Source organism: Homarus americanus, unplaced genomic scaffold (assembly GCF_018991925.1).
Source record: "Homarus americanus isolate GMGI-L3 unplaced genomic scaffold, GMGI_Hamer_2.0 scaffold32531, whole genome shotgun sequence".
NCBI lineage: Eukaryota > Metazoa > Arthropoda > Malacostraca > Decapoda > Nephropidae > Homarus > Homarus americanus.
Window position 1 is genome coordinate 39816 of NW_024755865.1, and position 72089 is coordinate 111904.

At 40.2% G+C, this 72089-nt stretch overlaps 2 protein-coding genes across 3 annotated transcripts in view; both read left to right on the forward strand.

The window, feature by feature from the left end:
* The window catches only part of LOC121856688, a 14139-nt gene extending 13538 nt beyond the window's left edge, over positions 1-601 (forward strand). The window contains exon 7 of one of the 2 annotated variants that reach the window (XM_042352379.1): positions 1-601. This exon is cut by the window's left edge and continues 257 nt beyond it. The gene's annotated coding sequence lies outside the window, so the exon portion shown is untranslated. The other variant, XM_042352378.1, reaches the window with a different exon arrangement.
* A 13921-nt stretch (positions 602-14522) lies between these two features.
* Positions 14523-55195, forward strand: LOC121856691 (dual oxidase-like). Its single transcript, XM_042352382.1, has 32 exons — positions 14523-14616; positions 16328-16507; positions 24626-24717; positions 24884-25042; positions 28298-28482; positions 30503-30631; positions 31015-31135; positions 32114-32230; positions 33618-33728; positions 33953-34146; positions 34607-34709; positions 36113-36294; positions 36653-36756; positions 36978-37046; positions 39065-39195; positions 39367-39581; positions 41396-41402; positions 41831-42021; positions 43482-43667; positions 45065-45214; positions 45540-45715; positions 46235-46669; positions 46880-47017; positions 47903-48082; positions 48339-48546; positions 48742-48862; positions 49016-49107; positions 49502-49636; positions 50157-50318; positions 50761-50916; positions 51912-52040; positions 53500-55195. The coding sequence occupies exons 1-32, from the start codon at positions 14612-14614 to the stop codon at positions 53620-53622; spliced, it is 4686 nt and encodes a 1561-aa protein (XP_042208316.1). The 5' UTR covers positions 14523-14611; the 3' UTR covers positions 53623-55195.
* Positions 55196-72089: the final 16894 nt, after the last annotated feature.

Sequence of the window (72089 nt, forward strand, 5' to 3'; positions counted from 1 at the left end):
CTATATGTTGGGAAGTTGTTTCATAACCACGATTGCATATTCATCAGCTTTGAACAAAACCACTATAGGCTTTTGTTGTTTGTCATGTATTTGGTAAAAATGTGGGATCATAGATTGTGAAATCAGTATTTTTTATTCAAAATAGTTAAGTTTATTTAAATAGTTTTAAGAAGTGGTAACCCTTTCAATACAATAATTAAGTGGTTCAATTATTATGTGGGAAACATTGCGACTCGTGTTTTTTCGTATCCATTCATGTCATTCTCTGCTTTTCATTTAATCATAAATCTTCCTTTTACAATTGCAATTATCACTTTACTCAGATTTACTAATTCTTTTTATTTGTTCTTTTATTATTATTATTTTACAATTTAATGGACTTTGAGAATTTCACACATCAATATGACGTTTATTCAAGTTCAGCCTTTATTGTACACCATGAAACATTAATGAGTTAATGCAGGTCAGTATTTCATTTCTGACATACAGTAATACCCCGATTTACGCGGTCAATTGAACCCGCGGAGTAGCACGTAAAACGAGAAACGCGTAAATGGAATAACAGAACATACGAGATTAATTGAAATAGAGACTGGGCCGACCCCCAAACTCCACTTTTTCAGACACAATACCTACGTTGTAGTAAAAATAGTATCTTAACTTTAAGATGGTATGCACACACACATAATATAGAAGAGAAATATTATTAGAGAATAATATACTGTACCAGGTAAAAGAAAAATCAAGGTTTAACACTTACGTAAGGTTAGGTTCGGATAGAAAAAATCAAGGTTTGAATCCAAAAATGGCGGCTCGGCAGGACCGCCTGCCGCTCTCCGCATATATGAGTAGATGCACCGCGTAAATTGGGCATTCTGGTTCTGGCAGGGTACCGCGTAAATGAAACCCGCGTAAACAAAGGTATTACTGTACTTTTGATTTTGATGAAATCTGTTTGACAGCTCATCTCTTATATTTTATTAATTATCTCAGTTTTGGGGTTTATTTACTTATTAAAATTATAACTCCCAAAATGCATGTGTTAAAGATTGTTTATAAAATTATTTAAATGTTTTCAGCTTATAGTAAATGTTTTTAATAAAAAAAAAAATAAACAAAACTTTTTTCTCTTGAGAACTTGGCCATCATTTGGGTCATGTTTTTCTGGTTGTACTGGAATGGAAGCTCCCATTCAAAATTTTTTTTGTGTTTACTGCCTATGTTTAAACTAAGTACCTCCCTTGAATTTACACTCCATAGCAAAGTTAATACAGTATATCATAAGATTTTTCTATCTCTGCAATTTCGGATTAATTGACAGAGGAAAATTAAATGTTAACCCTTTCGCCGGCTGTTGACACTATTTGAGTCACAACAAAGGGCCGTGTGGAGTGAGATGTTTGCCTTGACCCTGAATGCTTACACTGGCCAGATCACACTCACGCAGGGTTCCGGTGTACGAGATATTATCTTTACACTCATTTTCAGTCATCACACATCATTTATACAACTATTTTGTCATTTTATCAAGAAGGAAAATGCATAATTTACCCGTAAATGGAAAATTAAAAATAAATAATACAGGTACAGTATATGCATTATCAGCTGGTTTACGGGTAAGATTGGTGATGACACAGATTGCTGGCGAGACTTGGGCCACAAGTAACCAGCGAAAGGGTTAATGTTTAGTAATATAACAGCAAAGTCCTCCACCAGTGTAAATTTCAGTTTGCTAAAGAAGGCAGAAATGGGGAACCACACTTGAGTATAGTACTGCAATCATACTGTCACCTCAAGTGACATGATTTCCCAATTGTGATCATGAGGAGTTCATGGGTGTTAGTGGCGATTATTTGCATTTATTTTTTGTCAAGTTATTTCTGTGCAAATTTTATACTGTAATTATCTTATTTTTTATGAAAAATGGAAAGATTATTGTATTTACTTTTGTTAAAAGGATTTACTTAAATCATGTCTGATTATAGGTTGAATATTTAAAAAAAAACTATCATCAGGGGTATCTACTGTATTATACAGTACAGGTATATTGTAAATTTTTATTAACAAAAGCTATAGATGATATAATTAGGTATCACAGGATGTAATAATTTAGGATTTAATTACAACTGAAAGAACCATTTTTTCAGTAGAGAAATGCCCTTTCAGTTAATAACAGGGATGCCTATAGTGATAATGATCAAACAGTAATGTATATTGTATATATGATTGTAGTAGTTTTATTATTTGACATTTTATAACCGTGTGTCAGGATTGAGGAATTCTGAGGAGCCAGTAAGAAAAGGGGGTCAAATCTCAAGGCCTCAGACTTATGCAAATGGGATTTAAAAACCAAGTAAATTTATTGGAAGTTATGGAACCCAGCTCTAAGGACTCTGTTCTTTAGCAAGGATCTAAATATTGGCTACTTGAGTTGGCCGTTACTAAGTTGGCATTTCAGGAATGCATGGCCATGGGGAGCTTGGAGTTTGTTCCTTTGTCTTAATCATGAACCGACCTAAAATTTGTTTAGTAGGAGTGTTCCTATATGGATTGCAAATAAAACAGTACTGAAGGCCACTTGGTACCTTCTAGATTCCAACACAAGTTTATGAAAGGAGGATTGATCCTGAAATCCTGTTTTGTAACAAGAGTTTCACACACTTTGTAACGTCTCTACCTTTTCCTTTATGGTGGCGAGGTGAACTGGATCTGGAAGCTTGTTCCTGACATTCTGTCTTATTGCCAGTATCAGCAAATGAATAAATAGGAGCATCTTTGTTTATGCTCGGCATCAAAACTCTTATTCCATCTCCTTTTATTAGTTACTTTTATGACAAGGATTAACCTTTTGGAGTACTCTGTGAAGGTAAGGAAAAATCAAAATATTTAAGTTATACTGTATAATATTTTTATCTCAGTCAAAAATTTTGGGGCCCTGGAACCTGTGGTTTTAATTCTACACCTGTTGGCTATATAGTACTGAGTTTCTTGATCCAGGTTTAGTTACAAAATAGTGTTTCAGGATTAAATACCTAGATTTCCATTCATATAAATAAAACTAGTTGTGTGAACATTAATATTTGTGTGAGCTGTCTCTTACACTTTTGTGGGCTTATGTTGGTGACTGATAATATGAGGTAGGGGGCAATATATAAGCAAAAATGGTTATTAATTTTTCATGGATCCTATTTGCCATGCTGTTAAGACTAGTTTTAGAACCAGAGAAATTCACCAAATATGAGAAACTATTGTAGAATACTTTTTGAAACGATGTTATAATTAGATTTTTAATTGTGGTTTGTAAGCAACACAATTGGTATTCCATTTTAGAGTTTACCGAAGAAAATAATTTGTTTGGGGTGATGTATCTCGGGTCTATCCGACTTTGGAACACTCATCTTTACTCCATATTGTTGACCTCTGTGGGCCCAAGCTGAATGTAGTGTTGAGGCACTTTACTTCCATAGTTGGTGCAGAACATAGCCATCAAAACAATCACCAATAATGTCCTTAGCAGAATACATCCAGCATTGCACATTTGCAGGGATATCTCATCACTTTTAGTTCAAATCATCTTGGTTCAAATATCTTTCGTCTTTGGCAAGGGGACACCTCATTAAAACAGATATGACAGTGACACTTGTCTGATCTCCCCCTGCGCTTGGAAAAAAGTTAACGAGGACCAGGTATTTAATGCTTTGATAGGAGCTGATGAATTAATATATGCACAGAATGTGTTTAATAATATTAGTGAATGACCAAAACATACAAGTACATGAAATACACACCTCATCTTGAGAAAAACAACAACACATTATCAGTAATATTAAAGCAAAAGGGTGAATAATGAGGTTATTGGATGTTATGAGAATTTTCCCATGTAAAATGTAGGAAATGGCTAACAAGGTAGATTTTTTTTAGTATTCCTTTGTCATCATTCTATTAACTTTCTTAGCTGACTGAAGTTTCTGGTAATTTATCTTTTAAATTAAATGCATATTAGAATTTTTTTTATTGTAAATCATCCTCTCTCTACATCATCATATCTGAAGATTATCAGTGAGAGGTGCATTCATTATATGGTAGGATGGTTAGCCGATAGTTGGGATTCATTTTTATTTGGGGAACTTGTTGAGGAGGGATACTATATAGAGTATAGATATTCCCATCCCTCATTCTATGTTATTTTAACCCCTTCACCACGGGGACCCCGTTTTTAATATTTTATTTGGCCAGCGCCAAACAATTTTATTTAGCCCAGAGAGGGCTCCATACACAAAAAGTTAATATGTAGTAACTGGTGTGTAAATGGTTTTAAGGAATACCATTTGATTGAGATGTCAGGCAAGTCTAATAGTACAGGATATTGTATGAATAATTGGTGTGGGTACGGAGGATTTTACAGATATATGCAAATGATCAGGGTAATGTTGGTCTTGGTTGTCATGCAGACATTATATCATAAAGGATTACTCATTACTACTTTATCTTCACACATGACTGTACAGTACATGTTAGACACACTTCTCATTTTTTGTATCCATCTGTACAAGTATGTTTGATGTATATTACTCTTTCTTTTTCTCAACCACCCACCCACACATTTGTTTGAAAAACTACATCTTTTGCAATAATGTGAAAATTGATTCATCATTAATTATCTCATTGATATCTATTGCCCAAAATCACTGGTAAAGGCAATTTTATCTTCTGAACATCACCTTAACAGATGTTCTCCTTTTCCTTCTTTGGCCATGTAGGTGGGTCTGTCCCCATCAGCACCAATAGGACCCCCAGTAGAGGTAGAGGCCATTATCTTGACTCAACAGGTGGTAGCACCACCCAAAATAGCACACAGTAACAGCCCAGGCGGTCGCTAGGATGGAGCGGGCTACAACGCGATAGTTGCGTTCTTGTAAACATCTTTTACCTTCATCACCGGCAATTCGATCACCAGAACGCTTCTTGGAAATATTCTTCTTACCTTGTCTTTCCGTATTTATCGCTAACACTACAAAAGTGGAGAAAACAGCGAAAATCATGGAGTAATTGACAGAAACCGCGCGATTCAACTGATCAAGTGATGTAAACAGAGAGCGCTGGTGTAAACCGTTATTAGTCCTCACTGCGAAACATTCTTTTTACTTATTCTTTTCATACAGTATTTATGGCTAACAGCTAAATTTGCCCTCCAAAAAATGAAATTTACAGAGTACCTCTCAAAAAACACTTCACTAACAAAAGACAAGAATCAATTGAACATGTGATGTCGAACGTGAACTGTAAACATTCGTATGCAAAAGTTTGCGTTTTACAAACAGCGTTCTCCTATTAAATTGTGTTGCAACTAATTCGTGTTGACAAAACACGTGTAGTAGCAGGACTGACTGCAACTGGTATGAGGGCAGTGACGTCATTCAAGACGGTGGCCAGCATTCAGCTTGCTGGATCTCGCGAAATTCACGATATTTTACACCAAATATAAGACTTGGCTACATAAGGTAGTGCTTGCGAAATTCAAAAATGCGAAATGAAATAGCGCAAAATATGAGATCTTACTGTACTATAGTTGTGTATAGTACTATTTATTTTTATTTTTTTCATTCGGGAACGGATTTAATGTTTTGTGTCATTGGGGATCCGAACCCTATTTTTCCCATATGTTCTTTTATTTGCAAAACAAAAATTCAATTGATGAATTGTTTTCAGGAATCTAACCCATTCGTATAGCGAAGGATACTTGTACAGTAATGTACAGTGTATGTTTCACTAACACTTTAGAAGCTTTTTATTCCTTATATTTCTCTTAAAGCATAATTTGCTCTTTTTGTCTAGAATTAGGAAGAATCTAGTAATAATGTTCCTCATGCCCTATAGTTTTCCTCATTTACATTGATTAATTAAGGGTAATTTAAACTTTAAATAATTCATTAATTACTAATATATTTGTCACTATGAACCTATCTGCCATTTTATATTATCACAGTAGGATAACTCAAGTGTTCTCTTCTCCAGAAATCAAGTACTGTACAGTACAGTGAGTTCTGCTATAACGCGTGTTTTCATAACGCGAATTTGCTCTAACGCGATTTATGAATTAGGAACGATATTTGTATAACGCGAACGCTTGTTTGCTATAACTCGATTTTTGCTTACTATTTCTCCAATTTTGTGAAACTGTATTAACTGTGAATATAGTAAAGAAGAATATCAACAAGAAGCGTTCTGGTGATAGAATTCCCGGTGATGATCGTAAAAGAAAGGATATAACACTTGAAGAGAAGCTCGATTTAATCAACCTCAAAATCACCCTTCTCCCCCATCAAGTAAAGTGTTACATTTACTGTATGATTTCATTATTAGATATGAATGTAACATTTATTTAGACTGTGCTATCCTTTGTGTTAGGCTAACTACTAAATTTTTTCGATTTCGAGTAATCTGCACCTAACCCTATTTTCTCCATAAGCCCTGTTATTTCTATTACGCGATTTTCTATAACACGATATTTTACAAGAACACAATTATCGCGTTATAGCAGAACTACCTGTACTGTACTGAACATTTCTGCACTTAGTCATAAGTCTTACTCATTATCACATCCTATCTTGCTCCACCTCACTGTAGTCTCTTTCTTGTACCAACAGGCACTTGGCCTCATGAATTTTGTGTACTATATGTGCGAGGTAAGAGCAGAAACACAGTTACCACACTTTACATGGTATTGGTGTGTATTAGCGTGAATGAACCCGTTCCATGATGTTTGTGCTAGCCTGTGTTATTTTTCCACGTGATACAATATTTGACTTATATTTAAGCCTCATCTTCCATGACACAATGCCATACAGGGGAAAGTTAGAAAACCCAGCTAGGCTAAACAGTATTGTATAAATGACTTATTTTATAAAATGATCATTGTAATTGATAAAAATTTATTGGTGCACACTCAGAGTCACTGTCCAGACAATAATGACTTCCAGCATATTAAAGAGCAGATTATAACCTTGGCCGGAGGTCAGAAGGGAAGAGCCATTCACTACTTTAGTGTGGACACTGATTATGAATAAGCACTCATGAAATTGTCTTGGCAATTAACTCGTGTAAATTCATTCATAACTAGGATAAGAAATTTTATTTTATTTTACAGTACTATATATTTCAGGTTCTCAGACTTGTGAGAATAAGAAAATATATAAAACACCTTATAAAACTTTTACTTTCATTACCAATATTTATGAAAATGAGTTGAAAATAAAGTACTAGGTATTTGTAATTGAAGACAGTAAAGTAATCCCAATCACTAATATTCTAGTTTACAGTAATATATATATATATATATATATATATATATATATATATATATATATATATATATATATATATATATATATATATATATATATATATATATATATATATATATGAGTACTGTAATACTAAATTTTCACCAGTGAGGTTTGAACCTGGGTCTACAGCATTAAATAAACAAAAATGCTATCATTAAGTTACCCTGTGCCAGAGGAACTGGATTATCTGTTTTTGAATGGAACTATAACAGAACATACAGTAAATTAGTCAGGAGTATAAAGAGCAATGACAATAAGATCCTATTGGAGGCAGAAGATAGAAAAGAATGATGAGCAGAGTTTGCAGAAGACCTAACCTGACCTAGTCTACCCTGAAACCTAACCTATCGTAATGTAACCTGGCCTATCTTGACGTAAAATGACGTAATGCATCAAACTCTAATGTTTGAAACCCTAATAGCGTGTACTGTACCATAATATAATTTACCCAAACACTACTACTTTGCTGTCACTCGGAATCGAGTATGATGATGGCCGGTTCAAGGGCCACCTACAGTAGGTGTGAATTTGTTTAAGGTGTAGAAGTTGTCACCAACACAACCACACCCTAAGTTAACGAGATGCATGACACAGTGTCAAGGAATAGTCCGAGAAGACCGGACAACTCGCAAACTGCGCTGTTAAACCATTACCCCGGAATATGATCCGCAAATTGATTAACATTCAGGTCCCCAATTACTGCTGGGTAGATAGAGGCATATGGCATAAAAAAACTACCATAGTCCACCCTGTCCAGGGATCGAACCCGAGTCCGCTCGCTTGCGAGGCAAGCATGCTGACCATTATACCACATACCCTAACTTATTCTATCAATCTCAAGTAACCTATCATAGTGTAACCCAACGAACCCTAACCAGACATATCCTAGCTTAACCTAACACAGTGTTATTGCTGTTATTGCTGAGACAAAATTTTGTTTTCTGGCTACAATGGTATGTCCACAATGTATTGTAATTTTTTTGCTTGGTGGGCAAATTTGTTGTTTGAGCCTAACATGTAGGTACACATAATTGCTTCTCAATGTCCTATCCATAGGCATGAACACTTCCAAGTGTTACTAGATTTGGTTAAATTAGGCAAGTACATTCAGCAAAAAATATATCTCAACTGTTGTGAGCAACAATTCAAAACATCAGCGTAGGCTTAAACCGTATTTCTGTGGTTATTATTGGGTATTGGTAGGCCAACCATACTCCTCTCGTACAGTATTGTATTATGAATGTAATGTTATCTTGGTTGTGTATCCATAAGTTTACCATGGGTGTGCGGTCATAGTAAGACAAGAAAGGAAATTAACACTGCAGTTCAGTGTATTACTATTACAGTACAATATAACAAAATTCAAAGATTTGACATACCCCGCCCGTATTGACCATGACAAAGCCAGCCAGAACAAGTTAGTGTATTAAGGCATCAACATAGGTGGCAGACTTTTCAACCCACACCTTCCAACATACATCAGTATCAAAAGAGATAAGTAACTATTAACTCGACTCTTGTACAATAATTAGGTGAATTTTCAAGACAATTTTTTGGTCAAATGCAAGGAAAACACCTAATGTTGGCTGAAAATCCCAATTTCCTTTTCAAACTGGAGATGCATCCTTTACTTAAATTCTTCCCATGGTGACCCTCTGAGACCAGCCACTTATGTACTAGTCAATAAATAAATCACCCTCATATACAGTGTACTGTTGGAATGTTTGCTGACCCTAGTACAGGCTTTAAAATGTGCATATTTTAGGGATACCAAAAACATAGCAAACACAGCCAGAGGTCACTGGGTATTGTGTGTGAGATTTTACCTGAGAAGGGAAACCCTATTGTGTCGAGACCAGTACCTGCATTGTATATCCAAAAATGTGCTCTCGAAATTATAGCCTTGATATTAATTATTCATACCATCAGTCAATCTAAGGTATCTAAGGAACTGAATTATGATTTCAAACCCAATCAAAAAAATATTCATTCCTCCCACTCCGTGTGTCCAAGCAATAACTGACTAAATGATACGATCTGCATGAGACACTGAAATCTACTGGTGTCTGCCTAACACTCATCTGTTAAAACAACCATAGCACTCTGGTGTCCTTTGATCAACAGATTATTAAGTTCTATGGAATCAATAACACTTATAGACAAACAAAGAATATGAAAGTTGGTAAAGCCTGAAGGCCCAGGACTGATTCTGCACTGACCTCAGGATCCCCAGGTTTAGTCCCTTGAATTTCCTCTTGTTCTTATTATTCCTAGTGTCTTGCCACACCACCACAAAGTTCTATCCTGTCCAAACCTGGGGAAAAAAGAAGAGAAGGTTACAATTCTGATGCAAATTACCCATAGGTAGAAATTTACCCCAGACATGGAAATACAGTTACAAATCGGCGTAAAAAAAAAGTAACGAGTGGCCCCATGACTTTATGAACTTGTACCTCGTGGCCCTGGATTGTTGGGGGCCTGAATAGGGAATGAAAGGCTCTTTTCCGATTACGGTATACAGTATCATTAATTGCCGATACAGTGGGGTATGCTATAACGAATCTAATTGGTTCTAGAACCTTGTTCGTTATAGCATTCGTTTGTTATAGGATTAATCCGTTCCAGGCCCCCAAATACAACCACTTAACACTGAAAAATATAATATAAAATTGTAAAAATTGTAAAAAAGTGCATAAATATGCATCTAAACCCCTGAAATAAAGAATATCATTAATATTTGTAATAATAAAACAATAAATTAGAAAAAAAAAAAATTAAATTATGTTCGTTGTAGGAGTTTCGTTCGTTATAGCATTCTCAATTTTATAGGTAAAACCGTTCGTTATAGGAATATTCGTAGTAGGATCCGTTCGTTATAGCATACCCCACTGTATTTAGTCAGATGGACTCAAACTATTGAGCACGTGATTGGATCAGAGTCAACATGGTCTCTCATATATGATTGGGGGATTTTCACTATGGTTGATATTACATACAAAACTGATGTGAAAAGCTGTTATATAACAAGAGAAAGAAAGAAAAAAAAAAAGAGAAGAGAAAATGGACACTGAAAACATTGTGTCTATCATGTGTGTGTGGACACACCCTGAAACTTAACAACCACTGCCTCGCTAATTTATGGATTAAGCTTGGTAGGCTACGCAAGTAAACCCCAAATGAAGAATCTGCGGTGGAGCCCTGCATCGGGCAGACACGCTTAGGGAGCTCCAGTAAGACCCCAATGGCAGAAGAGGTGACCAATACAGCAACCCAACAACTACACCTGGCAAATGAAGGCAATGCGAGAAGGGCAGGCTACTAAGGTGAAAACCCATCAAACTGGGATATCGACAGTCCATTGCAACTCTCTCTCTCCCCAGTAGTTGCAGCTACTTGCACCACTAGATCAGGTAAAGGGAGAGCCAAGATGTGGTTGGAGCCTGCGCTCCTGCCTCACAACATAAATCAACTCACGCACAGCCAACATCCAGCTCATCATACTTTTCATCAACATCAAAACTCTTAAACTCCCAAAAGTCCTATGGCGACAGGTGAGTGGCAATGGGGTCTGGCAGAGAGGACGGCTGGGAGAGTCTAGTCACAACTCTGCACATGGGTGGCATAGTTATGATGGTCTTTATGCACTGGGATCTAGGAAGCAGTGCAACCCGATCCTGTCTAAGAGCCCACTCTGCTCACCCAACATGGGGGTGCTAGAAAAGGTGCCCTAAACATACTGTCTAAAAAAAAACAATCTGACAGAGCAACCATACCCAGCAAGGTCATCTAAATGTGGTCGAAAACAATCATAATCACAGATCAAAACAAAAATAAATTATGCAACTTTTTATGTTCGCTGCATGGAATGTCAGATACTGGCACAAATGAGCGTCCTAAAAGAAAAACCACCCTTGTGAAAAAAGAGCTGTCTAGGTATAACATCGACACAGCAGTCATTAGTGAATACCGGCTACCAGAAGAGGGTCAATTTACAGAACGGGGGTCAGAGTATACCTTCTGGAAGGGTAAGCCTGCTGCGGAGAGAAACCATACTTATGGAGTTGGCTTTGCCATTCGCCAATCCATCCTACATGGGCAAACTGAAATATCTGTTGGTATCAACAAATACCTTATGAAGCTCTTAGTCCCCTTGAATTATTCACATCATGCCTTCTTCATCAGTGTATACGCCCCCAACACTAGATGCCGAGACATCAAGAAGGCTTTTTAGCCGACCTTGACAGTGTTAACCTCTATCCCCAAAAGAAGATGAGGTTGTGCTCCTAGATGACGTCAATGCCAGAGAAGCTGATTTATGGCAGGGAACCAAAGGGAGGAATGGAGTGGGTAAGTGTAAACCCAACAGCCGACTCCTCTTCAGCAAGTGTGCTGAGCACAACCTCACTATCATCAATACCTTGTTTAGGCATGCCGACAAGTTCAAGGATTCTTGGCATCACCCACGATCCAAACATTGACATCTCATTGACTACATCATTGTCAGAGAAAGATATCATTGAGATGTCCTCATTACCCGAACCATGCATGGTTCAGACCACTGTGACACAGATCATCGGCTTGGCACGAGCCAAATTCTCCCTTTATGTCACCCCAAAACGATGAAGGCAACAAACTTCCAGAAGAGGTTTTAACACCTCGGCCTGATCGAAACAAAACACCAGGATTGGTTTGATAAAAATAACCAGGAAATCAACGTGCTGCTTTCACTGACTGGTAGAACAACCCTCAATTTCGGACCAAAGCTGATACCTTCCACGAGAAGAAAGTGCTGGTCCAGCGCGAACTTTACAATCTAATGAACGAATGGGGAAAAATAAAGCGTGTGAAATGCAAAAAAATGCAGATCAACACAAGATGTGTGAATTTTTCAATTCCACTAAAACCATGTATGGCTCAATTACTCATGGCGCAACCCCCCCCCCATTTGCTCATCCAATGGTAACCCCCTAATTTAAGACAAAGGCGGCATCCGTTAGAGCTGGAAAGAGCACTACCAATCTCTGCTCAACCGAAACACTGATGTTGAGGTCTTGACTATCCAACAGGTTCCTCAGCACCCAGAGCTGACCCGCCTCAGCTATCCTCCATCCCGGGATGAGGTAGTTACTGCCATCAAGCAGATGAAAAGTAACAAAACCACAAGGCCTGGTGGAATCCCAGCCGAGGTGTAAAAAGCAGGACCTCTACTTACCAGCCGTTTCCACTCTCTCCTAGAGAATATATGGGAGGAGGAGGAAATCCCCCATGTTCTTTAACGACGCCCCCATCGTCAGTATTTATAAGAACAAGAGAGGCCAGTTAGACTGTGGCAACTACCGAAGGGATCTCTCTGCTGTCCGTAACTGACAAGATTATCACCCGAGTTCTCCTAAACAGACTTTTTCCCGAGACGAAAAACTTCCTTCCAGAATCTCAATGTGGCTTAAGACCATCATGTGGCATCGCTCAGATGATCTTTGCTGCCCGCCAGATAAAAGAAAAGTGTAGAGACCCTCAGTCATTTTGGTTGCCAACCAAAATTCATCGCCTTTGTGAGGCAACTCACAAGATGGCATGAATGGCACCTAGTCTGAGTACTTCCCCATCCAAACTGGAGTAAAACAAGAATGTGCACTGGCACCAACTCTCTTTTCCATTTTCTTGGCTGCCTTCCTTACTCGTGCCAGTGCCACTTTAGCCGGGGGGGGGGGGGAGTGGGACACCCTGTACTGGATGAAGGGACTTTTCAACATAGACGACTCCAGGCAGTAATAAAGGTGTCGGCAGCTTCCATTACTGAACTTCAGTATGCAGATGAACTCACCCTCATCGATCACACTGAGCACAACTTACCGGAGATCTTGAACACCTACGCAGATTTGTATGCACACTTTGGCCTGGAGGTGCATGTATGTAAGACTCCGATTCTCTTTCAGCCCGCGCCTGGTTCAACCACAGTTCCACCATCCATCCAGGTTAACGGTACTACTAAAGACTATATACGAAAGATAGGAAAGCTCGAGCTTTTTGGGTGTACGTGTAGTAAGGGTCTCTGAGGCAGATGGCGTTGGTATCGGTGAGAACGTCGTTTGTTTGTTTGTTTCCCGAATACGTCAACTTCGGTTACGCCAAGTTTTTACACAACACTCATGCCTCACCCGTGTTTCCTGTGCGGGAACAGTCGAGTGTATATATAATGCATAATTAACACAATATATGAATGTTAGGGTGTGTGCCGGTTTGGCAACACTGTATCCGTCCAAACGTACGCGGAGGGACGGAGCTCAGTTCCGGCTCAGACGTCTCGATGTGAGGACATGTCTGTCCCCCCTCGTCATCTTTGCCAATAAATGGACGATGCCTTTACTTATCCCCCGAGTTGGCAGTGAGTAGGATATGAATAATAACACAAGAAGCAAAGGTGGAGTTTGAGAACTGACCACCCCCCCCCCTTTTTCGGAGCTAGATTTTATTTTGGGCCTTGCCTATAGACTGTACTCACCCCTAAAGATGTGAATTACACGAAAGCGCTTGGGAACTTCGTGTTTTCTTCTTTCCTTGTGGTTATCAGCATATACCTAGATCACGCGCACCTACAGTGATTTACTTGTATATATATATATATATATAACCTGTGGTGTAATGGTCAGCACCTCGGACCCGAGTTCGATCCTCGGGCAGGGTGAAACTATGGGCAAGTTTTTTACGCCCTTTGTCTGTCTATCCAGCAGTAATTGGGAACCTGGATGTTAATCGATTTGCGGTTCGTATACCTGGGTAATGGTTAGCCAGTGCAGCTGGAGAATTGTCTAGTCTTCTCGGACTATTCCTTGACACTGGTTCATGCAGCTCGTTAACTTAGGGTGTCGTTGTTGTGTTGGCGACAGCTTGTACTCCTTATCAAATTCACGCCTAGGAGGCCCTTGGGCCGGCCATCCTCAATTTCGAGGGGCTTCCATTATTATATTAAAAAACATACACTTTTTGTGTATGTCCGGGGGGGGGTGGGTGTCATGAATATAATAGGGCCTCTGATTAAAATATAAAACCCAGTCACTAAACCACAAGAACATCGCTACATCAAACACTGAGCAACATGGTGGAGTACTGTACAAGTACATGGATCACGCGTTGGGACAGTGTTTTATCATGTGGATAAAACGTCATATCCGACCCGTGGCTTCAGGGTGGGGTGAGCTGCCCTGGGCTAATGGACGAGTGGAGGACTCCCCAGTCAGTCTTACGCCGTCGCTCGCTCTATAGTGATGCGGTAAGTGGGAAAATGTTTTCTAAATAGCTGAAGGAAACGACCAATAATAACGTTAGGTTAGACTAGGTTATTTGTGCTCGGCTAGTTTATTAGATTAAATTATTTGTGTTTGGCTAGTTTGTTAGGTTAAATTAGTTGTGTTTTGTTTGGTTAGGATATACTGTATGGGTTTGGTTGGGGTATATGCGTTTGTTTAGGTTATATTAGAACCTCCTACAAATGAAATAATTTATTCTTCCCCGTCCTTACACCCAAGCACAGACGGGAAACCTCTAGTAGGGCATGAATCTTTAAGGAAGATACGGAATATAATTATGTCTACATATCCCTCGACAAACAGTTTGCCAGAAAAAAGTATGAAAACGGCTGCTGAAGATCAGAAGACATCAAGTAGTCAAAGTACAGGAAGATTAGCGTATAGCAGTCCTCCGTATTCCCATCAGAGGGGGCAGAAGGCAATATACTTGTAATAATATGCATGCTTTAGTTTTAAGTAATATTTTTAACCCACAGGAATCAAAACCCCACAGGATAAAGGAGAACGATTCTACTAACCCTCAAGGCTCACAGCCTTCATGGATGACAAATACATATCGTGGCATAAAAGTGTTAATACATAAATGCCAGGAAGTGTTGTGCGGGTATGTGAATATATAACAAGCCCGAGAAGGCTTAGAGTGAAGGACTGCGGTCGCCAATCCTTCAGATATGAGGACGGTACCTAGATTGAATGGATGGGCAATGGAATAGTCTTTTTCTACATGAATAGAAAAGCTTATTCATTGTTATTTTTCATATCCATCATTGTGTTTCCGAGATATTTTCTGCTGTATAGTACCTTCCGCTAAATGACACGACTCAACGTTTCGAACACCGATTCAGATGATTCATTCAACTGGTTGTATGAAAATACACACAACTGTTTTTTATGACGCAAATATGATGGCCCAAAAGGTGTTAAAACTGTACTGAGACGCGACTATAAGTGAAGAGATAAAATAAACGTGCAAGTCATTGAAAATCTTTACTGTTCCCCCAGTCATATTTTAAGCAACATTTGTTTTTGACCAGACTAAGCTTGCTGTAGGAGCTTCATAATATTTTGGTAATACTAAAATTATCTCCCTATTTCTTAGCCCTCTGTTCTCACTACTGTACCTCGGTAACGAAGGAAAACTTGCTTTAAACTGAAATTTAATTTTACGAGAAAAATACTCAAATAATACAGGTGTTTAATTGGAGTCATTATGAGTAGTAGCTTATCTTCTGAAATAATAGTCCAGTAATGTGGGGTTACGGCAAGAGATTATTGTGTTATAGGACAACGAAAATGCAGTACTGTATTTTTTGCGAGACAACTCGACTGCGAATATGGATCCGGGGGTGAAGCAGTTTTATTTATATATATATATATATATATATATATATATATATATATATATATATATATTACGGATTGTCAACTATACCAATCACCATTTTTAACCCACAGTTTAAATTAAGTTATCGCCGGTGTGAAATGTATGACTAAATATTAATAATTATTTATTATTTTTAATCGTACGAACCCTTTGAATTTATAACTATCTTTAAGCTTAAGTCAAGTTTATGTTTATATTTGATGGTAATTCTCGGGTATGATGGAGATTTTTTTATATCCTAGAAAAACATTAAATGTTGACACTGACTCGCTTATTCTGTATAAGTACAGGTTGACCGTGACTGTGGTGGTCGTGGCGGCTGTGGCGTGGAAGACGGTGGTGTCGATGTGTCCACCATTGAACAATGACAAGTCCACCCGCCCTGAGCCTTGCCACTGGGCTAAAAGTGAAGAGAACAGGGATGCTTTCCTAGATTGGCTAATAGGAGGCTGCGAAATCCAGAGTTCCAGGTAAGCACAATTTTTTCTGAATTTGCTAAGCTAGGAAGTAACACAAACACACAACTTCAGTGGTATCAGTGCCGGATTTAGACCTGTGGAGGCCCATGGGCAGCCTCTTTGTGGAGGCCCCCCCCTCATTATAACTACCCAAGAGGGTGGGGTGGCGAGTGAAGCGAGCCTAAACATCTGGGAGTTCCGGGGGGCGCTGTAAGCCCCCCGGGAAAATTTTGAAATTTGAACATTGAGAAATTTTTAATTAACTGTATATTTATTGATAATGTACAAATTCCCAACACACACACAAAAGTGAGACATGACTGGAGTCATTCATGTGGTTTCAAGTCGACCAGCCCTGATATAGCTACTACCGCACATGTGGAGGCCCCCAGATTGTGGAGGCCCCTGGGCAGCTGCCCACTTTGCCCACTCCTGAATCCGGCCCTGAGTGGTATCCGCTCATACATTGTGTTCCTTGTTCTCTAACTTATAGTATCTACAGTAAAGCTTGTGACAGATCTCATCTTAACTTGGGAGGCAATAAAGACCACCTACGTTGTCTATGTAGACTCACCACAGAGGCTTCCCTGTGGCAAACACCTAGGGATATTCTTGCCGCCCTCACAGGAGTGCCGGAAAAATCTACCAATAATTTGTCGGGTTCCCTGGTCGTCTTTGTAAGCGGCTGGTATTCCCTGATATGTGGCACTATCCGGCCATTTCTGCGTTCACCAATTAAAGGTTTTTATTTCCGCTAGGAAGTTAAAGATCCCATTTATGTATTCCTTTTAATTTGTATGCGAAAACAAAACTTCAGCTCAAGGATCAGGCTAACTTTACAGAGTAATGCCGCCAAGTAGCGTGGTCCCCTGGTTTAATAAGTGCAACAGGCAGTTAAGTAACTTTTAGATGTTTACGCTTTCTCACTCTAAGTATGCTTGTTTTTCCATCGATTCTTTACAAACTTTCAAATATCTGTATTTAAGTCATGATGTAAACAACTATACATCCATTTGCAGTCGTTTATATGAACTTTCTTATTAATAAATATATTAATATACTGAACTAATGATTAATTTTAATTAATCGTATATATGTTACGTTTTTTTTTTGCGAAATCGGTTATTTTGCAAAATGACCGGCATGCATATTGGTAATTTTGCAAAATAACTTACAAACAGACAACCTTAACTAACCTAACCTTATGGTTAGGACAGCACATAGTCCAAAGTAAAAAAAGAAAAGAAAAAATGAGACCACTTAACTGTGTATCAAGCTACACGAGCCATCCTAACCTAACCTTATTCAGCCATAAGGTTAGGTTAGTATAGGTTGTCTAGGTTATTTTGCAAAATTACCAATATGCATTTCTGTGATTTTGCAAAAAAAAAAAAAAAAAAAAAAGATTCCACATACATACATACATACATACATACATACTGTTACGCCGTCTCTTAATTTACTTAAATATCCAGGTTCTAGGCGTAACCAAACAAAAATATGAAGTAAATTAAAAGGGAAAAAAATAAATAAATTAAACCTTTAAGAATTTATAATTAATTAAATATTAACACAATAAAGAGCCTCGTAGGCCGTCACAACAAATTGATTCACCATCGAAACTTTTAAGACACAAATGATACTAAACATCGAAACATCAAAAGAATAAAAATAAAGCATTGGATTACGTTAACACTGCATAAACATATAAAAACTATCACTGAAATTAACTAACGTGAAACAACACTGAATTACTTAAATGTATCTAAGCAAATACTGATGGACATAAATAGACATAAATAGGTACTCACATAGATATACCACATTGGTGGCGACAGGAACAACACAAATAAATTAGGTATAAGTAACAGGTAACGAGTGTCACTCAAAGGATGTGGACTGTATGATAAGAGGACTGAACTGACTCAAGTCAGTTGGTGGGTCCTATATATAAGGTCGGCTCCCGCCACGCGACCCGCCGGTGGGTCGTTTAACGATGCAGATGGTCGTTAGAGAACAAAGAATGCTTGTTACAATACAAAATAAAGAAATAAGATGTGCTTGAACAAATAATGACAGTTAAAACCTTAACAGCACAGGGTAAGGTGACTAGAATATATAATAGTAAATTTAACACATCATTACAGGAATAATATGGAACATGGGAGCATGTTATATATAAAAAAAAATAGAAAAAATACGACACGGTCGTAACAATATATATATATATATATATATATATACATAAACAGGTTATTTACCTTCAAACTATATCCCCATAATAGCATTCATTCATTCATCAATGTACTAATTTAGACGTACAAGAGACAGTAACCGTCAATATGCGAGCGGCAGAGGTCTGGGTGTGAGGACGTTCTAGAACAGGAGGTTACCGATAGTCAAAGTTACACAACGAACCAAGAGGATGTCGGTGATTACTTAGACGTGGGGGTGTGTGGTTAGGGGGATGTGGTAGGGGTGTGTGGTTAGGGGGATGTGGTAGGGGTGCGTGGTAAGGGGGTGTCTTCCAATTACCCCCAAGAATTTTCCCCGAGCTAAAAATTAATCTTATATCTTTACCATAAAGTTTACGTACATCTAAGTATGACAAAATTTTCACCAAAAATTACAATAGAAACAAACACGGGACCCTTACCACTTGGTCTTCCATTCACTGCTGTGTTTTCTTATTGTTACTGCGATGGCTGACATTTAGGCAACACACTCCCTGATATTACGCGTCTGTCACGAGGAATGTACGGTATCCATATGCTTGATCACGAAATTCGGAAATCCCTTTTCGTGGTTTGGCCGGCAGTGGCTCGTCCTTTCGTTCGCACTAAGTTCAGGAGACTGACTAGTACCTCCTCACTCACCTCACACTGCTCACAGGCAGGTCTTCAAGAAACCCCCCCCTCCCCCCCCCCAAAAAAAGCCCACTGCTGAGCAGCGTAATGACCAGTTTGCAGTTGCACACAGTAGTGCTGTACTATATTTTTCATATTCCAGAATAATTTTTTTTATTCATATTGTCTAGAACAGTGTCGCACTAGCTTATTCTCTGCTACTTTGATGGTTTCTTTTGGTCAAATTTATACCTCTCTGAAGATATTAGGTTCGGTTCATCGAGGTCTGCCTGACGAGTCCCACCGAATTGTGAGAGTGAACTTTCCGTTTTCATTGTATCAGCTTCATAAATATTAAATAGATGATAGTATTTATTTTTGCTAGATTTTTTACATCTTTTTATCTTGAAAAATAGTACTGGAAAGAAACAAGCTTGATGATTGTGTGAAAGACGGGAATTATGAAATGCAGTCAGTGTGACCTTGGCGACCCTGTACATTGTTACACTGTAGAAGCATATACATTTCGTTATCGCCTCCGGGACAGCACTGATGCAATGGTTGAATATCAGTCATCTCCAAGAACTAGAAAAAATATTTTTTCTGTTTTATTCGTCAATCGAAATCAGAAAAAAAGTCGTCTTACTGTTCTAGACAATAAAGTTTTGAAAATCGTGAGTTTGTAGCAGTTTTACCATGGAATTGAGCGAGTTGTAAACATTTGTACCATTTTATGTTGAACAAAAATAACAACAGCAGATTCATGGGGGAAATGGGCGCAATTCTCTCCTAGATTATCTCTTGTTTCATTATTTAACATCGAAATTATCACAATTCTCCCATTTGATAATTAATATATATTTTTTCCCATCTTGAGAAATACAAACATTTGATTTTTTTTTCTTGATTAATAATTCTAAGCGTTACGGCGTGCATTGCAGTTCTAGGGAGTGTGGGGATTTTCTCGGCACCTTCGATGAAAGTCTTACGAATTTTAGAGACATTTCTAATATCTAACTATTTTAATTTGTCTCTTATTGTGTTTCATGACTGTTTTAGTATTATGTATGATAATAACATGATAGGTGTAGGAACTAAGAGTTGAGTGGGTTTGTTTTATTTTTTTTAGAAGACGCTGTGAGGCAAGAGTGTCTATCATGGTGTGAGGCAAGAGTGTCTATCATGGTGTGAGGCAAGAGTGTCTATCATGGTGTACAAATCGTCATCTGTACCTGTAACAAGTGGGGTACCGCAGGGTAGTGTATTGGGCCCGCTGTTGTTTGTTTGTTTCATAAATGATATGCCTGACGTTGTACACTCCTCCATACAAATGTTTGCCGATGACGCCAAGTTATTTCGGGAAATTAAGAACCAAGCGGACTGTGAAGAGCTGCAGAAGGACCTCTGTGGGCTCCAGGAATGGTCGAAGGAATGGCTGCTGAGATTCAATGTCACGAAGTGTAAGAGGATGCACCTGGGGCGTACCAACGGTAAGGAGGCGTACCATATGTCCCAACGGGATGAAGAAAATGTACTAGTTGAGACTGTGTGTGAGAAGGACCTAGGTGTGTATGTTGACAATGAGCTGAAGTTCTCGGGCCATTGTGAGAAGAAGGTAAATCAGGCAAATAAATTATTGGGTCTTATAAGAAGGTCGTTCAGATATCTAGACGGTCCGTCCCTCGTGACGATCTTCAGGAGTGAAGTGCTTCCCCATCTGGAGTACTGTCACCCCATCTGGTCCCCGAGATATGCTAGGGACTGTCAGTTGGTTGAAAATGTTCAAAGGAGGGCCACCAAACTGGTGCCTGCACTTCGGCATCTCAGCTACCCTGAGAGATTGGAGCGCCTGAACTTGCCTAGCTTATACTACAGACGGGCAAGGGGGGACCTAGTTGAGGTTTATAAGCATCTCAGGGGGCACTACTCAGTTGAGTGTCCTTACTTGGAGCTGGCGGACGCTCGCCCCACAAGGGGTCACAGCTCAAGATTGAAGAAGCCGCAAGTCCAGAAAACCGTGAGAGCAAACTTTTTCGGAGTGAGGGTTGTAAACTCTTGGAACAATCTACCAGAGAGTGTTGTGACGGCACCGAGTGTGAGCTCTTTCAAGAGAAGACTTGACCAACACTGGAGCGGGTTCAGGTACATTCAGGAGCCGGTGCATGCCCAGTATTTGCCAACAGTGCGTGACAGAGACGTGACCGATCGCCCGGGCGGCTAGCGAGGCGACCTTTTGGTGAAGAATATAAAGGAAAAGAGACGTGACCGATCGCCCAAGCGGCTAACAAGCCGATCAGTGGCGAAGAGGATAAAAGTATGGTGTGAGGCAAGAGTGTCTATCATGGTGTAAGGCAAGAGTGTCTATCATGTTTTTTGTTTTGTTTTCTTTTTTGCAGGGATTAGCCCACCCGGCCACATCGGGGACTGGGAGGCGAAAATGTAATAATAATAATAATAATAATAATAATAATAATAATAATAATAATAATAATAATAATGATTCATAATAAATAAAATATTTAATAATAATATTAATAATAATGATTCACAATAAATACAAAATTAATACTAACAATAATACTACTACTAATAATAATAAAGAAAATGAAAAGATCAAAAGTGAAAAACAATAAAATTATGTAAGTTGTGTTGTCAATAGTAAGAGAAACGATTGAGACCCTGCAATTGTGTGTGAATGAGGCAGAAAGGCAGATCAGCAACCTGGGACTTGGTCACAATTTTTCGTGATGCCATATGGCAGCAGGGTCTACCATTAGACAATACACTATGCTTCCAATATCTTCCCAGGCGATAGTGGCCCCCTGTTTGGCAGCTGCCTACTTGTGGTTCATTATGTCCATTACCGATAAATATACGTAATTAATATTTTTTTTTACATCCGGTCGAAATGCCTCTGTTTGAGTATAACTGCTCGAGTCTTGCAGTTGTTGCTAGGCGAAGAGGAAAATTCTTATGGAAGAATATTTCACAGGTAAATTCTTAATAAAACTAGACCCTAGCGGAGGTGGCCGAGGCGTTGGGTTTGACTAATTCTTGCTTTTGAGAAAAAACAGACATTACAACGGATTTATTCATAAGAACACACACACACACTTTATATATATATATATATATATATATATATATATATATATATATATATATATATATATATATATATATATATATATATATATATATATATATGTGTGTGTGTGTGTGTGTGTGTGTGTGTGTGTGTGTTTTAAGAATACGAACGTTATCTATTGCGTATTTTTCTTTCAAAATATCAATTTTGTTTGTAGTATTAGGAAACTGGCGGATGTGAGTGAATCCCGTATGACAATCACAATACTTAATGCTAGTCATCATGGTGGATTACACTGTAAGGACGATTCACACACACACACACACACACACTTACACACACACACACACACACACACACACACACACACACACACACACACACACACACACACACACTTACACACACACACACTTACACACACACACTTACACACACACACACACACACACACACACACACACACACACACACACACACACACACGCAGAGTTTACATAATATTTAGGCCATAAATAACAAGACAACAGCTAAAAGTACATTAGTGGTATAAATATTAATATAGACACAAGATTGTAACTCAGCGAAAGGTCAACCACACACCGGACGTTATGGAGTAATTTCATTTCCTGTGACAATAACATCCTACGACGCCAGACGAGAGCCACAGCACGTGCAGCACTGAACACAATAATTATCGACACACTAATTATAATTAGTGTGTCGATAATTATCGACCTTTTATTTTTTAAACGTAGGGATACTTATTAGTATCCTGAATGTATTTGGCTGCTATTCGAGTTTGACGAATCCATTTGTCGAGTTACCCGATGTTTGGGGTTCATCTTCGGACTTACTGCCCCAAATGTTAAAAAAAGCCTAATATGTACAGTATACATATTCCCACCTCGGTATTTTTAGGGGGTCAGCAAAAATGACTACTGACCACCAGAGTAAATAATTATAATTCCAACATCATTCAAGTTACAACCCTTTAAGCCCTTACAGACTGACAACAACAACTTCTCAGATAATATACAAGTTGAAGTACCGATTTAGGCACAAAACACAGGCACAGTGCCATACATTATTTACCATATATGTGGACAAACTGTCCTGGTGGTGTCTGACAGTACAGTCGCAGTCAAAAGTAATCATACACTCCACCACTTGCGCCTGGCAGGGTCCTTTCTGCACGGCAAGTTACCTGGGGTAGAGAGGGGAATGGTTTACTTTGGACGGGGGCGTTTGTCGGGGTGTGGGAGGGTGATATGCGATGCAAATTGCTCATCGAAGAGGGAGGGGATTGAAGTAAGGAAAATTCATGAATGAAGGTAGGGAAGGATGGATATTATTTTTTTCTTCTCACTATTTCAGGTTTACATGCTTGAAAGAGTAATTCTAATAGATGGAGGACCCTTATCTTATGATCATTATAATGTGAGATCCATTTCCTTATTTATAATTTCTTTTTTCAGGTTGTGGTTCAGGGTTTAAACAATTAGATATTTACAATAACGTTGACAGGAGGAAAAATTATGAGGTTTTAAATCATATTTATCTTTAATATTTACAAACACAGGTCAAACAGAATTTCAATACTCATTGCAGTTTCTAACAATGATTACTAAGATTATTACTATTACTCAAACTACGACTACTACTATTACTACTAACAATGAGCAGAATATTTAATATTATCATCATACAAAAGTTGATAATGAACATCAAACATCAAGACGCGCTGTCATTACTGCCTACGAGAAGACAACTCATCCATTTATAGTTTCAGCGACACTGTAACTACACCATGTAAGAGATGACCAGAGAAAGTTATTAGTCAGTATTTTATGTCGTGTCTTTATCGCGTGTTTAACTTATTACCATATCTCAGTATTGTCTGTTTTATTCGGGTAGAGGCAACTCACCATCTCAACCACAACCTCACTATAACTCTCTGACTGTGGTTGTATTTATAGTAGTTGTCAACTACCATTACCATTATATAACTTCTACTGACCAAACTGTACTTCTCTCTCTCATGGTTACTTGTATTGATGGTAGTGGTGGCGATGTTGGTAGCTAATCATTATTATTATTATTATTATTTCCACTACCTTACTACCACCATCTGCTCCTAGGTGGTGGTAGTTAAGCATCATTACCACTACCATACTGAGCCTGGTTTCTTCTTAGATGTAGTGCTGGTGAGGATATTCATGCAGTAGAATACGAGGGTTATGATGGCTGGTACAACAACCTCGCCCGACCTAACCAGGGAGCTGTGGGTGAGTAACATTATCTGCCTACCTTATTGAGAGAGAGAGAGAGAGAGAGAGAGATTTCTTTATATGTAAGTCACCATAAGCCCACATAATACTTCCTCTCGTGCAGAACTACTTTCCCTCACACAAGCACTCTCTTATAAAGGCTGTTACTGTTCTTCCCCAACAGACACTCCCCTGCTGCGCCTGCTGCCCCCAGCGTACAGCGATGGCGTATACCAGCCAGTCAAGAGATCCACCAACCCACTCACCCTCAGTCAAATGTTCATGGCTGGCAAGAGCGGCAGTATTTCCAAGGGTGGCAGGACGGCCTTCCTCGTCTTCTTTGGTGAGATGATGCTCATCTGAGGCATTTTTGTGCTTACATTCACATCCATGTTTAGTCCAATCTCGTATACAAATAAGTGTCCATGTCCTTGTTCTCTCACAGCAAGCAACTCATCACAATATTCATATCCACATCAATCCATGTACAGTTCTATTCGTGTTTCTATTTTCATGTTTGTTTACATATCTATAACCATGTTCATTTTCATATTGGTACTGTATTCATAAAATGGATTCAGTGTAATGCACTGAGGTACATACTTCACCATGTCTGGACACGATGAAAACCCCAGGAGTATTTTGTTCACCAAGTGCAGGGACTTATGTTCTGAGTACGATAACTTTCTCCAAGTAAGTTATCGTTCATTACTGGCGAGGAGAGGGTTGTTCTTTTGACATTTTCTTTAAGGAAAAGCAAGAATTCCCATTGCAGGGTAAAGGTAAAAGAGCACTTATCAATTGAAGATGAAACAGGTTTCCCTAACCCAGCATGTTATGTACTGGGCGTGAGTGCGGGGGGTAACCGTTCCCAAGGCAGAGAAGTAGACTTGGGGAAGGAAAGGAATCGGGTGAGGTTGACATTTACCCGGGAGCCCCGTACACCATTTATCCTTACAACAGACACAAACACAGCTCCTCCTACCCATCAATACGCTGACCGTGTGGCTCAAGAAAGTTTTGGTTCACCGGTCACGAGCGAGTGAGGCAGTCAGCGGTGCTTGGCTTGTTTAATGCGGCGAGTTCTGTCTCTTATATTTTAATTGTTGATGTACAGTCAAAGACAAAAGTCGTGTCGTGAAATTTGGTGAAAGCATATGCCGAAGGGCTAAAACCTTTGGTGCGCTCTGTCTTGTGGTAGGGCTCTCATAATGTTTCACGAGATATATTTAATCTTCGGTCAAAACCGCGACACGACTTTTGTCTTTGACTGTACAAGCGTAATTAATAACTTTGTCGCGAGCTAAAAGACCTTAGTTGTTAAAGAGTAGTGATAACATTATAACGTCAACGAGTCCCTTAAGATTACTTTGTCCATAAAGATATGAGTGCCCGGGCTATAGGGGCATATGTAGCCGAATGTAGGGAAAATGGCACAGGAGAAAATAGCACAGGAAAATGGCACAGAAAAAAATGGCAATAGGAAAATATGACACCGAAAAAATTGACATAATCATCAGACTTGGAAAAATTGGCACATTAATTTTTATTGATATGTTTTCGCTAAAATTTTATAACCCAACCTAACCTAACCTAAACTAATTTAGCCTATGCACGCCGTAGCTCATTAGCTGGTTTGTGGTTCGTGAGCTCGAAGTGAAATTTGTTGAGCCGTTTTTGCCTAGTGTGAAAATTGTGCCATTTTTTCTGGTGTCATTTTCCCGAGTACCAATGTATGTAGCGAGCTCCGGAGGTGGTTAGTCAGAGGAAACGTTGAAAGATTCACTTATCTACTGTAGATGTTGGCACCGCACTTTACACAGGTGGTCACTAAACCATTCCACTCCAAACGTCTTAACTGCAGCATCACAAGAACCACATAAACACCAAAATAATTCACACAAACTGAGTACATTGTTGTAGCCTGGGGTGCAGGTAAGGGGGTGGCCCGGTCCCCACCCATTTTGCCAAAGGAAGCTTTCATAATAAATCAAAATCACGTGGGGGACAGTTACTGTGCTGTTACAATGCACATTACTCACATATTGCCTTTTATTGTGGGAAGGCAGGGTGGTAACTCAGCAGGGTGTATCTGCACTTACTCTACCAGCTGTGAGACCTGCTCTAACTCTGTCACAGAATTTTAGCAGTGAAATAATCGAGAATAGAAGCTCATTGTATTTGAACAAGACGTAAGCAAATAACATTGTTTTGTTTATTGACAATCCTCCAACAGACTCGGGTAACATTTTGCACATACTGTATCGCAAAATAATGGATTCCAGATAGCAGTTTTGTCTTTCCTGTAGTTGATAAGGGCAAAAAACGTAGTTTCCAGCATTCTTATCTCCAACCTTACTCGTAGTGAGTAAAGAGAAAGGATTTTGCCGTCATTGTGTCATATTTGCTCGGCGTTTTGGGGGCCGTGGAAATCAATAGCTTGGGACCCTTGTGCTGAGGCCTTTAGTCAACCTGAAGAAGACTGCAGAACGATCATGGGACTCGATAGCTCCACTTGTTCTCTATGGTGCAGTCAGAAGCAGTTTTATTGTAAGTAGCCAAGGACCATGCTCCTCTCTATCATTTGATGAATATCCGAGCCAAGACTGAAGCCGAACGTCATGAACAGGGAAATAAGGCATATTCTGCTGCAGTACTCCCCACAGTAAAAACTGTAATATTTTGTGGTCAAAATATACCAGTGAGAGGAGTAGCAGGGTGATGCAGTGTGGTGGACGGGTTGACACAGTGTGGTGGACAGGGTGGTAGGGTAACAAAATGTGGTGGACAGGGTAGCAGGGTGACACAGTGTGGTGGACGGGTTGACACAGTGTGGTGGACAGGGTGACACAGTGTGGTGGACAGGTTGACACAGTGTGGTGGACAGAGTGGTAGGGTGACACAGTGTGGTGGACAGGGTAGCAGGGTGACAGTGTGGTGGACAGGTTGACACAGTGTGGTGGACAGGGTGACACAGTGTGGTCGACAGGGTAGTAGGGTAGCAAGGTGACACAGTGTGGTGGACAGGGTAGCAGGGGTGACACAGTGTGGTGGACAGAGTAGTAGGGTGACACAATGTGATGGACAGGGTAGCAGGGGTGACACAGTGTGGTGGACAGGGTGATGCAGTGTGGTGGACAGGGTGACACAGTGTGGTGGACAGAGTAGCAGGGTGACATAGTGTGGTGGGAGAGTAGTAGGGTGACACAATGTGGTGGACAGGGTAGCAGGGGTGACATAGTGTGGTGGACAGGGTGACACAGTGTGGTGGACAGGGTGATACAGTGTGGTGGACAGGGTGACACAGTGTGGTCGACAGAGTAGTAGGGTGATACAATGTGGTGGACAGGGTAGCAGGGTGACATAGTGTGGTGGACAGGGTGACACAGTGTGGTGGACAGGGTGACACAGTGTGGTGGAGAGTGTGACACAGTGTGGTGGAGAGTGTGACACTGTGTGGTGGAGAGTGACACAGTTTGGTGGAGAGTATGGCACTGTGGTAGACAGGGTGACACAGTGTGGTGGAGAGTGTGACACAGTGTAGAAGACAGGGTAGTTGGGTGACGCACTGTGGTTGATGGGATTATGTGGTTGACAGGGCAACAGGTGGTGGAGGAGATACTGGACGCCCAAGGTGCAGGCTGTCCTCCTGAGTACTTCAACATCAAGGTCGAAGAGAACCACAGATACCACACAGATCACCCACACCTGAAGGAACTCCCGGTGCTGAGGACGCGTTACGACCAGACCACGGGCTTCTCTCCTAATAACCCCCGCCAACAGGTGAGGATTGGTGACCACTAGTACGTCAACACTGAGGTAGTGAACCATCTGTAGTGGTGACAACACTGAGGTATACGTCACTTAACTTATCTAGTTATGTTTAGTAGTATTCATTCGGACATAAGGTTGTATGACAGTATTCTTGTTTTCGGACTTATTTTTAATTTGGAAACAACTATTAATCCCAATTTTAAAGAAATATTTCTTAACCCATTCAGGGGGGGATCCAGGAATATCAAAAGGGGGGTATCCAGGTAGTTGTGGGTGGGGGAACAACATAGCGAGCATAGCGAGTCCACTCAGCTTGGGCGGGGGGATGCAAGTCCCCCCAGAAAATTTTGGCCAATATCATGGGCATTTTGAGGTCATGTACACTTGATATTAGGAGATATTCTGAGGTTAATAGCAATTACTTTTTAGCCTACAAAAAGGCCTGAGTACAATACTGCATTACAAAAAATCTTGTAATTTTATGATGAAAAGGGAGGGTCCGGTCCCCCTGGATCCACCCCTGCCATTTCCTTCACATTTTTGTCACTTTTCCAGTTTCTGTAGTGCCTCTTCACTGCCTACAATAACAACTATCGCTGGTAGCTACTGAAAAAAGTCTTGACATTCTGGGAAGGCAAAAGATGAGGCATCTTTTGCCTTCCCAGCACGTCACAGATTTAATATTCTCTCGATTTTTTTTTTGGGGGGGGGGGGCATTACAATACATTCATGCTATTCAAAATTTACTATAATACATGAAGGGGAGGGCGGCCGAGTGGACACAGCGCTCACCTTTTATCCGAAGGGTTTCTGGTCTGATACTGAGATAAGCCTAGTCCATCCACTTCTAAATGGGAAGCTAATTTTACTATACAGTACCGACCACACAGACTCATTGTGTTGTTTAAAGTGTGCTGTATATCCACACTGTCTCAATCGAACTGTTAAGGCTTTTAGTAAGTCTAGATTCGGATACAGTGAGGCATCTCTTGTCAGGAGTCAAGTAAGAGCGTCTTGATGGTGAATGAAAGTACACCAAGAATCAAATTCCAAAGCAAGAATACCTTTACTGGTCGGTGAACACTGGTAGGTCAGGAGGGCCCACTGTAGAGGCTCACCACCCCAATACACATTATCTTAGAAGAGTCTTCCACATCACAGCAGTCATTTAACGACGACTGTACCAGAATCAATGACTAAACGATAATGGCTTTATACACCGACATTTGTTGTTACTGTTTAGTAATTGTAGGAGTAATGGTAATAATATATGTAAACAATAGCGATTATGATAACAGTTATTACATCAATACTACTACTACTACTACCACCACTACTACTACTAATAATAATAGCAATACTCTTATAAACTATACAACATTACCTTATAGCAAGTACAGTATGTATATTCTCGTCACTACACCCCAGAATTAATGTCTCGTAATGTTTACGTCCATACCTAACTTCTCCAAATTACCGTGAACTGATAACTCTTTACCACTTTGAGCATAAATCTGTACCACAACTTTAAAAACCATCAATAAATAAAGTTTTGCATAAAAAAATATATTAGGGTAGTTGGTGTTGAGAAGCGTGTGTGGTGGTGGGGGTCTGTGAATATTTCAGGTCATTGTGAAAGTACAGTAACGATAGTGAAGTTGACGACTCAATACACGCAGTGGATTTACATGAAGCGGTGAATCACGTGGGTGGTGTGATTCAGTCTATATATTGCTTTATACAAGATGAGAATGTGGGCTAGTACGAGTGGATAGTTCCACTGTTGTCTTATCACTTTCCTCTCTTTCAATTTTACTTTTAATTAACAATGCCACCAGTTGTGACTGTTTCCATGATTTTTACTCATATTTCCATGAAACGGATTTGTGAACAGAGATAAAACCCAAGATTTTTGTTCATATATCCGTGTTTTTTGTTCATACAATCATGAAGTAACGTTTGTTCAGATATCAAATGATTTTTGTTTCCTGCTCAGTGATAATAATAAACATGGTACTTGATGTTGCAGCTGAACGAGATCACGCCATACTTGGACGGCGGGTTGGTGTACGGTACTGGCAAGGGCTGGGCTGACGTGCTTCGGACTTTCGAAAATGGCACCCTGGCCCCCCGAGGCAAACTAGCCCCCAACGATAAGGTGATTTATATATATATATATATATATATATATATATATATATATATATATATATATATATATATATATATATATATATATATATATATATATATATATATATATATATATATACAGAGAGTTACTTTTTTGGCGTGCGCGCGCGGTGTAAGAGCTCGCTTACTTAAACTCATATTTTCGTGTTTATTTTAAATTCACGTGTGACCCTAATGCCACACGTTATACCATCAGAACGTACGAGCGTTAATGTTTGTTTATCTATTATCAAAACGGCGAAATATTCATAGGAAGCTGCGAGTGTCATGGTGCTGTGTTGTGTGTGTGTGTGTGTGTGTGTGTGTGTGTGTGGTGCTGCAAGATTAACGAAGACTTCCGTGTTGCAGCTCGGCTCAGGATACCCGGCACAGAACACGCAACGTCTACCCATGGCCAACCCCCCGCCCCCATTCAACCACTCCCAGTATGTTGGGAGAGGCTACACCGCCGAAGTGGATAGGTTCTTTAGTAAGTATCGTCTTGCAACAGACAGACAGACAGACAGACAGACAGACAGAACAAAAAATACTGCGACGAGAAAATTCCTTCAAGGTGTGATCAACAAAACATGTAAATGAGATCAATAAGTGACAGGTGCTTCTCCCAGTAAGAGACAGGTGTTTCTCCCAGTAAGAGACAGGTGCTTCTCCCAGTAAGAGACAGGTATTTCTCCCAGTAAGAGACAGGTGTTTCTCCCAGTAAGCGAAAGACTAAAAACTGTCTCATTTCTAAATTATTCCCAATATTTGTGTCAAGGTTACCGCTGTCGAGGAGAGGTTCAGACTAAAAGCATCTTGAGTGTAGACTTATTATGAGATCAGAAATGTACACAGTGAACATTAGTCTGCATATTAAAGACACTCGGTATTTCTGATAAGGGATTTCAGCTGTACTTACTAAAATAACTTACACATTATTATTTCGAGTATGACGCAGCACAAGAACAACTAATCAATGTATGTAGATGTTAATGAACCACCCATGATGCTCCAGTTATATAATACTCGAAGACTCACGATATAATTATACTCTGTCTTCAGATGTGTTCTTGTAGTCATTTTACCGAATCTAATATTTGGTGTATTGATATATGAATTTATTCCTAAGTCCTCACTGTCACATAATCGGAGTTACCACTGATAAATTTTAGCCATTAGTGAATCATGTAACTCGTTCTTGATTCTAAGGTTCCTTTCACATTGTACTAAATCCGTATTTCAGTTAAGATGTGTTTTAGTAGCAATTAAATCTTCTTGTAATTAATATATAATCAATTAATTCTATTCCAAAAGTCCCTTGTAATAAAACAAAAACATTAAGGGTCATCGAAAAAGAATAACAAGATCTTAAATGTTTATATGTTGAATTCAGGTATTCTTTTACGATGAAACTGCGTTTGTAGCAATTAGTCATGAGTGAATTAAATGGTGTTCCTTCCCCGTGCAGAGCTTGGCAACCCCCGGGGTAACGAGAACCCCTTCATACTCACCTTCGGTATTCTGTGGTATCGCTGGCACAACCACATTGCTGAGTACTTGGATAAGAGACATCCCAGGTGGACAGGTAAGGCTCTGCTCCCCAAGGTAATGGTGTGGCACTTCTACACTCTGCCAACATCCAGCCCTACACCCCTTACCACCATCCCTACACTATCTTCCACCATTCCTACATTCCCTACCAACATCCTATATCCCTACCAGCACTCTATACCCCTACCACCATCCCTACACCTCTATCACCATACCTATACCCCTACCATCATCCCTACACTCCCTACCACCATACCTATACCCCTACCACCATCCCTACATCCCTACACCCCTACCACCATTCCTGCACCCTATCACCATTCCTACACTCCCTACCACCATCCCTACAACCATTCTTACATCCCTACCACAATTCTTACACCCCCTACCACCATACCTATACCCCTAGCACCATCCCTACACTCCCTAGCACCATCCCTACACCCCTACCACCATCCCTACACCCCTACCACCATCCCTACACCCCTACCACCATCCCTACACCCCTACCACCATCCCTACATCTCTAATGCATACTACGACTGTCTCAACACAAGGCTGACCATGGCAGACTCTTGTGGTCCAGAAACATTTCCTTCTATAAGAGTTTAACATCTTTTTTATGACACCATTCGCTGGAAGAGGTCGTTGGCAGGTGGTAGGAAATGTAGGAATGGTGGTAGGGGGTGTGGAAATGGTGGTAGGGGGTGTAGGAATGGTGGTAGGGATGTAAGAATAGTTGTAGGGAGAGTAAGAATGGTGGTAGGGAGTGTAGGAATGGTGGTAGGGAGTGATGGAATGGTGGTAGAGGCTTAGGAATGATGGTAGAGAGTGTAAGAATGGTGGTAGGGAGTGTAGGAATGGTGGTAGGTGTTTTGGAATGGTTATAAGGAGTGTAAAAATTGTGGTAGGGAGTGTAGAAATGATGGTAGAGGTGTAGGAATGGTGGTAGGTGTTTAGGGGTGGTGATAGGGAGTGTAGGAATGGTGGTAGGGTGTGTGTAGGGATGGTGGTAGTTTCCTACTTCAGTCCCAAGCCAGGGTCAGAGTATACTTGCTTAACTTAAATATGCTGAGTGATTCTCGTATGTCAGAAAGTTCAATGAGGTGGTGGAGCTAATTATGATGACGAGTTTTGCTGTCCGGAGATAAATACATTAGATGGATTAGATTAGATAGAAGTTAATAAATCGACTCATTAATCGTCAAAAAGGAAATAAGTGTTCAGGATAACGGGATCACATGGGTTACCTGCCCTTTTCCCCTTGTTGGTCAGAGTGGTCCGACTTATTCATGGAAGGAGTGCTTGTGTCAGGTGTCAAAAAGGGTTCAAATAACATGAGATATACGGACACCACCTCCTCCTCCTCCTACCCTCCCTTAAAGTTTCATTAATTTTTTTTTCGTTGTTAATTTCCTCAGATGAGAAGATTTTCAACGAGGCCAGAAAATGGGTGATCGCCACATACCAGGCCATCGTGTATTATGACTGGCTGCCTAAGTACATGCGCAGGGAGCTATCTCCATACCAGGGTGAGTCGTTCCTTGTTCTACAGCCCTGTTATTGTGTACTGCTGATTTATCTTTACAGTTAATACAGGGAGTAAGGTGTTGACGAAAACCTCTGTTAATGTATGAAGCCCTGTGTTAATGCATGAAGCCTTGTATAAACTAAAAGACAAATTTGGGTTAAAGAAAAGTGTTGTGTTGTTTTATGAACTGTAGTCATGTGTTAACACCCTCTCTTATCCTTGTAGGCTACAAACCCACGACTGATCCACAAGTGAGTCACATCTTCCAGTCAGCAGCCATGAGGTTCGGACACACACTCGTCACCTCTGGCGTTCACCTGCGAGAACGCGATAAAGACTTATGCGGGGTGAAGTCCTTCAATCGCTATGGCGAAGAGGTGGGAGGCGTCAGGACCTGCAACTCTTTCTGGCTTTCTCCGGTAGGTGCTGGTGCTTCCATGGTATGTTCTTGCCGTTTCGGGTTACAGTACTTATTGATGATTCCAGGTAAAACCCATCGGCGGTCGTCAGGGGCATATAACTCAAGGCAAGTTCTCACGACAAGATTGATTTTTTTCTTTAGGAATTCAAATATATATGAAACACTGGCGCTACAGTTCCCATATTTACAATCAACAGCTCAAATGTAATACATCTGTATTATTCACCAACAGCATACATAAATTAATCAATATAGGAATAAAAAAATGAGAGGCAACGCCCCAACTGATAATTAAAATAATAACAATTTTATGATCATGTTTATCGCCTTAAATAAATTGACGTCTACTAATCTGTAATGACCAACTCGCTGTATTTGGTGATCTTTATAAACTCTCTAATTCTAAAAGTCTGAAAAAAACATGAATATTTTACTAGCACGAAGGTTTTCTTTTTCAGGAATTTTTCACTGGCGATCCAGGCAACTTTGAAAAGTTTTTGATGGGACTAAGCAGCCAAGGTTCTGAAAAGGAGGATCATGTAATTGTTGAAGATTTAAGAGGTACGTGGTACAGTTTAATCGCCACAAATGTACCTGGAAAAGTGTTTAGGGTACACTTGTCTGTAGTGCAGCTGGGAAGTAACTGAGATATACTTATGTGTCTATAGGTCAACTTGGGAGGGTTGAGGGCACACCTTGTGAAAATTACAAGTTATGGAAGGACCGACTTGGAAGGTTAACCAAGTGAGAACAGCAGGGCGTAGTAGGGAGAAGCACCAAGAGATAATGACATATAAATCTGTATTAGTAATTGATATTAAAGAAATTATGGGTCTAACAGATGAGTAGATTGATAGGTAGACACAGGGATAGATACAGGCACATAATAGTTGATGTAGTGTAGAGGATAGTGTAGCTGATGTAGTGTAGAGGATAGTGTAGTTGGTGTAGTGTAGAGGATAGTGTAGCTGATGTAGTGTAGAGGATAGTGTAGTTGATGTAGTGTAGAGGGTGTATAGTGTAGTTGATGTAGTGTAGAGGATGATGTGTGTGAGTAGTGTAGCTGATGTAGTGTGAGGATAGTGTAGTTGATAGCTGATGTAGTGTAGAGAGGATATGTAGTAGAGATAGCTGATGTAGTGTAAGAGGATAGTGTAGATTGAGAGGATAGTGTAGTTGATGTGAGGATAGTGTAGCTGAGATAGTGTAGTTGATGTAGTGTAGAGGGATGATGTAGTGCTGATGTCTTAAGTGTAGAGGATAGTGTAGTTGATGTAGTGTAGAGGATAGTGTGGCTGATGTGAGTGTGAGAGATGTGTAGTTGATGTAGTGTAGAGGATGTAGTGTAAGATAGTGTAAGAGGATAGTGTAGCTGATGTAGTGTAGAGGATAGTGTAGTTGATGTAGTGTAGAGGATAGTGTAGTTGATGTGTGCTTCAGAGGATAGTGTAGCTGATGTAGTGTAGAGGATAGTGTAGATAGTGTATGTAGTGTAGAGGATAGTGTAGTTGATGTAGTGTAGAGGATAGTGTAGTTGATGTAGTGTAGAGGATAGTGTTAGAGTGTGATGGTGTAGTTGATGTAGTGTAGGGATAGTGTAGTGTGATGTTGTAGAGGATTGTAGTTGTGTAGTGTGAGGATAATTCTGTTGATGTAGTGTAGAGGATAGTGTAGTTGATGTGGTGTAGAGGATAGTGTAGCTGATGTAGTGTAGAGGATAGTGTAGCTGATGTAGTGTGGTGTAGAGGATAGTGTTAGTTGATGTAGTGTAGATGATAGTGTAACTGATGTAGTGTAGAGGATAGTGTAGCTGATGTAGTGTAGAGGATAGTGTAGTTGGTGTAGTGTAGAGGATAGTGTAGTTGATGTAGTGTAGATGATAGTAAAATCACGAACATAGATTATGAGCTACTCCTCATAACTAAAGCAACTCCAACATGTTATAATATAGGGAGTAACTCCAGGTAATGTGTTTGGTCCCTTGGAGTTCTCCCGGCGCGACCTGATGGCTATCAATATACAACGCGGACGAGACCATGGGCTGCCAGACTACAACACCGCCAGGAAGCATTTTGGCCTACAACAGCTGGAGTCCCTCAATTCAAATGAGTTCAAGAGAAAAACAGGCACTGATGTAGATGAAGACGTAAGATATTTGGATAATGTGTAGTTTCTTTACAGCGGGCCTGAAATTCAATTTATGTTATATATTTAAGGAATACGGTACATCATGTTATTTCTCAACGTCTTTCCTTAAAGTCTTAAACATTTTGGAAGTATCACGCAATTGATAACGTTTTTGTTTTCTTTTTCTTTAGAATTCGTCAGTCTCGATTTATTTGGAAGAGATGACATGTTAGTTACGTTACGAGGTTAATTTGTGATAAAGTATACATACAATTTTGATAAACAATAAATACAGGTACACATACACTTGTACGTGTGTGTGTGTGTGTGCAAGGTATGTTTGCTCGCAGTCATATGTAATTTCTATGTTTACACAGGTTATCAAACGCCTTGAGAGTGTGTTTGGTAGCCCAGGCGAGGTCGATATCTGGGTAGGTGGACTTCTTGAAACCAGAAACGGCCCTGGACAACTGTTCTCAAAGTAAGTCAGTCATCCAGTTAGTCAATTAGAAGCTTAAACAGCCATTCGGTCAGTTCATTGAATATGATAACCGGACAGTGAGTTTAATATGTAATCAAAACATCCGGAAATCAGTTATTCATTTAAAGAATTAGTCCTTGTTCACCATGATGCACTCAGCAGGAAGTGTCTTAGTGATCATTATAACTCAGTTTTCAGCTAATCTTGCCTCGTGTCCTCAGAGTCATCCTGGATCAGTTCGAGCGCATCCGAGACGCTGATCGTTTCTGGTTTGAGAATACCAACAACAAGTACGTCTACACTCACTCACCTTACCTTACTATTAACATCAATAACAAACAAATGGTATTTATTAGACAACAGAATCAATATAATAGTAAAAAAACCCTGACGATTCCTTGAGTCATGAGACTATTACAAGTATTTACAATATAGGAACCGTGTGACTCAGTTGAAAGAATCAGACCCAAAGACTGATTTTTATCTGCCGAAGGACAGGTTCGCTTACATGGCAGAAATGAACTATTCCTTTCATAAATTGGCAATTCAGGAAATCTTAAACAATTGCAGCAAAGTCATGAACGTAAAGAAGAAAAGAAGAAGCAGGAGATAAAATGGATGTTTGACTTGGTCTGAGTTGAGATGCTCATGGCGGCCTCGGGGTTCCAGGGATCATAAAGCCCAGAATTATGAGCTTTTGAATCACCTTATGGCAATGTATTGATTCTGTTAGCCAGCAGATAGTTCATTATTAATGTTAATTCAGTTGTAGGGATATAGCCAAGAACCAGTTGTAGGGATATAACCAAGAACTAGTTGTAGGGATATAGCCAAGAACCAGTTGTAGGGATATAGCCAAGAACCAGTTGGAGGGATATAACCAAGAACTAGTTGTAGGGATATAGCCAAGAACCAGTTGTAGGGATATAGCCAAGAACCAGTTGTAGGGATATAGCTAAGAACCAGTTGGAGGGATATAGCTAAGAACTAGTTGTAGGGATATAGCCAAGAACCAGTTGTAGGGATATAACCAAGAACTAGTTGTAGGGATATAGCCAAGCCCAAGAACTAGTTGTAGGGATATAGCCAAGAACCAGTTGTAGGGATATAGCCAAGAACCAGTTGTAGGGATATAACCAAGAACCAGTTGTAGGGATATAGCCAAGAACCAGTTGTAGGGATATAACCAAGAACCAGTTGTAGGGATATAGCCAAGAACCAGTTGTAGGGATATAGCCAAGAACCAGCTGTAGGGATATAGCCAAGAACCAGTTGTAGGGATATAACCAAGAACCAGTTGTAGGGATATAGCCAAGAACCAGTTGTAGGGATATAGCCAAGAACCAGATGTAGGGATATAGCCAAGAACTAGCTGTAGGGATATAGCCAAGAACTAATTGTAGGGATATAGCCAAGAACCAGTTGTAGGGATATAGCCTAGAACCAGCTGTAGGGATATAGCCAAGTACTAGCTGTAGGGATATAGACAAAAACCAGCTGTAGGGATATAGCCAAAAATCAATGTTTTGAAGCGATATTTCAGAGAATATAAAGATGATGCAGCTACTGTACTAAAGGTTTCTACTGCACAAAATTTCATTTTTGTTATCACTTTTATAACCGTATTTAATGTTCAGAGAATGAAAGCGAACTTCTATTTTGTCTCCTGTCTACTCTACATACGAACAGATGCTACACACTACTTTTTTCTTATTCTTCTATACAATCAAAATTTCTTACTTAATCGAGATAGGTTTTAACCCTTTCAGAAGGGGGGGGGGAGGGTGTTACCCTAAGCTGAATAAAATCGTCTGGCGGTAGCCAGAATAAAATGACAAGTGCGTGACACGCGGTGAAAAGGTTAATATTCAATGATGGAAGGAAGATTTTAGGAGTTTTAAGAATATCATTAAATTATACAAACAGGTCTCTTGAGAAAATTCCCAGAAGAGTTGTATTAATATAAATTTGAAGGAAATACATCTATGAAATATTAAATATGAGTATAACGTAAAGTAAAGATAAAAAGAGAAAGCAATAAACGTAAAAGAAAAATGGTTGGTATTCATTCTTTTTATTGAGAAGTCCGTTATTGAGAGGGTTTACTGTACTTATTAATCTAAGAACAGAAGGGTGAAAGTGGTAGTGTGAGAGGGAGGATTACTACACTACCTTGTTCCTGTTTCCCTCGTCAGAATTCCTTACACTATGAACTGGTGCCTTTCCTCCTTCTCTCTCCCTCTTTCATTTATGCATCAAGTGACCACTCTGGTGATAGTTCCAATTACTATAGATGATCTTTCAACAGTCTGTTCACGGAGGAGGAGAGGAGGCGTCTTCGGCAGGTGAATATCATCGACGTTGTTTTGTCTGTGACCGACCTACTGCCAGACGTGGACATCCAGAGTGACCCTTTTACAGCCGTCCACGAAAACAATAGTGAGGCTTTCTCGTCACCTGTGTTACCGAACTATGAGTCTGTGTCCGTTTTCGTTCTCTAAAATTAAGGGAAGTTGCTTTTTATTGTGTTACTTCTTGTTATCTGTTGTTGTTGTGACTACAGTTTGCTTTTGTCAGTGGGAGATGTGTGTGTTCGTTTTTATATTACAGGTGTCAGCGAAAAGTGTAAGCAAATTCTAAGCAACCAGAAAGATTGTCACTTGTTCGGCGACTTCACTACCACCTGTCGTTACCTGTCGCCGGTGGATACCGTGAAGGATAGCTGCTCACCCCCCGGGACGTACGACTACTTCGATGGCTCCCAGACATCCTACATCTTAACCTTCACAATAGTGGCGGGCGCCTGTGTGGGTGAGTGTGTGTATGTGTAGGGGGGGTACTGTGAGTGTGGGGGGGTTACTGTGTGGGGGGTTACTGTGTGTGTGCTGTGTGGGGCTACTGTGTGAGGTGGGAGGTTACTGTGTATATGTGGGGAGTTACTGTGTGTGTGTGTGTGTGTGTGTGTGTGTGTGTGTGTGTGTGTGTGGTGGGAGGTTACTGTGTGTGGGGTTACTGTGTGTGTGTGTGTGTGTGGTGGGGGAGTTACTGTGTGTGTGTGGGGGGGGGTTACTGTGTGTGTGTGTGTGTGTGTGTGTGTGTGGTGGGAGGTTACTGTGTGTGGGGGGTTACTGTGTGTGTGTGTGTGTGTGGTGGGGGTTACTGTGTGTGTGTGTGGGTGGGGGTTTACTGTGTGTGTGTGTGTGGGGGGTTACTGTGTGTGTGAGGGTTACTGTGTGTGTGAGGGGTTACTGTGTGTGGGGGTTACTGTGTGTGTGTGTGTGTGGTGGGGGTTACTGTGTGTGCGTGGGGGTTACTGTGTGTGGGGGTTACTGTGTGTGTGTGTGTGGTGGGGTTACTGTGTGTGTGTGTGGGGGGGTTACTGTGTGAGTAGGGGAGGTTACACTACTGTGTATATGGGGAGGTTACTGTGCGTGTGTGTGTGTGGGGGTTTACGCTGTGTGTGTGGGGGTTACTGTGTGTGTGGGGGGTTACTGTGCGTGTGTGGGGGGGGGGTTTACGCTGTGTGTGTGTGTGGGGTTACTGTGTGTGTGTGTGGGGTTACGCTGTGTGTGTGGGGGATTACTGTGTGTGTGTGTGTGTGTGTGGGTAGGGAGGTTACTGTGCGTGTGTGTGTGGGAGTTTACGCTGTGTGTGTGTGGGGGGTTACTGTGTGTGTGGGGGGGGGTTACGCTGTGTGTGTGGGGGAGGTTACTTGTGTGTGTGTGTGTGTGTGTGTGTGGGGTGTGGGGGAGTTACTGTGTGCGTGTGTGTGTGTGGGGGGATTACTCTGTGTGTGTGTGTGGTAGGGGCCTACTGTGTGAGTAGGGGAGAGGTTACTGTGTATATGGGAGGTTACTGTGCGTGTGTGTGAGGGTTACTGTGTGTACTGGGGGTTACTGTGTGTGTGTGTGTGTGTGTGGGTAGGGAGGTTACTGTGCGTGTGTGTGGGGGTTTACGCTGTGTGTGGTGGGGTTACTGTGTGTGTGTGTAGGGGGGGTTACACTGCTGTGTGTGTGGGGGTTACTGTGTGTGTGTGTGGGGGGTTACGCTGTGTGTGTGGAGGGTTACTCTCTGTGTGTGTGGGGGTACTGTGTGTGTGGGGGTTACTCTCTGTGTTTGTGTGTGGGTGAGGGGCTACTACTGTGTGAGTAGGGGGAGAGGTTACTGTGTATATGGGGTTACTGTGTGTGGGGGGCTACTGTGTGTGTGGGGGTTACTGTGTGAGTGGGGGAAGGTTACTGTGTATGGGGAGGATTTACTGTGTCTGTGTGGGGGGGTTACTGTGAGTGGGGGAGAGAGGTTACTGTGTATATGGGAGGTTACTGTGTGTCTGGGGGGGTGTTACTGTGTGAGTGGGGAGGTTACTGTGTATATGGGAGGTTACTGTGTCTGTGTGGGGTGTTACTGTGTGAGTGGGGAGGTTACTGTGTATATGGGAGGTTACTGTGTGGGTGGGGGTTACTGTGTGTGTGTTTGTGTAGATGACGTGGACAGAGAGATTTGTTAAAAACTCACACATACATTGACATTCTCTCTCCTCAAATATGTTAGCCTTTGTCGTCATAAGAGCCAAAACTAAGTCAAAGGGCAGAGCTAAGAAGGTCTTCACCAGCATAAAGGCAAGGAAAATCTCCGCAAGGCTAAGGGTGAGTACAAGAAGGTGATCAATGTGTCATACTGTAGAGTGTAGACAGTGATTACTGTGTCATACTATGAGCAACGATCAATGTGTCACTGTGATCAGTGATGTGTTATACTGTAGACAGTGATCAATGTGTCATGCTGTAGACAGTGATCAATGTGTTATACTGTAGACAGTGATCAATGTGTTATACTGTACACAGTGATCAATGTGTTATACTGTAGACAGTGATCAATGTGTTATACTGTAGACAGTGATCAATGTGTTATACTGTAGACAGTGATCAATGTGTTTTACTGTAGACAGTGATCAATGTGTTATACTGTAGACAGTGATCAATGTGTCATACTGTAGACAGTGATCAATGTGTTATACTGTAGACAGTGATCAATGTGTCATGCTGTAAACAGTAATCAATGTGTCATTTTACAGAGAGAGTGTCAATGACTGAGAAGCGCTACGTGAAAGTGGTGCTGGAAGATGGCGCACGACACATCAAGGTGAACAACATCCAGGGCCAGGTCCTGAGAACCATTGAATTTACAAACGTAAAGGAGATTTTTGTCCGCCACCTGAATGATTACTGCAAGATTGTTCTGTCTGCCCCTCACCACTATGATCTGGTGAGTTATGGTGACCTTTGACCCAGTGACGTGGGTAAAACCTGGTGATTTTGTTATCATTTGGTCTTATGTGTATCATATAATTATGAGTATATACTGTACTCGTATAAGTACATTCGTTTTTAATTTGATTTATGTTTTGCGTTTTATATTTTTTCATCATTATCGTCTTCGTTACACTTTTCAAGTATCGTAGTCGTTAATTTGTGGTGGGACCGACGAGGCTGCTGTGAACATTTGGTAAGTTCTGGACGTTATGGGCTCAGTTATCTGTGGATGTTTGTGCTGTGCTGCATGATCACATCTCCTCATCTTGAATTTCAACCACAAGTTATCCGTGACAGCGATGCATATTCATGATTTGAGCGAACTTAGGCTGGTTTTTTTTTTGGCTGCCGTGCCGTAGGTTTTCTGTGTTGCACGTCACAAATAACACATTAAATCTATAATTTATTTACTGAACTAGAGTCATCAAAGAAGTAGCTGATCCTCTCCCCCCTTCCCCTCGATCTACACCTAATTCGATAGGGTTCAAGAACGGTTTATAATGAACTTATAAACAGCTGTGGTGCGTCCAACAGAACTTAAGCTGTTTTACGCAAACCATTTACGGCATATTCAGACGGACGATTGTACTATTATACTTGTGGTGTTAGTAAACAGTTTAACAGCCGTATTAAAAGACTCACTAAAAATATTTCGACTGTTTTTATCGGGTTCCCAGATGACGCTGTGTACTGCAGTGTTTTACAGAGTATGTACGGAAGATAAAAAAGTGGCTGCCATAACCACAGCTCCAAATGTGCTGTCGAACAGTGGTGCCATCTATTGGATTTCCAACCCAGTTTGACTACCTTTACACTAGCGGATTTCCAACAACACTTCACTATTTGTGAGTTTGTTTGTTTGTTGGTCCAATCACCCGTCGAGGGAGTCTCTTCCCTATCTTCCTTATACCTGTATAGTCTTTGAGAGTTTTAGAGGTTTACCCTTGGGTCCCGACTCGTTAAATGTGGAAAAAATTTAACTGTAGTTAGACAAATATATTGAACAAACAGGACACTATGGGTGGATAGGCTTTGAGCTAAGTGGAATCTTGACATCTTGGGCTAACACCGTGTGTCTCAGAAAGTTGCGGGCATTGTTAGCCTTCCTCCTCTCACCGCTCTTTTCCCACTTCTTCCTTCACCTCAGCCTTCCGTGTTATACACAGAATACAAATTACAAATGTCTCACTTTTAATAGATGTAACTAATAAGTTTCAGGAGTTTTTAAAAAGGATTTTATATTCATCCATAAGTTAAGACACATTAATTATCATTATGTATCATTATTGCGATTATTGTACTTGTACTAAGTAACTTATTTGTAGTTGTGCTATTATGTTGTTCAATTATTATTTTTTTTCGCAGTGACCATTGAAGTGATGATATTTATTAATATTGTCTCCTCGCCCACAGTATCTGATGTTTCAAGATGGCTTCCATGGTGAAAAGTTGAAAGATGCCCTGGAGAAGTACTGTGCTAACCTTGGGGTGGAAATCAAATATAAAATGGAGACCTGGTGGTCCATCAAGAAAGGGGTGACGACCGTGTACGAGCGGGAGAAGGACCTGGCGCGGTTCTCCAGGACCGTGATGGAACTCGTGAGTCTTGGTTCAGACTGAGTGTTACAGTGTGCATAGAGGGTCTCAATGAAGTCCATCTTTGCATTTATGAAGAAGGTGGTAAATTAAAATTACTCTCCGTGATATAATAGTGAGCATCTTCACCTCATGAGCAGTAGAGAGGGGTTCAGTTCTAGGCAGTAACTGGAGGTGTTCGTGTAGTGGAGGGAAAATTAGGCAGTGCGGTTGGCAAGTCGCTTGGTCTCACTGGAATACACCTTGACGCTCAGCTAGCTAACTAAGGGTGTAATTACTGTATGAGCGACTACTGTTACAACAAATAAGCTAGTTCCAGTTTATTTACTTCAATGTATACTTTTCGTAGAATAGACGAACTTTATATATATATATATATATATATATATATATATATATATATATATATATATATATATATATATATATATATATATATATATATATATATATATATATCTTGATAAAATCACACGGGAAAAGGGAAACAACGGAGCACCTTAGCTTTCGTCTTTATTCAAGACATTGTGGATCTACATGATATATATATATATATATATATATATATATATATATATATATATATATATATATATATATATATATATATATATAATTCCTGAATAAAGCTCGTTTTAGGAAGAAGCTCGGTACACGTGTCCAGCAGGCAACGTGGAGTGCGACACAAGAGAATTTGTTAATAATTTATTTCTTAATCAACGACAAGTAGTCTTATTAGGTTATGATTAACCTTAATGCCAGAAGCTTGTAATTATAAAATAATATTTATTTAAAAAAAAAGTGTGGGATCCCTCCCTAAGCGTACGTCCTCACAGAATTACTTAGAGAAGCAATTTGGGATTATCTTTCAACACAAACCAATATTTATTTAGAGTTTAGACCTTTATTTAGACAGCAGATTTAACGCTTGCTCATATGCATTTGTGTAGGCAGGTGTGGTGTACAGTATGAGTGTATCTACAAGACCCTAGGTAATTTTCTCAATGTGGTGGCCTCGGAGAGGTAATGTTAAAACGTGTTATAAGCCATAAATATTGGAAGAGCGAATAATGTGTCTGTGGCATAAGTTATCAGAGACATTTCCTTCTAGCACACACATGTGACTGGTCAGAAGAGTTTGAGATAAAGCTGATCTAACACTATAGTACCATAGGTGGTAAACCAGGATACTAGGGGTTGAAACAGGATACTAGGGGGCTGAAACATGATACTAGGGGCTGAAACATGTTATAGGGGGCTGAAACCTGAAACTAAGAGCTTAAAATTAATAGTGGACACAGAAAACAGGATATGTTATAACTTAACTTTTAACCTTACCTAACCCAACCGTTTCTACTCGATCACTACCTTAAATACTCTTGTCTCATTTCTGCTGTCAGGCGTTTAATAAAGACAAGGACGCAAGAGCTACTGCAGATATCTTGTCTATCGCGACATCCAAAACGTCTACCAAATACACCATGCAAATGACTCGCGCTGAACTGGCCACCCAGCTTGGCATGCTTCCTAACTCCATCTTCATGAATCGGGTGAGTGAGAATTATCACAGTTATTATGCTGTATACAACTTTTCATTGTTGATTTTATGCTTGTGCAAGTAAATTCGTTTATGGAGAATATGCAGTATACGCCAAGAAAATATTGGTTGTCCATAAGTCGACTGCACATACTACAGTAGTTAGGTGAGGAAGGTTCTGCACTATTTAGATTAGGTTAGATTTATTTCTTCAACAAGTTTTTTTCCTCCAAAGTAAAAATCGATTTAAAGTTTCATTGTAGCTGAAAACGTGAATAGTCAGTAGGTAAATTATTGTAACTGGGTGCCTTTATCATCTCCTATTTTGTTTACCGTAGTTATTCGAAATAATGGACTCGGACAAGAGCGGCTTCATCACCATCAAGGAATTCTGGGATGTGATGCTTGTGTTTGCTCAGGGCACACCAGAAGAGAAGGCCAAACTCATGTTCGACATCTACGACATCTCCAATTCAGGAAACATCTCCTCTGACGACCTTCGGAAAATTGTCAAGTAAGTGGTCTTGCTTGTATCTCGTAGTGTGTTTGTGTGTGTCTGTGTTGTGAAATGAAATGGAATGGGTCGCAACCAACGTCACCTGGCAGAAGGGTAAGGGTCACATTCACATGGTAGTTAACTTTAAGGTATTGAAGATGTCTTAGTTTATCTTTCTGACCAAGTGCTAATATGGTTTATTTTTGCTATCTATCGTGTCTTTTATTGTTAGTAACATTAGAATTATAGCCCCCGGACTTACCCATGTATGTTTGTGCACTCAACGAAATTTCAGTGACATAGTATGTTAAAATATAGAAAAAAATTGGTAGTAGCGGAGCGGCGCGTCCTGCTTCCTGCCAACAAGCAGGGAGCTAATCTTTTTATACCATATGCAACATTCTATATCATGTTTCCTTCTGTTCCAGTCGGTCTACAACCTTCAGTGCTTAAAGCAATAATGTCGTATTTTGTGTGTCATTGTATTTAAGATATGTGTTCAACAATGAGATACTGATGCTGATTTTCTCACCACAGGGCGACCATGGGCAGCGAGGCCAACAACCAGGACTTAGATCAGGTTGTTAACAGTATGTTGCAGTCCATCGGTCTCAGAGAAGGACAGAACATTGATTATGACAACTTTAAGAAGATAAATAGCGCTCAGGGCAACATATTTGAGAATGTGAACATTGATATAACACAAACTACCTCGGGTAGGATGACTCGAGGCTTCAGTCTATACGGCTACGTGCCTAAGGGAGGCTTCGCTGCCAAAAGTGTCAAGAAATCTGACGACATACAGGTTCCCGAGGAAGAAAACACCGGTGAAGCAGTCGTGACTGGCCCTGTCCGGAAACAGTGGAATATCATGATCAGCAACATTAAGGTCAACTCTGTGTTCTGGTTCTGGGGATTTCTCTACACCATAGTCATGCTCCTCATCTTCGCAGAGAGAGCCTACTATTATTCGTGAGTACTCACCCTATTTACCTACTACTACTATGATACTTAGAACCTACCAGTTATATTCATTACGTCCATGTAACATAAATTGTAAATTTCAAAACATAATCTCTTCAAAATAGGGCGCAAATACAATTAAGAGACATCGTCATAACCTCGGACAATGCGAAGACGTTCACTGCCTGTCAGGTATCAAGATGATTTACCTTCTTTCAGGGTGGAGAGGGAGCACTCAGGTCTTCGTCGCATCGCTGGCTACGGCGTAACAGTGACCAGGGGAGCAGCGTCTGCCATGATGTTCACTTACTCCTGCCTCCTAGTTACCATGTGCAGGAACCTGTTCTCTTTCCTCAGGTGAGCTCTAAGATCCTCCCCAGGGTGACTGTAGGAACCTTCTTCTCCCCAGGTAGACTTTAGGAACTTTATCCTTTCCAGGCAGGCTGTTGGAACATTCTCCTCCCCAGGCAGACTGTTGGCACATTCTCTTCCCCAGGCAGGCTGTTGGAACATTCTCCTCCCCAGACAGACTGTTAGAACCTTCTCTTCTTTAGGCAGAATGCAGGAATCTTCCCCTCCTCAAGTAGGATGTAGGAACCTTCTCCTCCCCAGGCAGACCGTTTCCCTAGGTTCTCGAAAGGTTTGTGACAATATTTCACTCGTCGAGGTTGTGTCTGTTGCATCAATTGTCTCACTTAAATAGAAAACACCAAGATGATGGACAAAATGACGTGGAGCCTGTGTTGATATTCTTAAAGCAAGAAGCTCTATCCACGGAGTTATGGAGAGAAATTGATATTTACGAGAGCAGATCTATATAATACCCAACACCTAACTTCCTCAACACTGGCAACAGCCCTTCCTACCCTGCAAGCCCACGTGGGGACTCAGTTTTGCAAGTCTTACTTCCATTTTAAACCTCGTTAAATCATTCTTGAATTAAGTATCATCCCCCGTCCATCATTCTAATTAAATATATTATTATTAGTGTGTGTGTGTGTGTGTGTGTGTGTGTGTGTGTGTGTGTGTGTGTGTGTGTGTGCCTTCTTTACTGATAGTCACCATACTGGGGTCACTGTACACCATAATCTGTATGTAGTGGAGAATAAACTTTCTGGACCTGCATCAAGCTGATCTACACCACATAGTATCGCTCTCTATCGCTTTCATAGTTGGAGAATGACCAAGGTGAAAAAACCCAGACTATTTCTTCTCTTCGTCTAATTTTGAACTCTCCCACAGATCCACTGCTGCCCACCGCTTTCTGCCTTTTGACTACATGATAAATTTTCACCGCTACATCGGGTTCTGGGCGCTCATCTGGACGGTAATACACGTCATCGGTCACGCAATCAACTTCTACCATATCTCCACCCAAACGCCACCGGACCTCACCTGTCTTTTCCGGGACTTCTTCAGGAGGTGACTATAGTGTTTTGGGTCTCGCGCTCGACTTATATGATTCACTGTGACATGGTTTTTGTTAGTCTTACAGCACCGAGAGAGAGAGAGAGAGAGAGAGAGAGAGAGAGAGAGAGAGAATATTTATGAATATTTTGTTTTGTGTGTTTATTTTCAAGGGATTCACGTATTGGTAGTAACGTATGCATGTGTATGTGTTGGCAAGGACTCACATGTTGGCAGAAACGTATTTACGTGTGTGTGTGTGTGCTGGCAGAACTCACGTACTACCAAAGTTCCACTACTGGTGTTGGGGGACCGTGACGGGGTTCACCGGCGTGCTTCTCACCTTACACACCGCCCTCATCTACTCCTTCGCCTACTTCGGGAGGGACAATTTCTTCCGCTGGTTCTGGCTGACACACAACACCTACCCAGTTTACTACATGCTCTTCATTCTCCACGGTTCTGGTAGGCTTGTGCAGGTGGGTGTCTACTCTTTGGCGGGATGGAAGTTGTTTTGTACTATGTGGTCTGACATCATTAAGCTAATGGCCTAGTCATCACACACACACACGTACACTTGTCATGTATAGCTAGAAACGTTTCTCACTAACACATATATATCGGACCCGCTATTATCTCTTAAATCGTTATCCTGCTTTAATTTTTTTTCCCAGCCTCCCTTTTTCCACTACTTCTTCCTGGGCCCGTGTATCCTCTTCATCCTGGACAAGTTAGTGTCGATCAGCAGAAACACGAACGAGATTCCCGTCATCAGCGCTAAGCACCTGCCTTCCAGTAAGTGCCACTGGTGTTACTGCTCCCCATTAAGTGCCACTTCCCTCCAGTAACTGTCAGTGCATTGTTACTATCCTTCAGTAAATTTCACAGCCCTCCAGTCACTGCCTTTAGTATGTGATGTAATTAACGTCATATTTACTCTACCCTCAGATGTAATTCGACTTGAGATTCAAAGACCCTCCAACTTCAACTTCCAATCCGGACAATGGGTGAAGATCGCCTCTACCGGCATCCAGAATCAGGTAGGCGTGTGTGTGTGGGAGGATGTCGAGGATGGGTGTGTGAGGAAGGTGGGTCACTGTCAAGTCTATCAGAACGAGTGTGTCAGGGGAGGCGGAGACCCACCTTTCGAGTGTATGTATTGCAGGTGAGCAGAGGAAATGAAGGCTGGATTAAGATGGCGCTCCTGACTTGGGGTATGTGAGACTGTCAGCAGCTCTGTACTTTATATTACAGTATGTAGCATATTTTGGTGGTGTTGCTGAAAAGAAACCGAGACGCTGTTCCACGTAGGTCAACACCCGGAGCAAACAATACGCGGGTGTTGCAGTGTGGATAGTTGTGCTAGGAGGCAGTGTTTCAGTGTGTTAACCCAACTTTACTTGTCATCCGTCAATGTGCGTTTACTTGTCACAGGAGTATCATCCCTTTACGCTGTCGTCAGCGCCCCACGAGGAGAACCTGACGCTGCACATTAGAGCTGTGGGTCCCTGGACGAGGAAGTTGACCGAAGTGTACCCAGATAAAGCCCCCGGTGTCAAATATCCAAAGGTAAACGACCTCTTCGCTTCTGAAGGATTCGAACTCGGAACCAAATTGAGTCCAATTTCGAGAACTTGGGTTATTATCTCTCTTTAAAAGAATACATCCTAGCTTAACGGAACCTAACCTAGCCTAGCCTAACCTAATAACCGAATGTAACCTAACCTTACCTTATTGAGGAACCTTGAGGAGATAATTATGATTCAAACATCATCTCATAAAATCATTCCACAGATAAATTTTGTGACTTTATCTACTTGGTATCTTGGCTGACATATGCATATAACGGCTATAGTACACATAAAACGAAGTTATTAAAGCATGCGGCAAGGTAAGTTATTAAGGCATGTGGCAAGGTAAGTTATTAAGGCATGTGGCAAGGAGAATTATTAAGGCATGTGGCAAGACAAGTTATTAAGGCATGTGGCAAGGAGAATTATTAAGGCATGTGGCAAGGTAAGTTACAAGATTTAGGAACTGAGGAATCTTGATATTATATTTTCCCTACACCTTTACTTCCTCTCCCTAGATCTACATGGACGGCCCATTCGGTGAGGGCCATCAGACGTGGTGGGACTTTGAGGTGGTGGTGCTGGTCGGGGGAGGGATTGGGGTGACGCCCTTCGCCTCAATCCTGAAGGACATCGCCTTCAAGCTCCAGCATTCCAAGTCGCTTTATAGGACCAAGAAAGTAAGTAACCTCTTTTATGCAGATGACACTCTTTATATGCGAGTGACACTCCTTGTCGGTGAGTGACACTTCTTGTAGGTGGGTGACACTTCTTGAACATGAGTGACACTTCTTGTAGGTAGGTGACACTTCTTGAACGTGAGTGACACTTCTTGTAGGTAGGTGACACTTCTTGTAGGTAGGTGACACTTCTTGTAGGTAGGTGACACTTCTTGAACGTGAGTGACACTTCTTGTAGGTGGGTGACACTTCTTGTAGGTAGGTGACACTTCTTAAAAGTGAGTGACACTTCTTGTAGGTAGGTGACACTTCTTGAACGTGAGACATTTCCTGTAGGTGGGTGACGTTTCTAAGATGAGTACCATTTATCAGCATATGACCCACAGTATATCATCATAAACCACTGTGGAGATGCATCACTTTATCACTGGATATCACACAGGTTATCTTCCTGTGGACGACGAGGAGTCAGAAGCAATACGAGTGGATGACAGAAATCCTGAACTCGGTTGAGGAGCTGGACAAGGAGGGCATTATTAGGAACCACATCTTTATCACCCAGTTCAAGAGCAAGTTTGACCTCCGCACCATCATGCTGGTCAGTCAATCATCATCCCCCTGTCTGCCTAACTTATTAAATTTCTGCATACAGACCAGGACCAGGAACAGCTGCAGAATTTTCATACTAAAACATCACCTTTAGGTTCATTTAGTTTATGTTAGGTTATGTTACGTTAGGTTAGGTTACTTGAACTAATTTTGGTGGTATATTAGTTTAAATTATATTAGTTTATATTAGTGATAGGTTAATCTTACATCTGTTATTGGGAAGTTAATTTACTTAGGTTAGGTTCGGCCAAGTTATGTTACGTTACATTAGTATTTTTTTTTACTTTGTGGTGGACAAAAAACACGAATGACTTTGTGCCCTTTGAAGTACAATATTGCTTAAACAGTTTATATATTAAAGTTTTCACTGTTTGGATACTCTGGCAACAACGGTGATGACAGCGCCTCTAGTTCGGGTGTTCAACGTGAACACATCACCTACTCGCAGTTTTGTGTAATAAACAATTGTTAATTCTACTATAAAAAGATGTTCTGAATTGTTTTACTTTGTTCCAGAACGATGAAGAGAGGTGTAAGAATATATACAAATAAAACTAAAATTTAGGAGAAGTAATATGGGAGTTATTAAATTTACGATGATCGCTGTCTGAATAATAATACTAATAATAATAATAATAATAATAATAATAATAATAATAATAATAATAATAATAATAATATTACTACTATTATTAATAAGTTTGTTTGCTGGACATAATAAAAGCTGCTATTGACTTGATATTTTTATACCGTGGGTAAATCTTCCCCTTGATATTATTTATGAAATGGAAATATGTGATGTTTCGGGTACAAACTATTATTATTATTATTATTATTATTATTATTATTATTATTATTATTATTATTAGTAGTAGTAGTAGTAGTATAGTAGTTGTAATAGTATAGTAGTAGTAGTCTTAGTAGTTTAAACGTTAGTAAAGCCAAGGAGTTGAAGCCAATCATGCTGTACTATTTGTATTGCAGTACATGGCTGAGCGACACTTCCAGACCGGGTCGGGCATCTCCCTCTTCACTGGCCTCCGCGCCATTACCCATTTCAGTAGACCTAACTTCCCCGCTATATTCCACGCCATCAAAGAGCGGTACAACAATGTGAGTACAAATAGTCACGGCCCTCAAAGGTTATTTTGAAGAGTCTAAACATCTCTGAAACTAAACACCTTCCAACATAAACACTTTATAGCTGGAAGACCTCATCCTTCACCATTTCACTCTTCACAACCTAACACGTCACTCCCACACTCTACACACTATCTCAGTTTCCAATTTCACACCTCACAACCTTTCAACCCCATAACCTCACAACTCACAACAACCCCTATTGGACATATACAGTACTCTCGTCTCACTACACTCTGCATACACTCATTCGTCTTCACCTAAACAATGCCCAAAACACTTTACACCCATACTATACCTCTTGTGTTTCTAGGGACACAAAACAATATTTTCTCTCACTTGTTTCACTTACTGTCATCACTGTTCGCCTACAGAGGTACGTGTCTGTATGAAGGAGTTATTGAATGCAAGTGAATCCCAGTGGGCGAGATATAGTGAGAGGATGTGAAATGGAAAGGTGCAGACAAAATATTGCAGAGGGAAAGTATAAAAAATAAGGCAAACTATTACAAAGAAGGTTTGTCTAAACTGAGAGACAACATATTGAATTCGTAGAGAGAGATTATAAAAAAAATATTGTATGCAAGAGAGTAAAAGGAATAAACGGAATATTATATTGTTACACCCTCCTCCTTTCACCGCTAAGCTAGCTAGCAAGGAGGTACTTGTTATTGTGTTAGTTGGAGAGGTCTACTAGGTTCTTGTGTAACTTGTAGAACACTCTCATCTTTTATTTTTAATATTATGGTCGAAAATAATGTGTGACTGACTCACTCCTAGCCTGCTTGCTGCTGTTATATACTGTACGTCTCGTCGGGCGCTTCACGAACATACTAGAATCACCCAGAGACTCCTGGGAGATTCTAGAACGTTCTACTCTGATCGAGGCTTACAATAATAAGTAAATCACACAAAAAAAAATGATGCATTGCAATCTAGAATATTCTTACATAATTAATACATCAATATATACATGAAGATTTCACTAGATTTGCCAAAATAACTGCTGCACGAGACAGAAAACAATTAAAACACCTAGTTTAAAAAATTATAATACGAAATTATGCTTAGGCTTAACAATATGGTAATGAAAGGAACAGGAAAATTGTTGCATGCAAGGGAAGTGAAGAAGAACGGACAGTATATTGCATGCGTAAGGCGGAAGAAGAAAATGTTGGCGGCGTAGATAGAGGAAGACAACATGAAAGAAACGCAATAGAATGGTGATTGTGGTGAGGGCGGGTGCCAGTGTGTGTGTGTGTGTGTGTGTGTGTTTGTGTGTGTTTGTGTGTGTGTGTGTGTGTGTGCGTGCGTAAGTACAGGTCAAATGAGTACTGTGAAAATATTTGTTATAAAATACAATGATCAAGTGTCTCTCAACAAGGACAAAATTCCCTACGTATGATTCTTGTATCTTTTTTCTTCCATACAGATATCTACCATCGGTGTGTTCACTTGCGGACACCAAAGCCTAAGTGCTTCAGTTGAGCAGGGGTGTCAAGCTGCCAACAAGGAGTCCGGGCCGAGCTTCAGACATTACTATGAAAACTTCTAAATTAAACTGAGATTGTCTGAATAACTTTCTTGGCAATCTCTAAATTACTTTGAGTGCTGTTTCGTAACTCTGAGAATTTACATTACATTGAAAACTTAATCACTTGAGAATTGTTTTTGACTCCAAAATATTTAATTTTATTTTTTCAAATTACTGTCAGATGCTCAGAACCTCTTATAAAACTTCTAAATCAATTTGAGAACTTTCCAGTTACTCCAATAACTCCTAAATCGCTCTCATAACTTCTAAATTGCTTTGAAATATTATAAATGAACTGGAAATGTCTAAATCATTTTGATGACTCCCAAATTGGTTTAAAACCTCTGCATTAAATATAATTTCCTCATCAATTATCTTACTAATACTAAAAGGTGTGTTTAGTGTGTCGTGGTCACCTGTGTGTTTACCATCAATCAACAGCACCACACTGCCCCTCGAGTGGTGTCAGGTCTTTCTTTGGCTCTAACTTTCTCAAGGAGATAATTCGATGATTTTTTTTCTTCAAACAAACAATACTTTAATACTGTTTAGAGGATTTAAAGACACCGTTGAAACACCGAGTCTGTAAGGCTGTCCCGACACACAGCCGGTGACACTGCCTGTTTACCCAATATGGTATCGATGGTATTGATTGTCTTCGAATATTGTTGATTAATGTTTCATAGCAACATATAATTATATTCCTACAAAATAGAAAGGCATCTCAGACAATAAATAATAGATAAAAAACCCAAACCTGATAGTGAACTGACTTTACTGAAACAGGAGTGGATCATTTTGTGCTGTGTGGCGCCAGGTTTACAATACACACGTGCATACAAGGTGATGTTTACATTTCTTATCTTTAAGTTTAGTTAGAAATACCACACACACACACACACACACAATATATCAGTTTACCCTTTTTGCTAGACACTGTCGTAAGGTTTAATATCTCTCACTGGATGTATATTTCTCCTGAGAGATTTTTGTACTTAATTCTTCTCTTATTTAAATCATGGGTTATGAAAAAAAGTTTGAAATGATAATTCATAAAATAATAAAGTAATGAGTAAATGAGACTAAAGAACAAAGGAGACTTCCTCTTGGGAACTAACAACATTGATGGTGATGTTTGTATGCTGTAGTGAGTAAACATTCATGTTCTATTGACACATAAATTAATTGATATTGTCCAAATACTGTTAACCTTAGAGTTACCTAGAGAAGTGCTGACAAATTTCATAGTTAACTAGGAGCTTTGTAGTGTCTCTTTTTAATGAAACTATTATAGTATATTGTAAGTCATGAGTGATGTAGTAACGAAGCTAAGGACAAGACTGATCAAGTTTATCATATAAGATGAAGGTCAAATGGGCCTCAGTCGTCATGGTCTGAGCTCCATAAGGCAATGCCCTGCCCAGACCATGAAGAGAGGGGTCCATGATGACGAGAGACCATTTGAACAGTTACCACTGTAGTTATGGTGATATTGTTGTTTGGTGGCTGGTTGGCTGGTTTTTGGTAAAGCTTGACGTCGACCAGCTCAGTGATGTTTGAGTCTCATTTGAGTTTAAATACACTGTTAAGGTAACATTCGTTTTATTATGAATGATCCTGTATTGTACATGTACAGATATATCAGACAAAACTTAACTGTGTATGTTAGCTACAGCTCATGATATTACATGATTTAGCTTTTCTGCATATCTTAATTTCTATATCACTTTGGTTGAGAAAATTACATGTATTAATTTTGTGTCTCCTAGTGATACCTCTTAGGTCATATAATCAGGGATGAGGGGATAATAACAGAAATATTAATGGGCAAAGTTGAGGGTAGGAGGGCCAGTGGAAGGTAGAGACTAGGATGGATGAATGAAATTAAAAACTAGGTCCTCAGAGATACAAAACCTTGGAGGATTGGTAAAAAACAGCACGAGAACGTTTAGAGTGGAGGACTGTGGTCGCCAACCCTTAGATATGAGGATGGTGCCCCGATTGAGTGACAAAACATATACGTAAAACCTTGATTTTTTTTCTTCTCGTCTAACAAAACTTAATAAAAAAAAGAACTTTTTCATGATGACGCCAGAGGTTTCATAATGCATAAAATGAAGAAATGTTGACTATATTCAGTTACTTCACCTGCCAGGGTCGTAAAGCTCCATTCAACTGAGACTTAATTTCTACGACAAGCAGTTGCAGAAAAAAGTAATCAGTGTTCTACAACTTGTTTTATGTTTCTCTACAATACGTCTTCCAACACTTTCCTTGTTATGTTTCACCATTGTTTTAAAATTTCTGTTCCCTCTTCGCCCCTCCCCCCGCCAAAAAACAGGGGGAAGGCGAGGAGGATAAGTAACAGATAAATAGACAGGAAGATATTACCTGGGGTGAGGTAGAAGGTCAGGTCAGGTCAGGTCAGGTCAGCCACAGGAATACCGCGTGATCTCGATAGGGTAGTATTCTATCAGCTTCTTGAGAGACCCTTCCTGGGCATGGTACCCAACGTCACTGACCCACTGAGGAAGAGGAATATAGATTGTAGGTCAAATGAGACTCTCTCCTACTAAACCTAACCTAACCATTGAGACAGGAACACAGGTGGAGTGAGAGACCTACATGATACTTAAGGTTGAGGACTATTGACCAGCCAGAACAAATGTAGGGAAAAACTCCTAGAAAAAGTCAAAACAAAGTCCCAAGAGAAAGAGTCACAGGAAAAGTGCCAATGTATAACTAGAACAGATGAACGTCTGGTCGAGTTAGCAGTAATGTAGTTAGATTTTCATTTTTGATCATGTCGGAAAACCTAACAGAACCCATCCTTACCTAATCTAACCCAACGCAACCTAATCTAACTAGTTAATAGTATTTAAGTAAAAAGTAACTTTTTTCCTGATTTTTTCTTAGCCCAAATTGTGACTTTTCTAATTTCTTTCCCTGTGACTTTATTTCCGTTCACCGGGTGGATACAGCGCCAACCTCCAGTCTTGGGTGGTGGGTTCCGGGGCATCCCTGATCTGATCTACAGAGCTGTAAGCGGGTTCTCAACTTAACAACACGATCGAGTGCAGTATCGGCCATGTGTTCTGGGTCTTATATATTTGTATTCTCACCGACTGTGTTAATATTATGCACGAGAGGCAACTCCAAAATCATGTCAGTCTGTTGGACCCAGCTGAGGGAGGCTGCCAGAGGGGTTGAGTTATATCACTCCATTGAGCAGCATTTTGACTCTTGTAATAACACGATATAATAGTTTATGAATATTATAAAACTTCTTGGGTTTACTTAAGTGTTTTGAATCCTAGAAATAAAAGTAACAGACTGTAGACTAATGCCAGCTATACACACAAACCGCTGCTCGTTTAGGAAATGGAAGTTTTCTTATAAATAATTACGTTAAAACACCATCAGCGTTTGTAACAGCGAGGACGAGAGAATGTCCCGTCTCCTTTGTTCGAGAATACGGTAATTAGTAACAGAAGAGTAAACTCGGGTTTAATAGTCAGTTGCAATTTTGTCGGACAAATTTTGGTTGACAAACAATATCATGTTACGCATTAACCTCTTTCCCTAATACGGTTATGCTTTTAGGTGAAGATAAAGTGAGCTAAGTGTTAGAGTATAATGTTTTAATGCTGTGTGCGAATGTACGTGAACCGTAACTAAATGTTCATGTATTAATATAAACGAAGCTTTTACATTTGCATATGTTTCAACTTCTGAGAGAGAACGTCGCCTCCCAGGTGAAGCTGTGTGTATGTGTGTGGGTGTGTGTGTGTGTGTGTGTGTTTAAAAAAAAAAAAAATAAACGAGGTAAGCACACTCGACAGGCCTGGGAGGGGCGAGGGTGTGAGAGACTGAGAAGGTATACTTGACACGTTCACACAGTCACTCTCTAGAGTCTGGCGAACACACCAAGGCTAAGTAAAGCCTCATGTTGCTATGTCTGCCTTCCTTTGCGAGGCTCACTGTTTATCACTGTAGGTATCTGTCTGTCTGTCTGTCAGTATGTATGCATGTATATATGTATGTATTCATGTTGTGATAAATAATAGCAATGGTAGACATCAGACTATTTTCCGAGACGTTCTATTAACCAACCTCCCTCTTTCTTAATACATTGCTTCATATAAGTACATGTACGAGTATACGACAGAGTTAGCTATAAAGGAACACACAATCAACCAATACACAGACATTTCACCCTGACAATACTCCCCACATTCTACACAAACATATACCCATAAAAACGTTATTGATCTGTTGTCACCATAACACACTATACCTGTTTTGTGTGTGTGTGATGATACGAGTTGTGTTTTATCCTGATTGTCCAGTACTTTCACCTCACTTCTTTTGTATTGTGTTGTTTGTTTGCTTTGTAAAGTCTTGTGTGATGAATAGGTTTTGTATATTATGGTGTTAGAGCCACTGGTGTACACGCCTAAATATCTGAGATAAACTACACACACACACACACGGGAGGTCTCACCATGGCATGTTTGGAAATGCAAGAATTTCCTTCGCCGGAGTAGTGGTATTGTGCCTTCCTCCATATGACCCCGGAGCCTCCTTTGTCAGCGTGATGGAGCACCACTGCCACCAGGGAGGAGGAGGAGGAGGAAGACACGGAGGAGGAAGACAGGTAGGAGAGGAGAGGAAAGTAGAGGAAGAGAGGAGAGGAAGAGAAGAGAGGAGAGTAGGGCGAGAAGAGAGGAAAAAAAATGAGGGGAGAGAGAAAAGAACTGAGATAAGGAAGAGAGGAGAGTAGGGAGAGAAGAGAGGAAAAAAATGAGGGGAGAGAGAAAAGAACTGAGATAAGGAAGAGAGGAGACAGGTAGATTGATATTTTTTCTACTTTTATGGCAGGCAGATGCTAATTTATAGTGCACACCAAACTTATACAGTAAGCAGTAGTGCAACACGAATGACACAGCAGAGGTCACACAGGGATGTATCAGATCTATGAGGTCAGGTTACTGTGGCATTGGGCACTACAGGATATTCTCAATACATAATATGTCAAGGACTTTGCATGGTCACTGTAAAGTATCATTATTAGATGCAAGTTTAGCTCAGGCATCAACTCGGCTATGCTTTAAGACACGTAAATGAAGAGGCAGGTATGTGGCACTCTGAGTTGAGGACATTGAAGGCAAGTAATGAGGATGGGGAGTCAGTGATGATACGATTGTTGTTGTTAGTAATGATTTGTACACGTTTGAGAAGAGTGAGTGTGCTGAGATGTAGAGGGAGATATTCTGTCAAGGTGGCATAAAGTGCATCATGTTCTCAGCCTTGTTTAGATGATGTAACCTGAACATACGCGTCTAGCTGTAATTTTGATCCATTGTAGTTCCTCTGGTCCACGGCTAACAGTACCATGCATGGATACTGTCGTCTGGCTCACCACACAAGAGCCTGAAGGATACCATGATCTTAACTTCAAATCATAATCTCTCATGGTGAATATTAACTTCTTAGGCTAAGTACTCTAGTGGTCACGGGACAGCTTAGGATAATTTTCAGTGCTTTATATTGTGCATTTTATGTCAAATCTGTTCTTACCTTTGCCATTCATGATGGTCCACGACTCGTGAGTTCAGTTCATACACATACATCTTGATCGAGTCTTTCATTGCAGACAGCGAGGTGCATCATTATTGATAGTTGTTATTTTATCGTTTGGGAGGGTCCCAGAAGATGACAGGCACCAGCGATAATTCGGGTATTGGGTGTGTGTTCTCGTTGTAAACACTGTCAGTGATGATGCAGTCGTTTGGTCTGGGGTGGGAGGAAGTTGTGATGAAATATGGGAGAAGCAAATGACGATGGAAGTAAAGAAATCAAAAGGAAGGAACACTATACAAAATGGAAGACAAGAGAGAGAGAGAGAGAGAGAGAGAGAGAGAGAGAGAGAGCTGATAGCCGATATTTTAGATTATGATAAAAAAATTACTGAAGAAAACATTATCAAAATTCTCCAAGAAATCCCCAGTTGTGGCTACACCGTCGTAACCTTACTCCTGTATAACCTTCTCCACCCTGTGTGATATTTGTGAAAAACACCTAAATAATCTTATGGCATCTTGGAACTTATATTGCTGGCAGCTCTCTCCGGAAACATTGAAGCCTTTACAGGATATATCTGTAGAGAAGAGCTCGTATTTTGTAGATGTCACAAAGAAGAGTTTCTATATATTCTATTCATGGTTGTCATAACAATATAACTCAAGGGAATACAGTTCCTACTTAATGTCTGACGAAAACATACGGAACTGCCACAAGAACACAAATCCTAATTTATAGCTGTAAAAAGAAAAGCATAAAATTGTCACGGAAACATAGTTCCTACTCCATAACTCTCAGAGGCTTATAGAACCAGAAGAGCGCTATAAAGCCGTACGAAAGCCGGATCCGCCAACTGATAATAGGATCGAAGTCCTTTTGCCCTGACTTGCAGCGAATTGAATTTTGTGAGAGTTTAAAAAGTTTGCTTCATATTGGACTCGGTGGAAGTGGTGTACATTTTTCTTCGGAGTCTTTTAACTGCATTTCCCAAAAGTTTGAACGGATTTCCTGCCAAAAATGTAATTTGAGGGCTTATGGGGGGTTTAATTTATTATAGGGAGAGGAAGGAAGGGCAGTTGAAGAGGAGGAGGACGAGGAGAAAGCGCAGGAGAAGGATTAGTTGTAGATAAAGAAGCACTAATGTTGTTCCTGATCACCTCGGCAAAGGATAAGATCAGGTGACGTGGTTATATATTTTAGTGAGAGACAAAGGAGGGTGGGGGGTGGGGGGGGGGTGGGGGAGAGGATCTCTTGAGGAAATGCGGCGACATGTGAGGAGACACTAATAAGAATTCAGACAGTCCCCACAACTCACATCAATATTAGTGTTTATGTTCACATTCAGATGGCGCCAGCTCACACCCTTACACTCTCACACTTATACACACACACACTAACCCACACATCCAACACACTCATCACCCCAACCCACTCATTCAACAAACAAACCCACACACTCAACACACCAACCCACCCACACATCCAATACACTCATCACCCCAACCCACTCAATCAACAAACAAACCCACACAGTCAACACACCAACCCACCCACACATCCAACACATCCATCACCCTAACCCACTCATTCAACAAACTCACTCTCTCAACACACCGACACAATTTGCTTGCTATTGTCTAAAGATTTGAGTCATCTGCATTTAAGACGATCAGTTAACATGTTATAAGACTGACTTTCTTCTGCTTGGTGTTTGTATGTGTATCAAGGGAGAGTTAGTTTTATGTGTCGCGTGGTTCTCTAATATATTAATCGACTCTACTCTAATAAATTATCTAATAGAACTGTAGTGATCTGTTGAAGTATGAAGTCACAACATGGCGACGTCAAGTAAACAGAGTTGATTGAGACTCCACTTCGAGCATTCAGAATCTGGAGCACCTTGTGAGTGTTCGCATTACACATCATGGAAAGTCGAAAAGAGTGGATGTTTTCAGAAATAGAAAGATTTCGCGAATACTATTGTGTACACCAAGAACGAGAACGAATAAATATTGAAGCCTCGTGCTGTGTGGCGAATAGTTGCCGCGAAGCTTGTTAAATAGTTTCGTTACAGGTGGAGACAATGTTTGAGTAAGAAGGCTGTATGTGCCAAGAACGCCAGGTAACAGAGACGACCGAAAATATCAGAAACATTCTTTACGACGACAGTAACACGGACAATATTATATGGTTCGTTGTCACACTCCCACTTGACACACAATGCTCCCTGACGCAGCTGTTCAATAACTCAAAAAAATACTCGAGTTACAGAATCACCAGCAGGAGGGAGCGTATACACACACATACACCCCTATCTTACTCTAAGTTGGATCAGGTGAAGGGGTGGACATTTTTCTTCCGAGATTCAGTTGCGTTTTCCAAGAGTTTGATAAAATTTCCTGTCCAAACTGTAATTTACAGAGCGTATAGAGGGGGGGGGGGGGGGTGGGCTAACAATCTCGATAATAGTGTTAAAGGAATCAGTGTGTCCCTTGTGACTTCTGCCAGGAGTGAGATGACATGATACAGAAAAAGAAAATATTGTGATGGAAGAAAAAAAAGAAGATAATTAAAACCGCGATGGAAGTAAAGATGACGCACAGGATCAATACAGAGGTGAGGATACTAGCAAGAAATCACACGCCGACAGCTCGCCTTTCTGTTCTTGGTTACGCTCACACCTATGGTTAATTCCCACGTGTACACCATCACATAAATCCACTTACCCACACCTACCATCCACCCACATCCCTACCTACACACCAACCCACCTCTACCCACACACCCAGGGTCGGATTAAGCTTAATAGGGGCCTGAGGTATATATAAATAACAAGAACAAAATATACCCAAATTTATCAAAGATTTCATCAATATCAAGCTTCTGCAAAAAAAACACAATGTTCATAAGAGAAAAAATTGAGACGTTGCTAGGACATCGTTGAACGAAATTCATGTTTTATACGCTTCAACTTCGAGAATGTTTCTTCTCCTTTTATACAGTATTTGTTCTGAAAGGCAACATACTCTAGCGAACACCAGATTACAAACAAATTTCTCAGCAAACAGAGGAACAAGTGACAAACATTCTCCAGCAAACAGTGAACAACATAGCAAACAGTGGACAACATAGCAAACAGTGGACAACATAGCAAACAGTGGACAACATAGCAAACAGTGGACAACATAGCAAACTCTCCATATCGAACACCAGAGGAAAGGTGAAAAAGAAGTGGAGTAAAAAAAATAATTGTTACGTAAAGAATGTTTGTGGAGTGGAAAATAGAATTTTAATTTTGAAGAATTTTTGCTTTATTTTCTAGGACCTAAACTTCCTGTTTACGGTCTATACGTAAAAATATAAAAGGATAAGACACTCAAATGCTCTGACGGTGAACAAAATTCCTGTTAGTTTAAAAGTTTCATTTACACTTGAATATTATTATTTTTTTCGTCTGGACTTACTGGTTGATTTTATTTTCTTGGAGGAGAAACTTACCTAATGTTGGCGAGTGTTATGAATCCTACTGGGGGTTATAATGTGCACTTTTATCTGAACTATTGTAACACGAACCTTTGGCACAGTTACTCCACTTTATTTTCAATTATTTTTCTTTGCAGAGACGATGGGATTTAGGGTCAACTTATGCTCATAGTTAAAGAGACAATTTAAAGTACGGCAATGATAGCAAAAAATTACATTATATAAAAAAAAGCCTATCGATAATTAACTTCATCCTTCCTTTAGATTTCAGTTAACTTCTTCGATTAATTATAAACGTCTTTAGAAGCTTTCTAGACTGGGGAAACTACTTATATTTTGGCCTAATTGCTCTATTTTTTGATAGGATATTTGCCCAAATTCTAATAATGATAACTACAACACTACCTATTGAAATTCACTTAGGTGACCTCGTGTTAGTTCAAACTATCCAAAACCTGACCCTGTGCTGTCGAAAATTCGCCTGACCTTGACGTTCCTAGTAACTATTTGTTCATCATTATAATCACAACCACTAAGAACCACATAAACCGTCTGACTTGCCAGCTGTTAAGAGAGTGCAACACCTAATAACTGGCCTCTTACATTCTTTGTTTGTCTTCAGGCTTCTGGGAATTGCAGTGACGTACCTGATATGCAACTTGGTACCACTCAAGGTGGAGTACTTAGCCCCACTTTGTTCAATGTTGTTATGAATGCATTATTAAATTTAATACCAGACAACCCCAGCAATATCTCAATCAGCTATGCTGATATTTTTATACATACCAAAACTCATCGTGAAATGCAAACCACCCTGAACCATGTATACGCAGCCTGTGAGAACCTCGGTCTTATTATCTCCACTGAGAAAACTAAGGTGTTCAACAAACAAGCTGGTTACCGCAAACGCGGCCCCGCCAAGTTCAAGATAGGTAACAACACTATTGACTGTTTCTTCTTTTAATTATCTTGGTGTCACAGTCCCTTGTACCTTACCTGCCATACAACAGCTAACCCGCCAATACAATGACAGACAGACCTCTTAGAAGTGTAGCGGGGTACAGCCTACATTATGGTGCTAATATTAAAATTGTTAAAACAATGTACAGTCCCGTAGTAAAAATTATGAATAAATGTAAAAGTGATCGGTGATTGGTTACTTAGTTCCCCATTGCTTAATTTAATAGTTGGGCTTTGTTGTTTTGTATTATATTATACTACGTACTGTAGTAAACAAACGGCCATGAGTTGCCAGCTGTCTCCAGCAGTGTTTGAATAATCTTGAACGAGACTGTACCCCCCACCTCTTCCACTAGACATAGAAAATAAAGCAGTCAATCAAATCAAAAGGGGGTTGGCATTAAACTGATTTTGATTTCCAAGTGCGCAACAACTTGCAAATTACTTCGGTCTTCAGGAAAATTCCTCCTTACCAAGCGGATTAACTCGTCAAACCAGTTTCAACTATACAAGAATAGTCTGCCCTGGCCAAGTAGTCAGGACTGAAGCAAATTTATATTGGTACATTGGAGGGAGAACGCTTCGTCTTACAAGGAGAAATGATTTGAACGAGCTGGACTATCATTTATACATTTTCGTTACCGTTCTGTTGCCTCCGCGCATGTGTGTCAGCAATTAAGGGAAAAATTGGGCACGTAGGCAAATGGTGTATGTCATGGGTGGTAGCAATAGTATAAGAGGTGCTGATAATCCTCTGCTTTATGTCTAATACATAAAGCATACTTATGCCTTCCGTGTATAATACCAGACGACGAAGTTTCATACCAAGGGTCGAGCATGTGTCCGAGTCTTTGTTTATGTATGTGGAAACTCACCCTTAATAGTTCCTGGTTTCAAGATGCTATTAAGGACAGAATAAAAGAAAATTTACACCAGATTGATATTCTTTATCATTTGTCTAAAAGACGAGATTAAGATAAAACAAGCAAAGATAAAAATTAAAACAAGACAGGGGATTTATGACCTATCTCCCACAATATATCGTGAGGTGTCCGTAAACAGATCTGCAAACATGACTGACTTTATCAATTCATACACGACGCTTGTGGTCTGTCGTCTTGAAATACAACAGTACCAAAAAGTATGTCGAGTATCTGGTGTAGTTTGTACTAGTCATTCAAGAAAGCGCCAGTAATATTCAACGGGACCCTTCTCGTACACCAGCTCCTTTCCTGCAAACAATGGGAGAACTTCTACAAAGGAAAGGGGAAAATTTATTTTGGATGGCAGTGGATTGTGAATAGAGAGTGTGATGGTGCACGTCATGTTGGGGTACACCTGTAGAAATTCAGTGAATCTCTTTGATGAATCGCACCACAACGCCTTCTGAATAATTCTGAAAAACGAATCTTTCACCTCAGCCACAATTGAGCAGTTTGGAAGTTCGTCACAGGTCACCTTCCTAAGTGTCATCGCTGTGTGGGGCCGAAAATGCGTTGTCAGTATCTTCTCTTGGTGTTGATTGCTACGAAGCATTTCCCCGTTCACATACAAAATATGATTCTCTTTTTTGGGAATTATATCCAATCGTTTGTTTATCTTTGGGAGAGGAACCTCAGTCAGTGCATATGGGGCGGTGGTCAAATCCCCCTCTTCATGTTTTTGTTCCCGCTCCCTGATGATGTTGATTATGGACTCCACCTGAGCTGGAGGCAAGATATCACAGGGAACCACATGCTCCTGGAATTCGTTAATTGTCATGGCAGTGAAATTGATAAAAGGGAGAAACACCTTTACCTGCTCCAGCAGCTTCTCCTGATAGTCATCTTGGTCTTCAGTGTTGACAGTTGATATGTGACAGCGGCCCCTGTGGCAGTACATTTCCGTGAGTACTTATTGTAGGTAAATAATTTTAGTTTCCCATGTTGTAACTGATTACATATCCATTGTAGTAAATATTGAGTTTTTTAACAAGAACTTACCACAACATTATGGAGCGGAGCACGACCGTCTGTGGGTACCCTCTGTTTGTCTTCACAAGATGATGGAGAGCATCTCGACTCAGCTGACAAAACTCCTCTGTGGTCCACAGAGCTTCTGAAGACCTGCTCATATACTGCAATGAGCAAAGACAACACTGAATTAATGATACACTGGAACACTTTTCATGTTGGCAGAGCTGCTCTATAACTATGGTCAAGAAGAATGTTATGGTGACGTTTTTCTGGTATATCTCACCTACGGTTTCTTCGCTCGTGACCCAACTCGGGAGAGAGGCTCGTTCATAGCAAGGATTATGTACGTTTTCTATAGATTGGTTCATCGGACATTCTTAGGTTATTTTTCATCTACACTATCGGACATAGTGGTTGTTGTTAAACAGGAGTGGAATATTCCAGGCCAATCATCATAATCATCACCGTTTTATGGCCATTTTCCACTTGCGTGGGATAGTAAACAGGGAAGGAGTATCGTTGTAGTCTGGGGAGTCCTGATATAGGTACATTTCAATGGCCTTCATTACCAAGTTAAATATAAATCCCAGAAACTTTACTCAAGAGGTGCAAATTAGATTATACAAACTTAACCTCATTACAGGCTCGTGTTACGAGGTTCAATAATTTGGGCACCGACACTCAACCAAATATCTGTAATAATAAAAGAAAAACACAACGTCTGTGTTTGTGAGTGTGAGTCTGTTCCACAATAGCTCCAAAACGAAAGCAGTTAGAGACCTAAAACTTAACACTTATCACATTGATCCCAAAGTTGTGCACCTTGGTATTACTATTGACCACGGACACCGGGTGGTCCAGGCAAGAACCAAAAATATTCCCCGACTGGGATATCGCTTCGGTGATTGCGGGAGGTGGTTACCCGTGTCAGGAGGACTTGGACCTTGGACTAAGTTAACATATAAGTAGATTAATGGACCTAATAAAGCGTGAAATTTGGTTCCTTGTGGTTTATCAAGTGAGTACGTTAGGTAATTAATAAGAAGGCACTTTGATGGGAAGTGGCAATAACAATATATACCGTATGATACTGTAGATGATTACCTAACAAAATGGACCCAGAAATGGCCACAAGTTGCGTCAGCAGGCCTAAATAAAACGTTCGTCAGTGAATCAAGTCAGAGTGGTATTCATATGGCTAGGGACGCAGCATTAAAAGCATACAATGGTACGTTTATTTCCTTTGTGGTTCTGAAATGGAATGAAAACACGTGGAACGTTGATAAAAGATTTACACCACAGGCAGCAAAGGTTAGTTATTTATGACTTCCTACTAAGAACATTTGAATTGCATTTTAGAGGACAAAAGTATATGACGAGCTACTTTAAATACAAAGAGTAAATAGATCTTCATGCATGGCTGAGATGTACTGACCTTGGAGCACTGGATGGCAAGTTGTTTGTTTCTCATGTTCGTGGCCACATTGTAGGCAGCAAACACGTTCTTGGTCGTCAGCCGCCACCCCACGAACTACGAAGAATATAGAACACGAAACTTCGAGGTCAATACAAGTAGCTCAAAGTCATCAAATATTATTAATAGACATCGAATACATGACATTAACCGAATCAAAATAATCTCGTCAAAAAATATGGAGTAAAAATTTTCTCTTGACAACATTTTATGGTGGAGAAAATATACCTCCGTGCAGGAAAGGGTGAGTTGTTCCATCTCGTATCTGTCAGCCAAGTGAAGAATTTGGATGGCGAGATCGACGCTGGGCAGGATGAAGTCCTCGCCGTACATGTGATCCAGCAACCACGTGAAGGCCTCGGTCTCTTCATGTGGCAGATGAAGGGTGTGATTCCTGCCCGGCTCACGAGAACTATATAACAGGACCTCGAAGACTGGAGAACTCATTGCCAGAATCAGTCGGTGAACCTACAATCACCAATAAAATAAATGAAGTTAGTAGACGCTTAAAAAAAAAAGTTAGATAAATGAAGGTGGTCAACTGTTTCAAGAGGTTCAGAAAAAAAAGATAAAAAGTCGGTCATTAATTTTGTCAAGAGTTTCTATACATCCTAATACAAAGAGAGCGTCATTTGTTTATATAATTCAACAAGTGTTCCTAATTCTGTCATAGGTAGCAAGTAACCCCTTGGGTGACACCGGTGTTATCCATGTAGAAAGATTCGTTTATAAGAAAAAATGCCGATTGGTCATAGGTGATGTTCTGAGATGAAAAGGAACACCTGAAGATTGTCCCCAGCTTATTTCACTTAAGATTGGACCCCAGCTTATTACACCTGAAGATTCACCCTACCGGGGGGGGATAAAACCGAACTCTAGGCACCCCAGGTGATCAACTGGTAATTATATAGGACTAACCAAGGAGCGAAATTTATTGAAGAAAATTATGAAAACACCGGATTTTCACAGTTATATCATAGTAGACACTTGTAGTTTGTGGAAATGTTAAAAAATGGATATTTTACCAACAAGCGTTAACATTTGTGTATGAAAAACAGACCTGACCTAACCAAACAAACGTACCTAACCTTACCTAACTTCATAACCGGGGAGCTCCGCCCCCCGGACCCCCTGGTATATTAAACAGAAAGAACTTTCTATATGTTGAAATTTGAGCCATTTTCTGGACGAGAGATGTATCGGCACTTACGGAGTCCGGGCAGCGGTGTGATTTGTTATTGAGATGGCGGTAAACGCGAGCCACGGCGTCGATGAAGTGATGAATGATTGTTTCCAAACAACAACTGACTTGGCACACAAACCCAGTTCTATATCACCGTGATTTTGTGAACGACACTTTCTACTTGAAGGAACGATGCCGTGGTCTTTGAAAACTTTAGGGTTTCGTTGTCTTTATCCCTAAATTCGCAAATTATGTCCATATAAGACCGGCAACAACCTTCACACGTAATGCTGAAAATGAAACTGCCGCGGGGAAGACATCAATCACACCATGACCATCGACCAAGACTCCTCTCTAGATCGTTGCCTCATTACCGCCGTCAAGACACGCAAGACAAACTAGTGCGCGCCTAGGCATCCATGAAACGAACAATTTCCATAAGAAATGATTATCAAATCAGAACTCACTGATGAAAATATTGTAAGAAAGTAAACCGTAATAAAAATAACTCGCTCATTGGTTAGTCCGATATATATTAACCGATCAACTGAACTCTAGGCACCCCAGGTGACCAACTGAACTCTAGTTTAGATTGGGTTAAGTTGGGATGGGTCGGGTGAGGAGGAAGTAACACCAAGTGATATTAATAATTACCTTTAAAACCAACTTCTAATAGCTACAGTCGGCCAAATAAATTCTAGAGACCCGACAAGTCTAGTGTAGGATAACTGATGTGGTAATTATGTAAAAGGTGACGAGGAGTGGTAGGAGACACCTTTGAGTGACAGGGTACATCATGCATTTGGAAGAGGTTGTCACGCCGTTACCAGATATTTTGCCCTACCTTCTATATGTTGACTACGAACTTATTTAGCCGACTGTACCACCAAAGAAGGTGTATCGTGGCCTGGGGGTGCAAAACAACTAAGGGCAGTTTAGACTAAGCTTGGCATCTAGGCTTGGCGGGGCTGTACTAATATGGCTCGTTATACCGGGCTGTAACCATACCTTGAAGGTCGCCTGGTTGGCAAGGGTGACGGTGAGGTCCGAGAGGCAGCCTTCAATGTAGATATGGGCGAGTCGATTTTCGGGGGTACGAATGCTTCGTTGCCACCCCGTTTTCCCTTCCCCCTCATTGTTCGTATCCATGACGAAGTGACCTTTATGGAGGCAGAGTCATGTTATTATCACTCCTATGGCTCAAGATACACAGCGAGATATTTACACATTTTCAGTGACACAGACTTTGATACACTCATTTGGATATTTAACCAAAGACTAAAGGAAACTGCTGTAGGCCTTAAGTTGAGGTTGACGAAGTTTATTTTTTATGGGGATTAGCCCACCCGGCCACAGGTCACTGACCCACATCGGGGCGAAAATATAACACTAATAATAATAATAATAATAATAATAATAATAATAATAATAATTCATAAATAGAATTTATAAATACAAAATTGAAAATAAAATATAATAATGATAATAACACTGCCATAATAATAATAATAATAATGAAATACAAAAATGAAAAAAAGATCAAAAGTGAAAAACAATATATGTATGTTGTGTTGTCAATAGTACGAGAAGCAACTGAGACCCTGCAATTGTGTGTAAATGAGGCAGAAAGTCAGATCAGCAACCTGGGACTTGGTCACAATTTTTGTGATGCTATAGTAGCAGGGTCTACCATTAGACAATACATTATGTTTCCAATATCTTCCCAGGCGGTAGTACCTCCCTGTTTGGTAGCTGCCTACATATGCTAACACCTTGATCATTCACTATCACAACTTGATCTGATCTTCACCGACATACCTTGATCTTCACAAACACACCTTGACCTTCGCTGACACAAATTAACCTTGCCGGACTGAAGCGCTCTCACCACTGCCCAACCCAATCGTCATTTTCCTTGCCCACGCTCACCGTCTCCTGCTTGAGTTGTCACGTATGTATTTCTCGTTATTTTTTCTTTCTTTGGATATAAATATGAGTTTGGAAATTATGTGCACAAGATGGAACCTTCAATATCTGGGGGTTATTTTTTAGTGTTTATTTTTTTGTACCTGAATTGTCTGGTGGCCTCGAACACTAAAATAGAAAGTAATTTGACAGTATTTGGCATGGCAATTAACCTCCAATTTTCACTTCCTCGCGACACAAAAATCATACATTTATTCATTGTGGTGGAAGGTTTATGTCTATACACTCACTCTTGTGTCTTTTAACGTCCACTAAATTATACTATATGGCACCAGTGTTAATTAATCATCGTTATTCGTTAATTGATGGTGTAATTATGATCTGCTTGTTTAAATGCAACTCACGAGGGATATGTATATGTGTCTGGTGATCTGATTATCATAAGGGAGAGGAAGAGATGATTAAAGGTAAATGAGGATGTACAGTCCCGGACTCTTCCACGTTGAACACCGAGACAGATGACCAGAGAGGTAGACTCAGCTGACGATCTGGTAACAGTGTGTGTGTGTGTGTGGGGAGGGGGAAAGATGGGGGAGTTCTTGAGTTGCGTGTTGCATAATATAATCATATTTTATTTTATACATTACAAAGCAATGGCAATAGAAGGGATTATTAAATTTAGGATTACGTTTTTTCCAGTAGCATTAAAATGTTTGATTTTTTGCACTGTAAATGGTAATTTTTAATCTAAATTTCGAGTCCAGAGAAACACGCGATCTTACCTTCCCGCATCAATTTTTAGTAAGAATAGCATGGGAGAACAGGTGCCAGTCAATGGTTCATGTAGACCAAATATTTTGTTATAATACCCATTCTTATAATACACTTATTTTTAGAGGATAGAAATCTTGCAATAAAAAAAGTATGGGAAGTTGTATTATTACGTGACATGAAACAAGTAGTGATTGTCATCATAAAAGAAAATAGAATAGTCACTTATTATTAATGGGAAAATTAAGTATACAAAATGTTATTACGTTTTTTTCACTCCGAAGTATGAGAGACGACCTAGTGAAAGCGAAGCTCATGAGAGGTGGTTAGATCTTTGCTTTCATAAAGGCTGTTCTAATAAGTGATGATATGAGGTTGGACTTGGGCATCAGAAATCAGACTTGCCAGCAGACTTGTCTTGGTTTGTCGGCATTAGGCAATGGACTTCTGGAAGAGGCTTGTTTTCACTGACGTAAATTCTTCACTTTAGTATCCTGTCCACCCACCTTCTTTGTTGATAACGGCATTAGGCATCTACACATCATTGCAACTACTTGTCAGTATCTTTCGTAGCACTATACCGCGAGAATCACCATATTAAAAAGATGTGTAAAGAGGTCATTTTGGTTTACCAGGTGCAAGGCTAGGTCGAAACGTGACTTATGACGGCATATGGTTTCACTATAGTACGTTATTAATGCTCTCATGAAATATAATGAGCATATAAGAGCAGTTGAATCACCTAAAAATGTGTATCAGGTTAAAGTTATATGTCGGATTTGGAAAATAATTATAACTAAGAAATTGGTCGACATCAATGAGCGAGTTGACGGTTCTGGGTAAACACAAGAAATACACGACGACCCTCTTCAAGGGAAGATGTTTAGTAATACGGGCGTAAGTCACTTTACCAGCTCTAAGGTCATCAATAACTTCCACGAAGCTTAGTACTCATACGCGCATGTGTGTGTGTGTGTGTTTGTGTAGTTCATTATCCAGTAAAATGAGTTTGCTCTCACTATCATATTTCCACAACCAACAATCGATGGGTCACAGCCCGTACCAAGCACCTTATACAGGTTAATGATTTTTCCCACTTTTAATGTTTTATCACGAACAAATTAACAATGGTTCAGCGAAAAGCAAAATATAG

What these genes read in the sequence shown, in the direction of transcription:
- LOC121856691 (XM_042352382.1), top strand. An exon ending in GGAGCTATCTCCATACCAGG is followed by an intron (nt 33,729 to 33,952) that starts GTGAGTCGTTCC and finishes TTATCCTTGTAG; the next exon opens with GCTACAAACCCACGACTGAT. An exon ending in AACCTGTTCTCTTTCCTCAG is followed by an intron (nt 47,018 to 47,902) that starts GTGAGCTCTAAG and finishes ACTCTCCCACAG; the next exon opens with ATCCACTGCTGCCCACCGCT.